The sequence below is a fragment of the Colossoma macropomum genome, unplaced genomic scaffold (assembly GCF_904425465.1).
Source record: "Colossoma macropomum unplaced genomic scaffold, Colossoma_macropomum, whole genome shotgun sequence".
Classification (NCBI taxonomy): domain Eukaryota; kingdom Metazoa; phylum Chordata; class Actinopteri; order Characiformes; family Serrasalmidae; genus Colossoma; species Colossoma macropomum.
Window position 1 is genome coordinate 2,923,492 of NW_023494808.1, and position 72,089 is coordinate 2,995,580.

The window sequence follows — 72,089 nt, forward strand, 5'->3', positions numbered from 1 at the left end:
TTTAAGAAATAAGTGGAACTTGACAAATCAGTTTAAAGAACAAAATAATTAAACGTTTGCATATTTTAGATATTTTACATACTGAAATGTAAATAAATGTAGAGAAAGTGGAGAATGTTTTTGCATTGTGATACTTCAAACAGTAGCCTTTATAAGCAGCAGTGCTGGATCAGGGCTATTTTTGTTCAGAGCATGTGAATGAACTTTCTTGTTAATCCATTTTTTATTTTATAACTGTCTTGAAATCTAATCTATTAAAAAAAAAAAACTCACGAATGAAATTGTTGCATAATCACAACAAAACACTCAATGTTGATGATTAATGCTTACCATTTCTAGTGACTGATGAGTGAATGATGAGTAAATAAGTCATTCACTCAAAGCTGGAATAAGTGATTTTGTAGAAACCAGGAAGTGTGAGCTAATTTAAAAAAAAATCTGAATGAAAAAATTCCACCCCCTTCTTTCAGCCCTCCTTCTAGAGCCACTCCCCCAAAACACATGAACACACACAGATTACATAACATAATGTAAAATGTGCATCTAGTCTCAAGCTATTGGCTGGTAAGTTTCAAGTTTGTTCATCATCTTAATGAATATCAGTGTAGACATCCTGAACAATTTTGCATTGTAACAATGATATATTTGAAATAATAACACTGCATTCAACCATAAAAACATCATACCAACAGTCAAACGTGGTGGTGGTAGTATGATGCTCTGGGGCTGCTTTGCTTCTGCAGGACCTGATGACTTGTCACAATTGATAGAACCATTAATTCTGCTCTCTGTCCGAAAATCCCAGAGGACAATGTCTGCCTGTCAGTTTGTGACCCGAAGCTCAAGTGCAGTTGGGGTATGCAGCTGGATAATGAAAGCAAACAAGCAAGACCACCTCTGAATGGCTTAAACGAAACAAAATTAAGGTTTTGTAGTGGCCGAGTCAAAGTCCTGATTTGAATCTCATTTAGATGCTGTTGAAGGACATTAAAACAGGCAATTCATGCTCAAAAATCTCCAGTATAGCTGAATTAAAACAGGAGTGTAAAAAATTATGCAAAGTAGAGTGGGCCGAAGTTCCTCCACAGCAATGTAAAAGGCTCAGACATATGTAAAAGACAATGTAAAACACATGCCAAGTTATCACAAGTGTCCTATCACAGTTGTTACTGTCAAGGGTGACACAACCGGTTAATAGGTTTAGGGAGGCAAATACTATTTCACATGCATGATAAAGAATTAGACAAAACCTCTATCTTCAATAAATGTAATGATAATTTTGTGTTTGTGTTATCTGTTGTATCTTTCTTACTGATGGTGTACAGACTACATTATCTCAAACTACTAAAAATATTCTGAATTCTTTTATGTGTACTGTAGAGAACACTCTCTCCATAAACTAATAAAAATATTCTATAGTAAAGAAAACATCCTACCGTTCTGTAACGGGGCTCAACTCCAACATCCAGACAATAAATAGTGAGAACAGACACAGAACTGAGATGCAAAACAAGGTGTGGTTAACATGTGTACCTATAAGCTACTGCACTTAGTTGAAAAACCCAGTTATAAATATGCTTCTTCCTGTCAAGGACTGCAAGTGCACTTTCTTGGTCACAGCAAGAGATAAAGTTCATCTTAAACTCCTGCAAAGTCTGAATCATCTCTCAGTGTCTGATATTATAGTGTTTTAAACTTATATATGTAACGGACTTAGATTTCTAGCAATAAAGTTTATCATAATGTCTTCCATAGAGAGCAGTGGCTGTTCCAGCTTGCAGGAGTTTATCCAGTTCCTCCTCTTCTCCTGCTACTGTATGAAGCAGTAATGATCACTGGTGTGTTTATCAGTGCTGATCTCAGTACAGTGTTACCCAGCTGATAGAATAAACATCACGAGAATATCTGAAGAACAGACTTCGGTGATCTGCTGCATGTTTCAATACCATTTTAAGAGCTGTTCAATTTCTATATTATCACAAGTGAAGTTTATTAAGTAAGTACTCAGATGGGCGAGGGTCAGTGAGGGACAGCAAAATATGCCCTTAAATCATTGCAACCTGAAGCATTTCATTTTTCCAACCTGAAGAAAAATGTGGGCAAAGCTGTTTATAAACCTCTTAATTAAAATAGAATGCTTAATGTTTTTATGCCACAGCTTTGAGTTTGCTGTAATCACAGTGATCCATGTATAAAACTACTCCATTTGTTATAACTGACTGATGATACAGCTTCATTACTTTACTCTGCTAGCTTGATACTTAGTGAACTAAAGGTTACACAGCTAGCGAGAACAAAAATAAACCCAATGCACCATGGTTCTAAAGGAAAGTAGCACTTAAGGTCATCAGCGGCCTCTGGACTGTCTGTCTGCAGTTTTTGAGTAAACAGGAAGGTGATGCTCTTTTATCTGCTGTGTGAAATTAGAAACCTAGACTGTGTTAATGTCCTCATGCAGTCACACACTTTCATTAGACTTTAGAGAACACATAAAGACTATAACACATAACAACACATAGCGATGTATAATGCTGATGTATTTAAGTAAAGAAAACAAATCTATAAAAAAACACAAAACACTTATATACTTAGAGTACATGAATCACGTCATCTACATGATTTGAAAACAGTGGTGAGTGGATGACCTGCTTGTACAAAAATGATATTTTTCTTTTTTTTCTTTGAGCGGGTGCTTATTTCAGTAGTACATAAATTAGATCAATGTTGTATTTTTACTTTTTTTTTCCATTTGTGAAAAGAGCCGGCCTTGCATATCAGGTCTGGACTGCAGACAGGCCACTTTAGCACCTGAACTCTTTCACCAAAGGGCCATACTGTTACAGTATGTGCAGAATGTGGTTTGGCATTGTTAGGTCCCCCCTAAAAAAAGATCTCATCCGAATGCCAGCATATGCTCTAAAACGTGTATATATCATTCAGCACTAATGGTGCCTTTACAGATGTGCTATTCACCCATGTCGTTTGCACTAATGCACCAGTGTACATAATGTCACACATGCAGGCTTTTGGACTGTACATGATAACAAGCTGGATCGTCCCTCTCATCTTTAGCCTAGAGGATGCAGTGTCCATGATTTCATAATCATTATCATCATCATCCTCCTCATCTTAAACTGCTTAATCCAGATTGGAGTGGTGTTAGCAGTTGGGAGAGCAGAGAATCCCTGTCCCCCGCAACTTCCTCCAGCTCATTCTGGGCCACTCTCAGGTCACTTGGAGATATAATCCCTCCAGCATGTCCTAGCATAACCTCAGTGCCTTGTCCCAGTAGGCCATGCCTGAAAACTTCCACAGGGAAGCAGCCAGGGGGCATCCTGATCAAATGCCTGAACCACCTCAACAGGCTCCATGTGGAGGTGTAGTGGCTCTACTTTGAGCTCCTCCCTGATGACCATGCTCCTCACTCTATCAAATAGAGTGTAGCCCACCACCCTACGAAGAAAGCTAATTTCTGGTGCTTGTATCTGCAATTTCATTATTTTGCTCATTACCCAAAAACTCATGACAATAGATGAGGTTTGGGATGCAGCCCAAGCATTGAACAGAGAGCTTTGCCTTACGGCTCAGCTCCCTCTTCACTGCTACAGTCCGGTACAGCAACTACATTACTGCTGCTGCCTGTGGCTGATCTCATGATCCCTCTTCCCATCACTCATGAACAAGACCCCAAGATACTTGACAGGGTCCAGCACTCACACAAAATGAGTTTGACTTAATGCTGAGCATACAGACACAAGTCTCACTCCCGGAGTACAGAGACTGAATGACCTGGACTAGTGGCACAGCACCCCATACTTCCGGAGGATCTCTCACAGGGTATCTCGGGGAACACACTCGTAAGCATGGGGCAAACTCCCATGCCAACACACCAATCTGTGTGAGGGTGAAAATCTCATCCATCCTTCTTTCCAGCATCTTGGCATAAACTTTCCCAGTGAGGCTGAGGAGTGTGATACCCCAGTAATTGGTATTCACTCTCTGGTCCCCTTTCTTAAAAATAAGGACCACCACCCTGGTCTGCCAGTCCAAGGGTACTGTTTCTGAGGTCCATGTGACATTGCACAAGTGTGTTAGCCATGACAGCCCCACAACATCCAGAGCCTTAAGCATTTCTGGGTGAATCTCATCCACAACTGGTGTCTTGCCACTGAGGAGCTTGCCAACTACCTCAGTGACCTCCACAAGGGAAATGGAGTCTGACACCCCAGAAGCCTCTGGCCCTGACTCCCGTGAGGGAGGCATGTCTCTCAGGTTTAAGAATTCCTCAAAGTGCTCCTTCCACCGATTGACAATACCCTAATTTGAAGTCAGTTTCTCCACCCCTGCTGAGTACAGCTTGAGCAAAGCCACTCTGACTGCTCCTGAGTTGCCGGACAGTTATCCAGAACCTCCTTGAGGCCAACCAAAAGTCTTTTTCCATGGCTGCACCAAACTCCTCCCACATTCTGGATTTTGCTTCAGTCACCACTGCTGCTACTGCCTTTTTTTGCCTGTCGGTACTTATCTGTTGAGTTGAGTGTCCTCTGAAACATCCAGTCCCTAAAGGCCTCCTTCTTCACTGCCCATGGTCCAGTGTACACTTTCTCTTGTGTTCTTTAGTCATGAGAGATTTTGGACTGAGTCTGTGATTTCCAAGAAGAAATTCAAATTTTGATTTGTTGGACCAGACGACATTTTTCCACTTTACTTTAATGATACTATGTACCATGAATGATGAAATCCCCAAGTTCTTTGCTTTATGTTGAGAAACATCATTCTTGAATTGTTACACTAATTACCCATGTAGTCTTTCATAGAGTGATGAACCCCTCCCCATCTTTAATTCTGAAAAATTCAGCCTGTATGGGATAATCTTTTTATACCTAATCATAATACAGTCCTGTTGCCAGTTAGCCTAATTATTTGTAAGATTTTCCACCAGGTCTTCTTTTTTTCAATTTTACACAACTTTACCAAGTTTTTTGTTGCCCTACTCCACTATTTTTAAGCGTGTTGCTGGCGTTAAATTCTACAGGGGCAGAAGTATTGAATTAAAATGTGAAACCCAATGACTAACCTGAGCTCTAAATGTCAGACTAGCAATGCAGCACAATGTGTATAATATGATTTACACTCAGTTATCACTCATGACTGTTTCTGTGCAGGAAGTGTTTTTGTATATTGTGCTGCTTTTGAAGTAGAACTCATAGGAAACTTCCCTGCAGTCTAATGTTCAAATGCTGTGTTGAGTAAAGATTTCTAATAAAACCTACTGAAACACTCAAACACACTACAGATGAAAGAAATACACAGTTAACGACATGAATTACAGAATGTGAGTGTGTGGATTTGTTACAGAATTGAATCAGTTTTTTTTTCCTTTCAATATGCAATCCAGCATCTTCTCCTGATATTGCTCTGATGCTGATACTCATCAATATTGAAACTCCATGTCTACTATAAACAGAACACAGATACTTTGAAGTATTTATTTATATTCCATGTTTTAGTGTGCTTCTGCCCTCTAGAGGCAGAGATTTGTAATGGCAAAAAAAAATAAAGATGATTTCCATAGAAAGCTTAGATCTTCATTACTTTGAACATCTACCATCCAGGCTGTGTTGGATGTAAAGCTGTACATTCTTTAATTAGTAAAGCTCATTGTCAATTGTCTCATTGCTCAAAAGTCACTGTGTGTTTAGAACACTGATTACTTGAGTACTGAACTCTAACTCTCCACTCTCACTAATGCTAATGCAGAAGTCACCACCTTCACCCAGAGCACTGCAGAACCTGCAGAGTTCAGTTCCACAGTACAACAACTCATACAGTCATCTGTAGAGCTGCAATGACTTTCAGCCTATTTTTACTCATAGTTAAAATCATATGTTGCACATTGGCAGGTCACACTCAGTGCTCTGTTGGGATCATTTTGATGTACACCTCACAACTTGGTATCTCACTGGTCTCAGTGTAACACGAAAAATAATTTAATAATAAATTCACACATTGTAAATCAGTGAAATTAATTTGAAGTGGTTAAAACAATAGAAGTCAATGAATGGCTGCAAATGTGTTTTTTTATTAACAAAGAAGTCTTTACTCACAGAAAACGAACATCAACACTTCATGAAGTCAGATTTAAAGTCTGAGTTGGAGTTCATATCTCAAAGCAGTCAAAATAAATCTAAATAAAATTAAAGATTTCTAAATAAAACACTGGAATATTTGGAATAATTTCCAAAATTATTAGACATACAAATGAAGTTTAAAAAAATCTAAAAAGACAATTGAATACAAATGAAGATTTGGGTTTCAAATACATCTAATAGAAATAATAATTTGATATTGAAGTGAAAAAAAAATGAAGTATTAAACTGTCAAGTTTTAATCCTCTTTACTACTTCAATAGTCCATCCATACCAATGCTGTCTCTCTCTCTCTCTCTCTCTCTCTCTCTCTCTCTCTCTCTCTCTCTCTGTATAGCAGATCTAATACTTTCTTACTGCGCTGTAAATCACTGAGGAATCTTCCACATTCTGAGTTGGTGGCCTACAAAACAAAGAAGATGAAACTTTAACTTTTTACACATAAAAAACAAGTTTAAAATAAGTTTATGAGAACAAACCACAGCTTCACTCTTTCCCATCTTTAATAAACATGTTCTCCACTACCCTACATTTATTTAACAACACAAACACAGTTTTTATCCAGCAGATGATGCTGAGATGAGAACCTAAAACAAAGTTCTGCCTCCGAAATTTCACTGTAAATCTAAATGATTTTTCTAACACTGTTAAACTGGTCACAGTGCTGCTCTGCTAATATTAAACAATAACTAGCATGATATAAGTGTTTTCTCAGCAGTGTTATTTGTGTATAACTCGCCATAATCATGTGCATCACTCTAGATTTATATTATCATGATTGTATCAAACCTAAATAAAATAGCTGCAAACAAATTTATCAAGCTAATGATAGGCTAATTAACTGGCCCCTCATTACTAAACAGTAACTAAAGTGAGTTAAGTATTTCCAGAGCACTTTTCCTTGTGTCTAATACATCATAATATTATGCTCAGCCCTTCCAGGAGATAAATTGACTCCTTATTGTGAAGTGAAGATTAAAATCTAAGTTAACATTGAATATCATCAGGCTGTCTAAACAAAGCATTTATTTGGTGTTTTCTTTTGATACTTTAACTGAAAATCACTAATTAGCCGTAAATAAACACAAACTGACCCCTAGTCTGCAGTGCAATTTTATATGTTTAGTTAACATTTGCACCTAAGAAGGTGTTAATTTACTCTGGGTATTGGTTAATAAATTAGTCATAAGAAGCTTATTATATAGAGCTACTAGTTTGTTAACCCCTTAAAATCTCAAAATCGTTTGAGCTATTCTTAGGTTATAGAAGTGTGTAATAAAACTTTGGGCCCAGTGGTGGGCCCTGGCCATACTTAATAATGCTTAATAAAGACTTTATATATAGTGTTTAGACACTAAACATGTGGATTGACAAATGTTTACATACAAACTGAAATTAAATTTGCACAGCATTATTGATTTTAAAAGGTGATATTTTGCTGATAAGAATTTAATTTAAAAGGCCCTGGAAACACAACATGCATGTATAAACTATGCTCTGTAATATTAATAATAATATCTGAATGTCTGCATGTACTTCACCAGAATTTCTCTTAATCTTAGGTGCAGGTTACATAAGCAGATGTCACTTATCACTCTCAGCCTTTTTTTCAAATAGTCCTGAACGGTCCTGCTGTAAGATCTGAACAGTCTAACAAGTGCTAATGTAATATTGGATTCCTTAAAGGTGCTTACAGAACTGACCAGCATTTGTGTCCAAGCCTTCAGTTCCTTTTTGTTAAACAATCTTTCTACAGGCTACCTTACTTAAAAGCTCAGTGAAACTTACCCGGTGGTAGCAGTGCAGTGGGGGAATGTAACGCTGTCATATTGGTGCTCCCCCTGCTGGTCAGTGCTGGCTACTTTATCATTCGCAATCCTGACTGTAGCATACACAACATCAGCAGCTCCAGAGTCAGCAGAACCAGCAGCCTGTACAGGTCTGGGTCTGCTGTGTGTAACGATGGTGTAGAGGACATCATCCTGAGAGTGAAGATTTCATGGACAACAGTTTAAATGTCCAATGTTCTGAAAATGTGGCAGAAAAGACTCGTATATTATAAACACTTTGTTGAAGTGTCCTGATTTTGACTTTCAACTTCCTTTAAGGTGGTTCTCAAATAAGTAACAGATACAAATATAGCCTGCAAGGGAAATTGTCTGTGGTTTTCAAATAATAAAAAAAAAAAATAAAGCCTACAAGTGGAACTGTCAAGCAATAAGTGGACAGCATTACTTTATGTGGTCATTTCAATTGCAACTATGGTACCTGTTTTGTCTCTCTGTGATCAGTTCCAGTGGCTCTTTTGTTCATCCTGTAGAAACAGCACAAAACAATGGATACATTCTAATTAGTCTTAATCATTTTTTTTTACCTGTTATTACACTGTTACTAGCCCAAAGAAGTCATTTTGTCTCACTGTAGGGAAATGTGTACTATATTACTGACATGCAGATGCAGATTAAGACAATAATGAGGACAAAGCTTCCTCCTCCCACTGCAATCCAAACTGCAGAAAAACTCTGACCTGCAGAAAATATAATTTGATCACTTTGACCTGTCAATATTGTAAAAGTGGAAACTGAAATATAATATTTCTCTTACTATTCACAACCTACTCTGAACAGTGACCATCACAGTTCCATTCTGAGCTCCATGTTCATTCTGAGCTTCACAGTAGTACAGTCCAGTGTGGTCAGCAGTGATGCTGATGATGTTGTAATTCTGTCCAGATCCTACAGGCGAGGTTCCACCTTTTTTAGACCAGGTGTAGTTCTTCACAGGTGGGTTTGCATCACTGCTGCAGGCCAGAGTCACTGAACTGCCCTCTACTATTTCAGCAGAGAGACTGATGGACACTGAGATATTCTTTGGTGGATCTAAAAATAGATGTGATAGGGTTACTATAATGTCAGTAGTACATCAGTGCTTGAGGTTTACTAAGTGAGATTTGTCCCAGTATTTCAAATATTGCTGAGTAATCTGTTATTTTGATTTGCTTTCTAGAAAATAACGAAGACATAAACTATTAAACTCACATCTGACTCTGAGGTTGTGAGCAGTAGAGTGGAGATGTTGATATCCTCTTACAGCACAGCTATAACTGCCTGCATCCTCACTGCTGACTGTCTGCAGGTGGAGCTGGTTGTTCTTGATGGCCTTTGTGGTTAAAGGATGTCCATTTTTGTACCAGATGAATGTTGGGTCAGTCAGACTGCAGGTTGTTTTACATGTCAGATCTGCTGTTTGTCCCTCTGTCACTTCTTCAGGAGTTTCTGCATGGAGCTCTAACACAGTGAGAGGACCATCAGATCAGGACAGGACAATTGTAAAGTCAGTGAATAGTCAGTAGTAAAAATTATTCTTCAAAGTTGCACAGATTTGGCCTTCATTTTTTTTTTCCATGAGAAAACTCATGCTAACCTCATATAAATGTAATTTACATGAAGCGCACATTGATTCATGCAGCTTTTTTGATAGTGAGCCACCAAAAAAAATGTATGCAGCAGGCACATGAACCATAATAGGGGTCAAGCAGGAGTTGCACTGCTCCACCTACTGGTCAAAGCTTGCATATATATAAAGTTTTAAAATTACTACGTGACTGAAAAAAATATATATATTCTTAAATGACTGAAAGGAATAAGAACAGATAAAATGATGTAGGAGTGAATCAGAACAGAAGCTGAACATCATTAGAGCAGATTCATAAAATCAGTGATGAAAAAAACAACATGAATATTCAGAGCAGTCATGAATAAGAAACATTACTCTGAAACCAGAGCTGTGTCTTATAGCTGGACAATGGGATGATTAACTCACCTGTAACTCTGAGCTGAACTCCAGGAAAACCTGTCCATTTTTGTTTATCTACTTTTGCTATGATTCTAAAGCAGTACTGATGTTCATCCTTCTTCATTACGTCACTCAGTTTGAGGGAAAAGTGTTTCTGTTCATCAGTGAAATACTCAACTCTGCCTGAATAATCTGGGTCTTTACTCAGATCAGTCAGCTTCACACCCTTAACTGGGTCTATGTACCAAAAGGCTGCTCTCACTGTAAGATGTTCTGGGTGAGCATAAGTTCCATTCATAAACACTGTGGATCCTTTTAAAGCACATATTTTCTGTTGGTTGTACTTCACACTCCACTTTGTTCCAAAAGCTCCTGAAACATATGATGCATGAAAGAACTGATTACAGAGTCTGGAGCCCATAAGACAGTCAGAGTTACTGTAGCTTACAGCTTCACTTCTTTCCTTTCGAACTCCAGCAGCTCCTCTACAACACTGAGCTGATTCTGAGAGAAACCACAAACCACAACAAACACTGACTCACCAACAGTCATGAGCAGAAAGATCAGAGGAAGAGGAGGAGCCATTCTCAATGACCTCATCACAGCAGCCTGTAGGATATTTTTAGTTAATGACAGTTAAAGGAAATGTTTCCAGATCTTCATCTAAATTCCTGAAAAAGCATCCAAAGCTAGTCTAATGTATAGAAGTGCAATATATGCTTCAAGTTATGGTTACCTGACTGTGAGGAGCAAAAACATATTAGAATTTATTAGAATATTATGAACAGCTATTAACATGAGATTTCTGAGTATTTATGACCAGTAGCTTCTTTGCAAAGGAAGGTCTGTATTGAGCCACATGGATCACCTTCTTCATTCAGAGCTATTTTCCCCTCACAGTGTTGATTTAAGACATCTCATTTTGTATCTCAGGCAATAACAGATCTTAATATGCATTTTATGTGCAATAAATTTGTTTTTATCTAATTTTTTTTTGTGTTGTCTGAACATATATGTTCTCCAGGCTTTGCCCAAAACAATTCCACGTGGGTCAGTAAAGTTAAACTGAACTTCTCTGAAACTGAAATTGTAGAAACATCAATCTAAACACAAAGAACCAAATGTGTACTGTATCTTTCTAATAAAATATTCCCAATATTCTGAACCAAAGAAAACATCTTACCGTTCTGTAACGAGGCTCATCCACAACATCTAAATGATAAATGCAGAGAACAGAGACAGCACTAGGATGTTCAACTAGGTGTGGTTAACACGTTTAACTCTAACCTACTGCGCTCAGTTGAAATGCCCAGTTGATTTACATGCTTCTTCCTGTCAAAGACTGCAAGTGACCTTCTTAGGTGCAGCAAGAGATGAACTTCATCTTTAACTTCTGCAATTCTGAATAATCTATCAGTGTTTAAAATTAAAATTCTTTAACATTATATATTTAGTGATGTAGGACTTTAACCAGTTCCATTTCTTAATTACAACTTCATAATTATTGTATGAAGCAGTAATGATCACTGGTGTGTTTATCAGTGCTGATCTCAGTACAGTGTTACCCAGCTGATAGAATGAACAGCATCAGATCATCTGAAGAACAGAGTGAGATCTGGATCTGCTTCCACATCAGCAGCTGTGATGTATCCTGTCATGAGGGCTCATCCCTCCTCCTCTTTCTTTTGAATGGATATTCTGTGCTGCAGGTTTGAACCCCATAATATTTCTATTATTTACAACCTGAATCATTTCTCTTCAGTGTTTTGAAGTGAATAATTAACCAAATCTTTAATTTTGTTTGTATCTTCTGATACGAAGGATTGTATGTTAAAAATAACGATTTTCCATTCTACACATTTACAGCCAAATAAAACTCATATTAGAAGGTTTTTGCTCTTAAAGCAGATCTCAGTTCAGAGTGTACTCAAATTCTTCTGTTAGAATATGAAGGTGCAGTAACCTAACACATTGAGGCCTGGAAATGATGTCATTTCCTTTAAGGCCATGAAATCAACCCCAGTGACAGACTCTAATCTTGCTTCTTTAAACTGACACAAGCAGACGCACAGTCATAAAGAGTAATCCAGTTCAAGAAACACAAAAAAATGACAAATACTTCTCTCAAATGAAACGCTGGGCTGAAAGACCATTAATGAATGAGAACCAGATTGAGTGGAAGCATACAAATCATGCTGTTCAAATCTACTTTGATAAAATGTGCAGTGTATGTACTGTAAGTTGTATTTGTCTCTCCCTCTCTTTAGTTTGATTAATGAAGACTCTTTAATGAAAATGCAAATTACATCATTTCTATCACTCACCCTTTTTGTATTTTAGTGTTGAGCCACTGTTTCAATGAGCAAACATGGGAATGCAGATCTTGATTTTTATCCATCCACTTGTTAAGGCATTGTCTGTGTGTATAATCACACAAAAGACTGTAGAGATGGTTTAAAGATGTAACCGTCCTCCCCAGCGTAAATGGCTCTGTGATTTCCACCGTGAATTCAAATCAAGTTTCTGCGCACCAACATATCCAGAGACCTGAAGTGGTAGATGAGCATGCATGCATATCATCCTGTATATTCTATATATAATGGTTATTATATATCTTCTCAGACTTGCATATGTATATTTTCACTATATGGACATAAGTATTGGGACACTCCCTTAATCATTGAATTCAAGTGTTTCATTCAGTCCAGTTGCCACAGGTGTATAAAATCAAGCACTTAGCCATGCAGCCTGCCTTTACAAATATTAGTGAAAGAATGGCTCTAAAGAGCTCACTGAATTTTAGCGTGGTGCTGTAATAGGATGCCACCACTTCTGCAACAAGTCAGTTTGCTAATTTTCTTCCCTGCTACATTTACCACGATCAACTGTGAGTGCTATTATTGAAAAAGTGGAAGCATTTAGGAACCACAGCAACTCAGCCACGAAGTGTTAGACCACGTTACAGAGCAGGTCACTGAGTGCTGAGAAGCATAGAGCATAAAAGTCACCAACACTCTGCTGATCAATAATTGCAGAGTTCAAACCTCCTCTGGCATCAACATCAGCACAAAAACTGCCACCGGGAGCTTCATGCCAACTAGGCCTACCAAGGCCTCATGCAGTTTGGGCCTTATTTACAGAGAGAGGAAAAATGCAAGGAAGTCAAAATGCCTTTATTTGCCATAATTATTGATCAGTGGTCTTTAAACATGATACATGCTTCACTTCATATGTAATGAGCTACTGAGCTTTGTTGAACATGCAAGAGATTTTCAATACAGATGTTAATTAATGTTATTTATTATAGATGATGAAAAGCAAAAGTTCTTTGCTGTTTTACGTTGAGAAACGTTATTCTTGAATTGTTGCGCTATTTGCTTGTTCAGTATTTCACAGAGTGGTGAAGACTCCGCCTCTCTGAGATGCTCTTTTATACCCAATCATGTTACTAACTTGTTGCTAATCAACCACCAGGTGTTTTTTTTAGTATTACACAACCTTACCAGCCTTTCTTGCCCTTGTTCCAATTTTTTTGGAATGTGTTGGCATCAAATTCCAAATGGGCAAATATTTTTCAAAAAACAATAGAATTTCTCAGTTTCAACATTTAATATGTTGTCTTTGTACTTTTTTCAATGATACCTAGGGTTTCAATGATTTGCACATCATTGCCTTTTGTTTAAAGTACACAATAGGACCTTAAACCATTATTAGTACCCAGAATAAATAAAGTTACGTCAGGGGGAGGAGCCTTTTCATACAAAGCCCCCCAGCTTTGGAATAACCTACCAGTCTGTGTTCGGGACTCAGACACAGCCTCCATCTTTAAGTCTAGACTAAAAACTTACCTGTTTAGTCGAGCTTTTGGTTAGTTTGTTTTTCTAACTATGTCCCTCTCATCCCCCCTCCCCCCTGCCCCCTCCCCCCCCCCTTCCCTCTCCCCCTCTCTTTCCCTGAGCTGAGCAGCTGCCTGTCCTAAGAGGGTCTGACCTGAGATGTGGCCGGCGCACTGCACAGTGGTGTTAAACTGTATCCACCTATACTGTTTTGTGTCTGTGCTGTTATCCGGTGTTGACCAGAGGAGGATGGGTTCCCCTTTTGAGTCTGGTTCCTCTCAAGGTTTCTTCCTCCTGTTGAGGGAGTTTTTCCTTGCCACTGTCGCCAAGGCTTGCTCACTGGGGGCATGGACCCGGGTTCTCTGTTAAGCTGCTTTGTGACAACATCTGTTGTAAAAGGCGCTATATAAATAAATTTGACTTGACTTGACTAAAGCCACTGTTGTACCACTGAGGGAACATTTACATAGTTTGTACCTTGATGAACGAAAAATGTACCTGAACAGAACCTTTATCTCTAACTGTAGTAGCACAAGTTAAGTTTTTTAGAAGAGACTTCAAGTGGACAAAATACAGAGTGAATGTATATATTGACTTCAAAACCAAAACTTGTCCAGAAATTGCTGTAACCTGATGCAGTTCCTTTTATAAACTTTGCAAAAAATAGCAAGTAAAGCTGTTTTTAATCCACACCAGTAAAAGAGATTTCTTAATAATTCAAAACCAAAACATTCAGTCTGCTGTGTTCAACTGTTAGAATGGACTGCTGACACAGTTTCGTTAGTTTGCTTCCTTGACCATTAGCAGGCTAAAAGAGAGTGAGAGAAAAAAAAAAAAAAGTTTCTCCATTCTGGAGTCTGTTTAGAGTCTGTACTGTCACTTTAAGAGACAGTAAGGTTTGATGTCATCACTGGTCTTTGGACTGTCTCTGGCACCGTTTTATCTGCTGTGTGAAATTAGGAACTTAAACTGTGTTAATGTTCTTATGCAGTCACACATTTTCATTAGGGTTAAGAGGACATAGAGATGTAAAAAAAATTTATGAGACAGTTTCTTTTTTTGTTTGGTTTTTTTTTTTTTTTTTTTTTGGGGCAATTCAGTTCAAAGGCAACAGCTAATTTTTCCTCTGGAAATTGGCCCCTAATATAAATGGAACCATTGTACAAGGCTATTTAGTTTAATATATTTGATTATAGAGAAATTTACCATCATAAAACATACAGAGATGCAGAGCTGAGCTCCACCCAGCATGTGAATGTGGTGAGAGAACACAATGCAGATCACTAACAGCCTCACACTGAGCTTAACATACTGAGTATAAGAGCTGATACACAACATTTATATCAGAATGATTTCAGCTCTTAGCATTTCATACTCTTCATAGAGAAAAGACGTCAGAAAAGCTTTTCACATTTTCACAGATATTTGGATTTATGGAAATTAAAAAAGGCTGTTAAAATATGAGGCATTAATATAACAGTTTGGCATTATAATAAAAAAAAAATAAACACTTTATAGAATTTTAAAGTATCTACATGGAGTTCAAATTAAATACAGAGAAGCAAAATAACTTTGTTTTGTATTTTTACATCTTGGCAGGAACTCTGAGTTTAAAAGCTTAAATAAAGAGATCATCATGTCTTGTACATAAAAAAGAAACACAGACTTAGACATTCGTGTTTATCTCCAAATAAACAGATCTCCAGAAACACTGAGCTCACAGATATCATAGAGAAACATGAACAACAAAGAAATCCACCATGTTCACTCACACTGGATCATGATGAAGGGATCTAAAGTGAATCCACTGTATATGGAGTTGATCACCTTCTCTGTTACTGAGTATCACAGTTTAATGTGTAGAACTCACTGCTGGTGTGTCGGACTCAGGAGAACTGGACTGAGGGTCCAGAGTTGTGTACGGGTCATCAGAAGAACTGGACTGAACAGCCTGTGTGAGGGAAAGAGAGAATGAAGCAGAGGAGGAGAAATGAAGAACTCCATTTAGTTTTCTGAGTTAGGAATTCTTTACAGATCTAGAGTGAGGATTTGTGAAGAGGCACTTACTGCAAGTGTGTGGTACACATCATCAGAGGACCTGGCTGTGGGCTGTAGAGCTGTGTACGTGTCGTCCTCAGCATTAGGGTCAGCGTTCTGGACAGAGGATGGTTAGAGAAGGTGTAGAGAGACTGAAGGAGTTTAGGTACCATTAAATAAGTGTAAGAAATTTTACTGAAGAGGCAAAATAACTTGATCATGATTTACTGACTAAGAACAGAAGCCCTGTAGCTTTAAACAGCACTATGACCTCCTCACAGGTACCTCCTACACACATCATACTTACAGCTTTAGTCTTATTGCCATCTAAGGATTGATCATTGATGCCTGGAGATTTGTTAAGGCTCACATCATAGTCACACTCTTTTAGGTTTCTGTTCTGCCTTTTGCAGCTGAAGAATAGAAACAAATCTGAATTAAATATTAGTAGGTTTATTATTTACTTTATACATGCAGAGTGAAAAGTGATGAAGTTGAATAAGAATTAGTATATATTGTCTTTTTAGACAATGTGCCTTCGGGTAAAATTTTCATTTTGTCAGATATGCAGCCTATTTCTATGAAAAGGAAATAACAATGTAACCATTGCATTTAGTTTCGACACATTATGTAGTTCATGAAGAAAAAGCAAAGTGAAAGTGGCGCTTGGATTTTTTTTTTCTCTATTAATTTTCCATTGTTGATATGGCCATGAAATACCAGAATAATTGCTAAAATGAAATCTATTTTTAGTTTTGTAACAAAGGTTAGGATTATATTAGATTAGGTTTTGATTTAATAGAATTTATCAAAAACTACTTCATCATTTGCATTTAATATATATTTACCTTAATGTCACTTAAAGCCAGACATCTACAAAGCCTTTACAGTGGACCATCGATATAGTGTTACCAAACTTCACCTGGTCAGCTTTATATAAAAGTTCAGTGAAACTCACCCAGTGGCAGCAGTGTAGTGGAGGAATGTAACACTGGCATATTCATGCTCCCCCTGCTGGTCAATGCTGGTCACTTCATCTTTCTGAATCCTGACTGTAGCGTCAGCAGAAGCAGCAGTCTGTACAGGTCTGGATCTGCTGTGTGTAATGGTGGTGTAGAGGGCATCATCCTGAGAGTGAAGCATTCATGGAGAAAAGTTTAAATGTCTTTTAATATGATACTCTAAAAAGAAACAAATATAGCCTGCAAGGGAAACTGCCGCATAACAGGTCCACTTGAATTATTTTATGGGATCATTAACGTTGTAGCCAACTTGCCTGTTTTGGCTCACTGTAATCGGTTCCAGCAGCTCTTTTCTTCATCCTGTGAAAACAGGACAAAACAGGAACGCATTGTATGCAAATCCCAAACAAGTAATTTTGTCACAATATATAGTTTTCTGCTATAATTAACTGACCTGCAGATGCAGATTAATACCGTAAGAAGCAGACAGACAAAGCTTCCTCCTCCCACTGCAATCCAAACTACAGACAATATCATCCCTAAAAAAGGGAGTCATTTCCATCAATTTAGTCTGTAATTATTTTAAAAGTGGACATTGAAATACAATATAGTATATGGCACACAATATAGTATTACTGTGATTTATCCCATTACCTTGTTTTTTATGTAAATATTGCTGATTTATAGGTTGAGTGAAAAAAATGTAACTCACATCTGACTCTGAGGTTCTGAGCAATAGAGTGGAGGTGTTGATATCCTCTTACAGCACAGCTATAACTGCCTGCATCCTCACTGCTGACTGTCTGCAGGTGGAGCTGGTTGTTCTTGATGGTCTTTGTGGTTAAAGGACGTCCAGTTTTGTACCAGATGAATGTTGGGTCAGTCAGACTGCAGGTGGTTTTACATGTCAGAACTGCTGTTTTTCCCTCTGTCACTTCTTCAGGAGTTTCCACATGGAGCTCTAAGACAAGAGGACCATCAGATAAGGAGAGAAAAGCTGTAAAGACAGTGACCCTTATTCATCAATGGGTTAAAATGAGGCTCTGGGCTACCAAGCATTAAACCATTTGCAACTGCCACACAGTCACACCAGACACCACAGAGCTCCCACTACAATCCTCCCTCCTTCAAAACAATTAAAATTTCCCCTCTACTGACAAACTGCATCAGAACCATTCAAACTGCCTCCCTCAGATTCCCTTTCATTCCATTTTTAAATAAAAAATACTATTTATATTACGGTTTAGCTGGATACCTGATGGTTATTATTTGTTTGTTAAAAAAAGATGTGCATCCATTTTGCCCAGCTAATCAGTATTTCATTCAAAATTCAATATAGAATCAATAATCAATCAATGTCAATACAGAGTTCCATTCTGCTTCAGTCTGGAGTCATAACTAAACCTTGAGTTAGAGTTTTGATAATAATTGTCTAGTTTAAAAATGCTCCTGTGAGGAGAGAGCCATCACGCCTCTATACTGTCTGGACTGAACTGGACTCCACAGATGCTGCTGGTACAAAGTGTCAGTTTCATTTCACATGCATATGAACTCATGTTTACACACTGTGGTTATTTGTTGCCCGCTGGCTTCCAATGTTTCAAATGTAGCACATCAACTTTTACAGTTATAATGTTACTGTACAGATTCAGGAAACTGTCATACGCTGCCTAATCAATTGATGGATGAACTGAGTACCTTATGAACATATCATTTGCAAAAACACACCACAATTTAACATTATATACATATAATTTAGAACAAACTCATGTAGATGTTTTGATAGTTACCCAGTAAAACAAATGTATTCAGCAGCTCTTGAGACATAGGAGGAGTTTAGGGGTCAATCAGAAAGTCCACTGCTCCCCGTACTGAGCAAAGCTAAAATAATTTTATATAGATTTGAAAGAAAAAATTAACTGTAAAATTTGGAAAATGTAATTAACTTTATTTGTTCAGACTGATCTGATTGTGTAGTGTAATTCTTTTCATAACACTGAATGTTTGAGTGATAATATTGTAGTATACAGATACGCTAATTAGAAAAATCTCATGAATTACAAAAACTTGGTTGAATTTGCATGCACTCGTTTTACCATTGGGTTTCAACATATATAAATTTGATGAATAAAAGCCGATGAGAGAACAAACAAACAAAAAAAGAAACAGAGAATGTTTATCTAGTCAACATTTTTATGCATCATTCCTTTAGCTTCAATTTTTCTTTTTCTTTTTCTATTTTATCATCATTTTAATACACAGTAAAATTACTGTTTTTGAGCCACGAGCTTTTGTTCTAATAGCAATGATGTATTGTTCATAATGGATGCTGAAAAATTGGTCTTAAAACTGATAAATGAAGGATGAATCTGTAGATCAATAACTAAATAATAAGCCTGGGTGTAAGAACAGATAAAATGATGTAGAAGTGAATCAGAACAGAAGCTGAACATCATTAGAGCAGATTAATAAAACCAGTGACTAAAAGAAAAAACAACATGAATATTCAGAGCAGTCATGAATAAGAAACATTACTCTGAAACCAGAGCTGTGTCTTATAGCTGGACAATGGGATGATTAACTCACCTGTAACTCTGAGCTGAACTCCAGGTGTACCCAGCCATTTTTCTTTTTCTACATTTGTTTTGATTCTGAAGCAGAACTGATGTTTATCCTTCTTCATTACATCACTCAGTTTGAGGGAGAAGTGTTTCTGTTCATCAGTTAAATACTCAACTCTGCCTGAATAATCTGGATCTTTACTCAGATCAGTCGGCTCCACACCCTGAACTGGGTCTATGCCCCAAAAAGTCTCTCTCACTGTAAGACCTTCTGGGTGAGTATAAGTTCCATTCATAAACACTGTGGATCCTTTTAAAGCACATATTTTCTGTTGGTTGTACTTCACACTCCACTCTGTTCCAAAAGCTCCTGAAACATATGATGCATGAAAGAGCTGATTACAGAGTCTGGAGCCCATAAGACAGTCAGAGTTACTGTAGCTTACAGCTTCACTTCTCTCCTCTCTAACTCCAGCAGCTCCTCTACAACACTGAGCTGATTCTGAGAGAAACCACAAACCACAACAAACACTGACTCACCGACAATCATGAGCCGGAAGATCAGAGGAAGAGGAGGAGCCATTCTCAATGACCTCATCACAGCAGCCTGGAGAAATAATTTAGTTAATGACAGTTAAATAAAATGTTTCCAGATTTTCATTTAGCTTCCTTCAGAGGTTAAATGCTTTTAATGCTGACATCATAATGAAGTCTGTGTTTTATTGAATCAGTTTTTTTCAATCTCTGTGTGGTGTGGTAACCTGACTGTGAGAACAAAAGCTTATTATATTATGAAGACAGCTGGCATATTAATAGGATTTTACTTAAACATCTCTAAGTATTTATGATAAGCAGTTTCTAAACAAGGCAAAGTTATTGTTGACCTACATGGAGCATCTTCATTTGGAGCTTTTCTCCAAATTAACTGTTTTGGTCCTTTGGCATAAACATTATTTAATCTTCATTTGCAATGTATTTGTTTTTAAAATTTTATTTTTAATGCTGTTTTGTTGTGTGTTATGTGTACATATTTGTTCTTCAGGCTTCCCCACAAAAACGTTTCCACACAGTAAACTGAACTACTTAGAAACTAAGTAATGGAGGTACAAACAGCAGTCTAAACACAAATACAAAATATATACTCAGAGAACAATGATTTAATTGATCAAAAGAAAGATATTTTTGTTATGTTAACTTAATATTAGATGTTAATCAACTCCTTACACTTTAAAGTTAAGACACCATCTTTTTCACTGTACAACAGACTCTCAGAAAAGCAGTACTAAACTATCACTGGGATGGAACCCTCAAGGGGTCAGTGCTGATTAAGGTATTTGCCCCTTCCCAATTTCTTCTAATATTTAAATTTTTGTCACATTTGAATGTTTCAGATCGTCAAACTACTTTTAATATTAGACAAAGATAATCAAGTAAATGGTTTTAAAATGATGATTTCATTTATTAAAAGGAAAAATGCTGTTCAGCCCTAACTGGCTGTATGTGAAAAATAACTGCCCCCTTAACTACTAAATCAACCACTTAACCAAATTCAATTGACTATTGGGTTCAGTTCCACTATCCACACACAGGCTTGATCACTGCCAGACCTGTAAGATCTAAACATCACTTAAATAGAACCTGTCTGGCAATGTGAAGAAGCTAGACGGTTTGAAAAAGCAGCACATGATGCCACGTTCTAAAGAGATTCAAATACAGATGTGAAACAAAGTCCTTGAAATCTACCAGCCTGGAAAGGTTTACAAAGCCATATCTAAGGCTCTGGGACTCCAGTGCACCACAGTAAGAGCCATTATTCACAAATGGAGAAAACTTTGGAACAGTGGTGAACCTTCCCAGGAGTGGCCGGCCCACCAAAAATTCACAAAAAGCACATCAACAGATCATCAAGGAGGTCACAAAAGAACCCAGATGTACATCTAAAGAACTGCAGGCCCCACTTGCCTCAGTTAGGGTCAATGTACTGGGCAAAAATGGCGAGATGAGGAGTTGCAAGGCGCAGATCATTGTTGACCAAAACGAACGCAAAGCCTTGTCTGGCATTTGCCAAAAAACATCTACATTCCTAGTCATAAACTAATAAAAACATCTTACCGTTCAACTCCAATGTCCAAATGATAAATGGTGAGAACAGAGACAGAACTGAGATATAAAACTATGTCTGGTCAACAAGTGTATCTATAAGCTACTGCTCTTAGTTGAAATACCCGGAGTTATAAATATCCTTCTTCCTGTCAAAGACTGCAAGTGACTTCTTGGTCACAGCAAGAAATAAAGTTCATCTCAAACTCCTGCAAAGTCTGAATCATCTCTCAGTTTCTGATTTTAAAGGTTTTTAAACTTATATATGTAATATTGTAGACTTCTATTTCTAACAATAAAGTTTATCATAATGTGTTACATGGAGATCACTGGCTGTTCCAGCCTGTAGGACTTTATCCAGTTCCTCCTCTTCTCCTGCTACTGTATGAAGCAGTAATGATCACTGGTGTGTTTATCAGTGCTGATCTCAGTACAGTGTTACCCAGCTGATAGAATAAACATCAGATCAAATATCTGAAGAACAGTCTGAGTGATCTGCTGCATGTTTCAAAACGATAATAAGAGCTATTCCATTACTATATTAGCACAAGTGAAGTTTATTAAGTGAGAACTCAGATGGGCGAGGGTCAGTGAGGGACAGCAAAATATGCCCTTAAATCAATGCAACTTGAAGCATTTCATTTTTCAAACCTGGAGAAAAAATGAAGACAAAGCTGTTTATGAGCTACAGCAATAAAACAGAATGCTTACTCTTTTAACGCCACAACTTTCAATTATGTTCACTCTGAGATTCAGGCATAAAACTACTCCATCTGTTATAAATGACTAATGATACAACTTCATTACTTTACTCTGCTAGCTTGATAGTTGGTAAACTAAAGGTTACACAGCGAGCAAAAACAAAAATAAACACAATACCCCACAGTTCTAAAAGAAAAGTAGCCCTTAAGGTCATCAGTGGCCTCTGGACTGTCTGTCTGCAGTTTTTGAGTAAACAGGAAGGTGATGCTGTTTTATCTGCTGTGTGAAATTAGAAACCTAAACTGTGTTAATGTCCTCATGAGGTCACACACTCTCATTATACTTTAGAGAACACAGAGACTATAATGCTGGTGTATTTAAGTGAAAAAATACACTTCTTAAAAAAAAACAAACAAAAAAAACACTTGAAACTTGTGTATAAAATATGTCACCTACATGATCCGTTTACAGTGGTGAGTGGATGACCTGCTTATAGAAAAATATTCCTTTTTTATTTATTCTTTTTTTTTTTTCTTTTAAGGGAGAGGGATCCGTGTTTATTAGTTGATGCAAATGGAACAGATGACAGGGTCAAGGAGTTTTAGCTGCAGAAAAGGACTCAATATCTGGAGCCATTTTACAAGGCCTCTTTGGAGGGTCTTGAGATAAAAACAACACTATTGCTACAACAACTGCAGTTTTTAGCAGTAACTAAGTAACAAAGCTTGTTTGTTTGTTTGTTTGTTTGTTTTTTTTTCCATTTGTGAAAAGACGCAGCCTTGCATATCAGGTCTGGACTGCACACAGGCCAGTTTAGCACCTCCACTCTTTCACCTCAGAGCCTTGCTGTTATAGTATGTGCAGAACATTGTTTGGCATTTTTACAGATGTTTGGCCGGGGGGCATCTTGATCAAATTTCCAGACTACCTCAACTGGCTTCTCTCAATGTGGAGGAGTAGTGAATCTACTTTGAGCTCCTCCCAGATGTCCGAGCTTCTCACTCCATCAAGTAAAGTGTAGCCCGCCACCCTGCAAAGAAAGCTTATTTCTGTCAATTATGGCTAAGCTCCCTCTTTACCACTACAGCCCGGTACGGTAATCACATTACTGTTGCTGCTTGTCCCAGCCTGAGCTCAGCTACGCCTTGACACCCTGTTCCATGAATATCACAAACAGGAGTGGGTACAACCTTGGTGGAGTCCTTCAGTCACACTGCATGAGCTTGACTATAAGGACACAACTCTCACTCCCAGAGAACAGAGACCAAATGTCCTGGAGTAGTGGCCCTGGCACCCCACACTACTGGAGGACCTCCCACAGAATATCTTGGGGAACATGGTTTAAAGCCTTCTCCAAGTCTACAAAACACATGTAGACTGAGCACTCTCCAGTGCGCTTTCTTAAAAATAGGGACCACTGCTCTGATCTGCGAGTCCAAAGGTACTGTTCCACAGCCCCCCAACATCCAGAGTCTTAAGCATTTCCAAGTGAATCTTATCCACTGCTGGTGTCTTGCCACTGAGGAGATTACCAAATACTTCAGTGACCTCCACAAGAGAAATGGAGTCTGACACCCCAGAAGCCTCTGGCCCTGACTCCTATAAGGGAGGCAAGTCTCTTGGGTTTAGGAATTCTTCAAAATGCTCCTTCCACTGACTGACAATATGTCAGGGTTTCTCCAACACTGCTGAGTACAGCTTGAGCAAATCCAATCTGACCACTCCTGAGTCACCAGACAATTGTCCAGAAATTCCTTGAAGCCAACCAAAGTCTTTTTCCATGGCCTCACCGTACTCCTCCTACGCTCTGGATTTTACTTCAGTCACTGCTGCCACTGCCACCCTCTTTGCCCATCAGTACCTGTCTGCTGAGTTGGGAGTCCTCCGGGACATCCAGTCCCTAAAGGCCTCCTTCTTCAGCTTGACGGCCTCCCTCACCACTGGTGTCCATCTGGGGATTCTACCTGTTCTGACCTCTAGTCTTTCCTGCCATCTGATCCAACTCACCACAAGATGGTGATCGGTTAACAGCTCAGCACTTCTCTTCACCGGAGTGTCCAGAACATATGATCGCAAGTCAGATGAAATGATAAAGTCAATCATTGACCTTTGACCCAAGGAGCTCTGGTACCAAGCACACTTATGAACATCCTTGTGTTCGAACTTGGTGTTATGGAAAATCCATGACCAACACAGAAATCCAATAGCAATTCACCACTGAAGTTTAGGTCAGGCAGGCCGTTCTTCCCAAACACCTCCTCTAGGTTTCCGAGTCATTGCCAACATAAGCATTGAAGTCTCCCAGTAAGATTATGGAGTCTGTAGATGGGGCCCTTTCCAGGACCTCACACACTTGCTCCAAGAAGGCCCAATATTCTGAACTGTTGTTTGGTGTATAAGCACAAACAACAGTCAAAGTTTTCGGCCTGCAATTTAAATTTGCACTGAGGTGCCCTCCTTGCATTCACATACAATGGTTTTCAGAAGTGTTACTGAGCCCAAGCAATGATCTGCACTTCTACAAAGGTGTGTCAAAGGGCTGCTGTTTGCCACAGCCTTAAGTAGAGGAGTCCACAGGTGTGCCGGGCTGGGCCTAATCAGCCCAAGGGCTTCTGGGAATTTGAGTTCCCTGAACTTGTGGCACATCTCTGCTTTTGCCCTCTGCTTGTGGCTGGTGGTGCAGGCTGGGCCCTTACAAAGGCACAGCAAAAAAATGATTACTAAATAAAACACTGCCTACTTCATAAGTTTTGCACATACAGATGAAGTTAAAAAGATAAAAAAAGATAACTGAAGACAAATGAAGATTAATATTTCAAATACAGCTAATCCAACTACAGATATCATATTTACTAAACATAAAAAATGAAATATTGAACTGTAAAGCTTTAATCCTCTTCACTATGGTACAGTTTTATGCACAATAACAACAAAGAATAGCATTACACTTCAAGAGTCCATCCATAGCAATGCTCTCTCTCTCTCTCTCTCTCTCTCTCTCTCTCTCTCTCTCTCTCTCTTTCTGTATAGCAGTTCTCAGCAGATCTTATCTTTTACTGTGCTGTAAATCACTGAGGGATCTTCCACACTCTGAGTTGGTGGCCTACAAAACAAAGAAGATGAAACTTTAACTTTCAACAAATAAAAAAAAATTAAAATAAGTTTATCAGAACAAACCCCAACTTCCCTTGTTCCCATCTTTAATAAACATGTTCACCACTACACTACATTTATTAATAACACAAACACAGTGTTTATCCAGCAGATGATGCAGAGATGAGAACTGAATTATTCAAGCAGCCCAGAGACCTTTTTCTGGCAAAACAGCAGCTGCACCTAAAACAAAGTTCTGCCTCTGAAATTTCACTGTAAATCAAAATGTTAAGTGTGTCACACTGCTTAGTTGAGCTCTGCTAATATTAAACAATAACTAGCATCAAACCTCATCAATGAAATATCTGCGAACAATTTTATCAAGCTAATAACTGGCTAATAAACTAGCTGCTTGTTACTACTAAACTAAACTAGCTGCTAAGCAGTAACCAAAGTGAGTTAAGATGTAACGTGAAGATTACCATTTAAGTAAACATTGAATTTTATCAGACTGTATTAACAAAGCATTAATTTGGTGTATTCTTTTGATACTTTACCAAAAATCACTATTTACCATATGAAGTATACAAACCTAACCCTGTTCTGACATGAAATCTTACATTTCTAGTCAACATTTGCACCTAAGAAGGTGTTAATTTACTCTGGGTATTGGTTAATGAATTATGCAGCCAGTTACATATAGCTCCTAATTTGTTTAAGGCTTAATAAAGACTTTATATATAGTGTTTACAACCTTAACTGCTGATAAGACATTTTAAATTTAAAGATTTAAAAGGCCCAGGAAACACAACATGCATGTATAAATTAGGCCCTGTGAATAATATAGTCTTAGATGCAAGTTACATAATCAGGCTTATCACTTTCAGTGTTTTTCACATAGTCCTGAATGGTCCTCCAGTAAGTTCTAAACAGCCTAATGTAACATTGGAAATCTCATAAAGGTGCTTACAGACCTGACCAGTGTCTAAGCTTTTCAGTGTCTGATTGATAACGTTTGTCTGGGCATCTTTATTTAAAAGCTCTGTGAAATTCACCTAGTGGCAGTATTGTAGTGGTGGAATATAACACTGTCATATTGCTGACACCCTGCTGGTCAGTGCTGGTTACTACATCATTCTGAATCCTGACTGTAGAGTCAGCAGCTCCAGAGTCACCAGAAGCAGAAGCCTGTACAGGTCTGGATCTGCTGTGTGTAACGGTGGTCAACAGGACATCATCCTGAGAGGGAAACATTCATGGAGAACAGTTTAAATGTCTGAAAAGACTCTTACAAACACTTTCTTGAAGTGATCCAAGTTTGAATGCTCTTTCCTGTGTTTCTCATACACGAAACAAATGCAACCTACAAGAGAAACTGTCACCTTCTAGTGTACAGCATTACTTTATATGGTCTTTTCAATTGTAGGCATCCTACTTGTTTTATCTCTCTGTGATCAGTTCCAGTGGCTCTTTTCTTCATCCTGTGGAAACAGCACAAAACAATGAATACATTCTAATTAGTCTAAATCATTTTGTTCATCTGTTATTACATTGTTACTAGCCCAAAGAAGTCATTTAGTCTCACTGTAGGGAAATGTGTACTATATTACTGACAAGCAGATGCAGATGAAGACATTGATGAGGACAAAGCTTCCTCCTCCCACTGCAATCCAAACTGCAGACAAAGTCTGACCTGCAGAAAAGATCATTTAGCAGCTTCCTCTGTTATTATTTTAAAAGTGGACACTAAAATACAGTATTTGTCTTATTATTCACCACCTACTCTTAACAGTGACCATCACAGTCCCATTCTGAGCTCCATGTTCATTCCGAGCTACACTGTAGTACAGTCCAGTGTGGTCAGCAGTGATGTGGATGATGTTGTGACTGTGTTCAGATCCTACAGGTGAGGTTGGACCTTCCTTAAACCAGGTGTAGTTCTTCACAGGTGGGTTTGCAGCAGGCAGGTCAGAGTCACTGAACTGCCCTCCACTATTTCACCAGCATCCTCACTGCTGACTGTCTGCAGGTGGAGCTGGTTGTTCTTGGTGGTTAAAGGATGTCCATTTTTGTACCAGATGAATGTTGGGTCAGTCAGACTGCAGGTGGTTTTACATGTCAGATTTGCTGTTTGTCCCTCTGTCACCTCTTCAGGAGTTTCTACATGGAGCTATAAGACAATAAGAGACCCTCAAATTAAGAGAGAAAAGCTGTAAAGTCAGTGTCTCTTACTCATCAGAGTTGCACAGATTTGGCCTTCATTTTTTCCATTATAAAACTCTTGCTAACTTCATATACATATAATTTACACAAAGCACACACTAATTAATGCAGGTGTTTTGATAGTAAGCCACCAAAAAAAAAAGTATGCAGCAGATGTGTGAACCATAATAGGGGGAGTTTGAGGTCAAGCATGAGATGTACTGCTCCCTCTACTGGTCAACAGTGAAATATGGGTTTTTTTTTAAGTTATTACATGACTGAAAAGAAAATTCCTAAATGATTGAAAAGAATACAATTTAAAAATCATAAAATGTATCATTTTTTTCAGAGGTTAATGATGGTGTGAGTGTGTGTTCTGGCTAGAATAATGTGGCAGTGGAGAGAACCCCTTCAAAGATGGCCTATTTTTATTTATTTATTTATTTATTTTTTGAATTGTGCTTGTGTTTAAACTCAATGCAAGTACTACAGCACTACAGTACTATTCTTGTTTCTTTATAAAGTTTGTGAAAAGGGATAAATTCTTGAAATGCTGAGCTGAAAATGAATATATTTGTATTTTTTTCTCTGTGGTATTATGTAGATATCACTAAGTGAGTTGTCTTCTTAGTTAGGACTTCAGGAAATTAAGAGAAAACCTAATATATGATGTAGGAGTAGCAATAAGAGGCTAACGTCAGATTCTTCAGAAAGTGTTCCTGTGAAATCCCTGTTAGTTTAGCACTAATAACAGAAGTTAGCATTATCATTGAGGAGTTTTCATCAAGTTTTGACATCTATCACCAGAGCTGAAAACCGACCTCTAAGAGTCATGGTACAACACACACTGCAGTATATGAGGTAGATCTTACTGTACTAGGTAATCTATATTTTCCATTTTAGAGTTATTTAGTGATATGAAGCAAAAGTCTTTAAATGAAACTCATAGTTGTATCATTTGTTTTTATCAATGTACACATAAAAATAAGGTTTTTGTGTACTTCAGTATAAGGACTGCTATTTATACCGTTATCAAAATTCTCAATATTATTTTCTATTTTTACTGTTATTGCATTATTTTCCAATCAGATTTGACTGGACTCCAAACACTTTTTCTGACTTAAGTCCAATGAGTGAACCAACAAAATAGGGCAAACATATATTTGGGTACATATTTTTATATCATCACTGTCAGGCAAAAAGTCCTCTATCTCCATTTTTGCTATTTTTGATTTTCTAATGCACCTTGTATCTTGCATTTCCATTTAGGCCTCTAATGTACAGTTTCAAATGGTTTTAAATCATATTTAGTTAATTGTTCAAACCATTGATAAACACAATTATTGTGGAGTCCCACAAGCTTCAGTTTTAGGGCCTTTATGGCGTTTGAGAAATATCGAGATAGAAAAAGCAGAACTTTTTTCTATCTCAAAGCACTTCAGAAATACTTGCTAATGTCTTTGTTACAGGTACAGTTGATTACTGTAATGCTCTTCTTAATACAGTACATCCTCTGCAACCCATACAAAATTCAGCACAGATCTTAACAAAAACAATAAAGACAGATCACATCACCTCTATTTTAAAAGAACTGCACTGACTGTTCTTTTACTAGTTTTTAAGTTTCAAAATGATTTTAAAGAACTGTCAATTTATCTTCCACTGTGTGATCTTAGATCTGCAGAAACAAGACAGTTTTGTCCTCACAGGGATTTTATGTTTGTTTGTTTTATTGTGTGTTTGTTTTATTGTGTGTTTTTCTTTTTTATTTATTTATTTATTTATTTTTTTTTGGTAATGTTTCCTGAAAAATTACTCGTAGTATTTATAGTTAAATAATAATCCAGTCAGTTTTGAAAGTTAATTCAAAACTATTTAATAACTTAATAAAAGTACTTCACACTCCACTCTGTTCCAAAAGCTCCTGAAACATATGATGCATGAAAGAGCTGATTACAGAGTCTGGAGCCCATAAGACAGTCAGAGTTACTGTAGCTTACAGCTTCACTTCTCTCCTCTCTAACTCCAGCAGCTCCTCTACAACACTGAGCTGATTCTGAGAGAAACCACAAACCACAACAAACACTGACTCACCAACAATCATGAGCAGAAAGGACAGAGGAAGAGGAAGAAACATTCTCAATGACCTCAACACAGCAGCCTGGAGGATATATTTAGTTAATGAAATGTTTCCAGATCTTCATCCAAAGTCCTGATGAAGTCCAAAGCTTTAAATGCTGACACTGTAATGACGTCTAATGTATATTGAAGTGTTTTATTTTATTATATCAGTTCTTCATTTTTCCATAGCTGCAAGTTATGGTTCCCTGACTGCGAGGAACAAAATATATATTAGAATTTATTATAATATTATAAACAGGTATTAAAGTGAAATTTAAGTTTTTATGACCAGCAGGTTCTGCGCAACGGAAGGTCTATACTGAGCAACATGGATGACCTTCTTCATTCAGAGCTATTCTCCCTCTACAGTGCAGATTTAAGGCATGTCGTTTTGTTTCTCAGGCAATAACATGCTAATTTGCATTTTATTTATTTTTATGTAATTTGTGTTGTGTGAACATATATGTTCTCCAGGCTTTTCCCGAAAAAAATTCCACATGAGAAAATAAACTGTACTTCTTTGAAATTGAAATGGTAGAAACATCAATCTAAATATAAATAACCAAATATGTACTGTATCTTTCTAATCAATTATATTCAATATTCTGAATCAAATAAAACATCTTACCGTTCTGTAACGAGGCTCATCTCCAATGTCCAAATGATAAATGGTGAGAACAGAGACAGCACTAATCTACTGCACTCTGTTGAAATGCCCAGGTTCATTTACATGCTTCTTCCTGTCAGAGACTGCAAGTGACCTTCTTAGGTGCAGCAAGAGATGAACTTTATCTACTGCAAAGTCTGAATAATTTAACAGTGTTTAATATTAAATTTCTTTAACATTATATATTTAGTGACATAGAACTTTAACCAGTTCCATTTCTTAATTACAACTTCATAATTACTGTATGAAGCAGTAATGATCACTGGTATGTTTATCAGTGCTGATCTCAGTACAGTGTTACCCAGCTGATAGAATAAACATCATCAGATCATCTGAGGAACAGAGTGAGATCCCAGCGACAGATTCCGGCGACAGATTCTAATCTTGCTTCTTTAAACTGACACAAGCAGATGCACAGTCATAAAGAGTAATCCAGTTTATGAAACAAAAAATGACAAACATTTCTTCTCTCAAATGAAACACTGTGCTGAAAGACCATTAATGAATGAGAACTGGGCTGAGTGGCCGGATAAAAATCATATTTTTGAAATCTACCTTGTAAAATATGTGTGTGTGTCTTAAGTGGTATTTATATTTATATCTCCCTCTTTTTAGTTTGATTAAAGAAGACTTTGTAATGAAATTGCTAATTTTCAAAGTGGCTCAGAATTTGTCAAATTATAGATCAGGGTCTTTCTACAAAGATGTTCACCAAGTTTTGTTCAAATTGACCTTCTGACCTTTGTATAATAAAATGTAGTCTTTGAATGAAAAAGTAAAAGTACCAGACAAGGAGTCCAATTTATGACGTAACATGTAATTATAAAGTTATTTAGGGCAGTGAACTGAATAACTTGGCCCCATTTTTTAATCTTTTAACTTTGTAATTACATTGTTATAGCATTTTTTAATGATTTTAAGTGTTTTTGAGTCCTGAAGTGCCCCCTAAAGGCCAATCTGGTCCAAATTTTACAGACCTCATCAGAGTACATACAGTGTGTATGTATATGTGTATATAGTATAGTGTGACTATAATGAGGAAAAGTCAACAGTTTTTGCAAATTATTTACCTAAAAAGGCCACAGTGTAATTCTAGACCAATGGAAAAAAAAAAAAAAGTTAGGTTCAAAACCCAGAGTCTAGTTTGAAAACTGTAGTTCTCAAACTTTTAATGATTACAAAATTGCAATTTTAAAGACACTTGTAAATGTAACTTTGTTTGGCATACTGTACTACATCATAGGAAAACAGAGGAAAAAAGACATACATACTTACTTGATTTTCATGAGTAGCGCCCCCCAGTTGCCAAATATTTTGAAAGTACACTCGTTGTTAGAAAGTGCCTACATAGACACAGCATTCAAGTTTCATGATGATTGCTTAATGTTAAGTCTCTCAAATGCCTGCAGAAACCTGATTGGCTGATGGCAATTTCAATATATCATATTGTCCTTAGATATTGATGTAAATTTTTTGACTAGATGTTAACTACAAAATTTCAGCTTGATCGGATGTATGAATGTGCTTAACATTAGGGTCAGCATTCTGTACATGTGGGCAGACTGAAGGTGTTTGTGAATCATCTCTAAAAATCAGTTAAATCTGTTTTCTATGAAAAAGTCACTGAAAGATGAAAATTGTATTGATCATAATTTACTGACTGAAAACAGAAGCACTGCAGGTCACCTGTTAGAACAGAACCCTGGACAGCACTCTTACCTTTTCATAGATACATTCCACAGACCTAAGACCTATTCTGCCATCTAGGGGGAAAGAAGTGTAATCACAGAGACTCTAAATTTCATGACAGATGCGATTGTTGCTTTTTAATGGCAGTTGTCCGTCTGCAGGGACTATTCTGTGATTACAGCTTTTGACCAATCAGTGATGTGGTGATTTGATAAGTCCACCCATATGTCCCAACTCAGCACATACATTGTTCCGGCAAGAAGGGTAACTAAATTCAGCAAGGGTACTCAGGTACCGTATGGTTCACTTGGCAGTGAAAAAATTGACCATAAAATGACAATAAAAGCACCATAGTAAACAGCAGTGCCCGGTGGAACGATACCATAATTATTGGACCTTATCATCAAGTAGTCATCTTTGTCCATATTTCTGCTCTGCCTCTTGGCTTTGCAAAAATATATTTGAAAAACATTTGATAAAATGTGTTAAAATGTGATGGAAATAATAAAAAATTGGGTTTGTCCAATGAATATATAAGTGAATGATACCTATTAGTCTATTCTGATGAACACATTCAAAAACTTAAAGGATAAGTTATTTACACAACATAGAATAAATGGACATATTCTAAACAATAACTTATAACCAGGTGCCTTACCATTTAAACAACTGGCACTGGATCTGATCTCTGAGCTTCATGTTCTTTGTGAGCCTCATAGTGGTAAGATCCCCTCATTGGACCATTGTAACTGTGTCCATATCCTACAGATGAGCTTCCATCCAGTGGGACTGATAGACACTGAGATCTTTGGAGGATTTAAACATAGACATCAATCAAGGGTATGTTTTTACTCATTTAAATGTAAGAGAAGCACAAACTCATTACAAGCAACATAGTTAATATGGTGTAGTTCCAGTCAACTACCAGTAGGGAACCATCAGCCTTCTAAGACTTAATGATCTCTGTGGAATAAATGCATGTTTGCAATATTTAGCTCATTTTTCTTTAATGGAGTGATGATGCTTGTTCCATTTGAATTCTCCAAGTATTATAGCAATATTCTTATTTCATTGTTAAGTTTTGACTGGTAAGAAAGGGGTTATGATCTTGAAACATCCAATATAAAATTATCCAATCAGGGTGTTTTTCGCTGTGGTATCTAGGCACATACATCTGAGTGAGCTCTCCCATTGGTTAGGACTTCAGGAGCTGAACTGAAGGCCTAATGTGACATATTTAGGAACTGGCAGTGAAATCAACCAATCAGGTTTGAGTTATAATGAATGGGGCCAATTTTCTAAGAAGAGAAATGTCACTCTAGGCTCTTGGAAGTCATAGAAACACCATTTACTGTGAGTATGAACAGGGAGCCTGACCAACACATTTCAATCAGATGTTAGAGAACGGAAAACAGTAGCAGCTCCATGCTGGGGCTCCTTACTGAAAACTGCTACAAAGTAAGATTATCTTAAGATATTTATTACAAGCTTCAAATAAAACATGGAGCATGATTTACAAGCTTCAAATGTCTATGTTTAATCTAGACCAACCCAAAATGTTAATGTGAATTGCTTTTAGCTTAATGCTAACATATTACTAGAATCCTGTAGGGTGCTGGCAGGAATCAGTGTCTCTTTTTCCTCATTTTTGACCATTTGTACACTTTTTACATCTAATTGTGAGACCAGCTGATTAAACAAGTATCAGGTGAGCTCCAACTTGTTTGGAGTGAAAACCTGCAGCCACACCGGCCCTGTATGGATAAGATTGGACACCTCTGACATAATGTATATGTTTAACATCTACAGAACCACACTTTTTAAAAAATTCTCTCAAATGGTACAATATGGCTTAGTTGTGGCTACCAGTGAAGTTCTTTCGCCTCTGTATTAATACTTTATCAGTGAGAGATAATAATAATTTTGTACTAAGATTATGTAAGACTTAACATATTAACTAAGCAAACTGATGTCATTCTAGCACATCACATGAGCAGAAAGTATAGAAGCCCCAAGATGTAAGATAAAAAAAGGTGACAGTGTGTTATCGAGTCTGTCCCACATTATTATTTTTTTCTGTGTGTATAACACAAAAGAGTTGAAAAAAATATTTCTAGTATTATAAAATTACAATTTCAGCCATCAAAAACCTCAAATTTTCCCCCCAGTTTGTTTTGTACTACTGAGGTGTGCCAGAGGGGTAAATATATAAATATTAGTTGGCTAACACTTGGCATGTCTTACACCAGTTCTTATCAGCAGGGTGTGGCAGATTTTTATATACATATTTGTTTCCTACCCTTCAGGGTAACCAAGTGAAAATTACTGAGAGAATTTAGGTGAGAATTAATGTGATGTAGCAGCTTCAAACACAAGGGTGGCTTTTTTGTTTTTTCTTTGACTCTTTAGGGACCAGGTGAAAAAAAAATCTCTGGGGAGCTAAATGCTAATAATTAGCATGCTGTTAAGGATGTGTGAAAGATTTGGTAGAAATTGTGACACCAAATTAAAAGAAAAAAAAATATTTTCTTAAAGAAAATCAATAAGCACAGTTAAACAAATGCTGTCATCAATGTCTTTGATAAGACATTATCTGTTAATCTCTTCAAACAGGCAAACTAAACAGGTGTGTTAGTAAGTGATCAGTTTAAACTGGCCCAACACGACAGGTGAGCTATATGAAGGTTTAACCATTACACTGTGCTACAAACAATACAGAAACTCCAACTGGTCAAACAGGCTTGGCATTTAATATCATCCATAATATTACATCATCCATAATCTTCTACTGTCACTTAATAAACTAACAATTTGTTCTCAGAGTGTTATTATCAACATTTATAAGAAAGAACCACTGAACAATTTATCTCACCTGTAGCTGTATGATGGCTAACTTTCTTCTGTGGTCACCTCTGCAGGGGCAGTTTGTTGAGTTTAACTTCTCTCTTGTGGTTGAAGCTTGTACAACATGCTAATTCTTAATATTTAGCTGGAGAAAAAAAAAAAACTGCTGCCCCCTGCTTGTCAAAACTGGTGTAACATGCTAAGTGGTGTGTTCCACAGGCAGAAAAAAATAAACAATGGGGATCTCAGGAGCGCAATTTCAATGTTCTTTTTTCTTCATTTTACCCTTCGGGGCTTCTGTAAGAAAGGCATATAACTACATTATGAAAATTGTTTTGAACTGACTGATCACTCTTACTGTTCTCACTCACATCCACATAACAAATCACCCCAAACAGCCTGGCTCTCTTTCTCAGAATGTTTTATCAGTGAAACTATGCTGTCTCTTCATTTTCCATGTCTGCTATCAAAATTCTTGATGATGTTTTGCATGGAGAGCTCTGTCCATTATGCCATGCAGGGCTACCCAGTTTCCCCTCTTCTACCTGATACTGCATGATATCATGAGTGTTCATCCTTCTGGTCACTAATGCAGCTGTACAGGGTTTCTATTACTGAACATGTAAATTATTTCTAACGTGATTTTGGTTTATTCATGAAACACATTCTGCTAAAGTTTTGGGAGAAAGTAAATGTATACATTTTAAAAGCAGATCTCAGATTAGGGTGTGAACTTGGACAGAATCACTTGTTGTGAAATATGAGGTCAGGATCATTTCAGATCGTGACCAGCTGTAAATGATTTCATTCCCTATGTTTATAGGAAACCAACCCCAGAAACAGAAGTGAGGCCTGTTCCTTAAAAACAGAGCCCTGAAACATGAAGACATGAATTCACATTCAGCAAAAATCATCCAATTAAAAGCTATATATTTATTCGCTTAAAGAAAATCAATAAACACAGTTAAACAAATGCTGTCATCAATGTCTTTGATAAGACATTATCTGTGCAAATACTCTATAAAAATACAAAATTTGGTCCCCCTTTATATTATGTCTCTCTTATAACTGTTTAGTTACACATTATAAACATATCTCGCAAGAATGTAACTACTGCTCATCTATTCACTGTTAGAGGTGGATAACAGTAGTGCAGCTTTTGTAAATAGACATGCATATCTTGATAGCTATAACAATATATTGTCTCTTATGTAATTGCTAATTACATTTGCATAAAATACTGTTCTGGTTGTAACAGCAGGTATATAATTACATTATGACAACATTCACTCAGCATCTGCACAGGAAATACCAAATTTATACCAAATACCAAATACCAAATACCACTTAGCTAGCTGTGGAACTGTGCCTGTGTTGTAACATAGTAACTCAAGTTCTGTTTATAAACTATCCTGTAATGTGATGGTATTCAGACAACAGCACACATTTTTAAATGTTGCTATTATGTTATTACAGTATGTGTTGCATTGAATGACTCCAAAAGCAAATCTGGATTACCAGTCAGTAATTTCACTGGACCTACATAACAACTACAGTTCTCTTCAAAACATAGACCAAGACAAAATACTAATGTTTTTAGCTGATCGTTTTGAGTCCATATTTAATCCCTTAAATGTTCAGGGCCCATTTGCAGGCCCACAGTTTTATTACACCCTTCTATAACCTAAGAATAGCTCAACCACGTCAAGAATCAAGAGGTGTACAAGTACACAGTGGAGCGAAATTACGTTCCTCCAGGAACAACATGGTGCAACAAGGAACAAAAAGTACAAAAGTACAAAACTGCAAAATTACAAAGTGCGAATGTGCAGACAGTGTGCAAACAAAAATTAAGCTAGAAACAATAGAATAAATGCAATAAATTAAACAGACATTAGACGCAGTAAACAGACCGGACAGTGTAGCACCGACACAGCACAGATTTCTGGACATGAGGTAGTGGAATAAGGTGCAGACATATTTAACATGATGTGATCTGTAAGTTACGTCAGATAACATACATAAACACAGCAGTTACTGAGGTAGTAAAACAATTATAATTACTGAGGTTGTAAAACAGTTACTGAGGTAGAAAAACAGTTACTGAGGTAGTGAAAAGAGTGTAAACACAGTGTAAACACAGTATTAACAGCAATGTTCCAGATAGATAGTGCAAGTAGAGCATTAAAAAGAGGTGTGTATGAGTGGGGTCAGTTCAGTCCTTGTGAGTTTAAAAACCTGATTGCTTGAGGAACAAAGCTGTTGCAGAGTCTGGCAGTGATGGCACAGATGCTCAGGTACCTTCTGCCAGACGGCAGCAGTAAAAAAAAAGTCTGTGTGAGGGATGGATGAGGTCGTTCACGATGCTGGTGGCTTTGCGGATTCAGCAAGTGGTGTAGATGTCCATGATGGAGGGGAGAGAGACCCCGATGATCTTCTCAGCTGTCCTCACTATGTGCTGTAGGGTCTTGCTGTCGGAGGCGGTGCAATTCCCAAACAAGCCGATGATGCAGCTGCTCAGAATGCTCTCCACAGTCCCCCTGTAGAACATGGTGAGGATGCGAGGGGGAGATTAACTTTCCTCAGTCTCCGTAGGAAGTAGAGGCACTGCTGGGCTCTCTTGGTTATGGAGTTGGTGTTGAGGGACGAGGTTCTCTGTGATGTGGACGCCGAGGAACTTGGTGCTCTGCACGATTTCCACAGCACAGCCAGTGATGTTCAGTGGGGTGTGGTCATCCCGCACTCTTCAGAAGTCAACAGCCATCTCCTTAGTTTTGTCTGCATTCAGAGACAGGTTGTTGGTTCCGCACCAGTCTGTTAGCCGCTGCACCTCCTCTCTGTACGCTGACTCATCATTCTTGCTGATCAGACACACCACAGTCATGCCATCAGCAAACTTGATGATGTGGTTTGAGCTGTACTTTGCAGTACAGTCATGAGTCAGCAGGGTAAACAGCAGCGGACTGAGCACACAGCCCTGGGGGGCGCTGGTGCTCAGTATGGTGGTGCCGGAGATGTTGTTACCTATCCTGACTAACTGAGGTCTCTTAGTCAGGAAATCCAGGAGCCAGTTACAGAGGGAGGTGTTCAGGCCCAGCAGGCTCAGTTTTCCAATCAGCTGCTGAGGGATGATGGTGTTGAATGCTGAACTGAAGTCTATGAACAGCATTCTGACATAAGTGTCTCTATTGTCCAGGTGGGTAGGAGCCAGGTGGAGATGGCATCATCTATTGAGTGGTTGGTGCGATATGCAAATTGCAGTGGGTCCAGTGAAGGAGGAAGCTGGTCTTTAATATGCCTCATGACAAGCCTCTCAAAGCACTTCATGATGATTGGAGTGAGTGCAATGTGACGGTAGTCATTGAAGCAAGACACTGGAGACTTCTTCGGCACAGAGATGATGATGGTGGACTTGAAGCACGTTGGAACGACTGCAGTGCTCAGAGAGATGTTGAATATGTCCGTGAGAACATCAGCCAGCTGTTCAGCACATTCTCTGAGCACTCTGCCCGGTATGCTGTCGGATCCTGGAGCTTTCCGTGGATTGACTCTATGTAGAGTTCTCCGCACATCAGCTGTGGACAGACACAGTACTTGTTCACTTGGAGGAGGAGTGGTTTTCCTCGTCATCGTGCCGTTCTGTGCTTCAAACCAAGCATAGACGTTGTTTAGCACGTCTGGAGGCATCACTGTCACAAGCAGGTGGAGGTGGCTTGTAGTTGGTGATGGCCTGGATGCCCTGCCACATGCGCCGTGTGTCAGCAGTGTTTTGAAAATGTTCATGGATTTTCTTTGAGTAGGCACGCTTAGCCTCTTTGATGGCCCGGGAAAGCTTGGCTCTTGCTATCCTGAGGCTTGCTCTGTCCCTTGACTTGAAAGCCTTGTCACGGGTTCTCAGTAGCATGCACACCTCTGTAGTCATCCATGGTTTCTGGTTGGGGTGAGTTGTGACAAGTTTAGAGACAGTAACATCAATGCACTTGCTGATGTAGCCAGTCACTGATTCTCCTCCAGGTTGATGGAGTCACCGGAGGTTGCTGCTTCTCTGAACATCTCCCAGTCAGTGTGCTCAAAACAGTCCTGAAGAGCAGAGATAGCTCCTGGTGGCCAGGTTCTCACTTGCTTCTGGTCTGGTTTGGCATGTCTGATGAGCGGTCTGTATGTTGGAATGAGCATCACAGAGATATGGCCTGAGTAGCCATAGTGGGGGTGGGGCTGTGCCCTGTACGCACCGGGGATATTTGTGTAAACAAGATCCAGCATGTTAGCCCCCCGGGTTGCAAAGTCCACATACTCGTGAAATTTGGGGAGCACTGACTTCAGATTTGCATGGTTGAAATCTCCAGCAACAATAAACAGTCCGTCTGGGTGTGTGTTTTGCAGATCGCTGATAGCGCTGTACAGCTCGTTCAGTGTGGCGTTAGCATTAGCACTGGGAGCTATGTACACCACTACTATGAACAGCATATTTAGCTCTCTTGGCAAGTAAAAGGGCCTGGCTCAGACAATCGCAAATTGTATGCACTGAATCAGTTTCCACTCAAGTCCCTGCAGTTACTGAAAAACAAGCCTAAGTATGCAGTAAGCCTGGGATTATAAGGATTTGAACTCCACAGTGAATATTTCATCTCACACTGAACACAAACTGGCTTGGCAATGTTTTTCAACTGTTTTAATTCATCAATTGATTGACGATCGATTAATACCAATAGGTCATGACATCATACCACAAGCTTACTACAGCTAGCTTAATATTAGGAATGTTGGCATTTCATGTGTAGAGCAACATGCTCTTACAATGTACATATGTTGCTATCAGAAAAGTCTTGTTGGACAAACAGCAGTTCATACAAAATGTAATTAAACTTACCCTATTACACATCTGCAGTTACATAAAAGAAAATATGCTGTTATTATTACCAAGATAGGCTTATGCAGTTACATTAGTAAGAACAGAAGTTGACACACATGTATTTGCATGAGCTGGACTACTGTAATCCATCTGTAACAGTGAGTACATTAACAGTAGTTACATTTTTGCATGTGTTATTAATGTTTAACTACATAGTTATTATAGACACTTAATGTAAATTGTGCCTTATTTTCATGTGTTTTAGATCTTTTTCCATACATTTGATTTTATCTACTGCTAGTGCAAGGGCAATGGCTAGTGGTGATCCTGATAATACAGTTAATCAGTGAAATAGAACATTTCTAGTACAGTCAGTGACTATTTGTCCGGTACAACTAACATTTATTCTAGCACACCTGATTCAACTTATTAACTAACTAACTAACAAGCTCCTCGCTGGCTGTGTTACAGTGGGGAAAATCACAACAATGTCCAGAGCATGTGGTCTCCAGGACTGGGATTGGGAACCCTGGGTCTAATACCATAATATCATTTTTACTCCTGGCAGTTTTATAACCACTAAAACATTCACACATATCAGGACAAACAGCTTCAGGGTTAAATTACACACCCAGTCACCTTCACTAACTACTATTAGACAATTAAATGACCTGGATGACTAAAAACTGCACAGCCATAAATTTGTAATCATTTGTAAACCTACTGTGTATAGAAAACACTGAATCCTCATGAATTCATGTTATAATATAGTTTTTTATTATAGAAACATACTGAAAATGTAGAGACAAAGCTTTGGCCTTATGCAGCTTTACAAGAGATGATGTTGTAAAATCTTATAAACAATAATGATATAAAAGTTTCAAGTCCTTTGAATTGTGTACATTCTATGGACTAAAAAAATGAATGTACCAGAATGGTTTCTTTGGACTGATGCAATGAAAGAAAAGCTTTTGCTTTGGTTCTTCTTTGGCATCATTCCAATGAGACCCTCCTTTTAGCACATTAATATTTAAGAGTGGAAATAAAAGGCGTTCAACAGCTCGACATAAAAGGAATATTAAAGATTTGGGTTTAAAAATGCAAACATTCACATAAAAATGAAAAAAAAAAATACATAAACAATCAGGAAAATTTATGTATGTTACAGTTTGATGTTTTGAATAAAAATAATAAAAAAAAATAACTCTCACTATTTCTCTCAGCTATGGTTGTCCAATGGATTGTTGGTGCAGTTTTGGGTCTGGTAAACACTGTTGGCAATAGTCTCAGTGCTGCTTCTTAAAAACCTATGTAAAAAAGTAGATGTGTTAGTGAAAATTACACACAAGTTAAGTTAACTTTGTTAAGAACTTTAGACTGGTTTGAAAAAGCCACCTAATAAATCTATACATTGTTTGGTTGAACTAGCTAATGTTGAAAACACTGTGCATGCTGTTTAAATACTGTGTGTATGTGTAGTAGTATGTGAGAATGAGTGAGTGAGTGAGCGATTGAGTGTGTATTTGCATATGTTTGTGAGAGAAAAAGAGCAAGAAATGAAGACAGACAGTGTAAGTGTGGAGGGAAAGAGAATATGTTGTATTTGTATGAGTGAATGTTTGCATGTGAGTTTGTATATAGTGTCTACGTAGGGTGAAATAGTGTGTAAATACTGTGTGTTAGCTATTAATTTTGTGTTTAAGTGTGTAATGGTGGTTATTAGTGTATTTTTATGAGTAGTGTGTGTACATGGTAGTAACGTTGTAATTACTATGTAACTACTAGGTAAAACCTTTGTGACAACAATATAATTACTGTGCATCCATGGATGAGTCTTTATGTAACATGTATTTGGACCACTGTGTGAGATGTAGCCCTCAGGGTGTCCATAAGTGCAAAGACTTATCAGAAAATAGCGTCTTTACTAAAAGAGCTGTCCAACTGTGATTGTTGGACACTGATTTAATGTGTAATGGGCTACATTATATCCTCACATTTAACATGAACTGTCTGAATAATAGTTATAATTGAATTTCACCAGCCTGGTGTTGGGCAGTTCGGTTGTATCTGCTAATTTCTGCTAGGTCTCCTTAGCTAACTAGTCGTCGTTATCAATCAGTGACACAAAACAAATGGTCACTTCTAATGTCCAGCACTCTGGCAGTTTCTCTCAAAATTGTTTACTAAATGGGTCATAGAAATCCGTGAGTTCCCTGCATCCATTTTGAAGGTGAAATGGCAGAGTCTTCTCGCACACTGTTAGGAAATGGTGTGAGACTGTTTTGTTATTTGTTATTTAGTTTCTCAAAACTCTAAAACTGTGAGAGTAATAATAAGACTTAATGTCTCGAACTCACAACAACATTCGCGTATACACTGGATTCGTCTTCACCAGGTGGACTGTGGTCTTTTTGGCCTTCGTTCTGCAGGACAGAGAGTTAGAGAACATGAGCAGATACACTGATAAACATCAAAAAACTTTACAGTGGTCAGTCACATCTGTCCACTGCAGGTCCACCACTGGTGAGAATCAGGACCCAGATAGTGCTCTCTACACCTGTGAACTACCACATTACACACACTTTCATATTAAAGCAGAATTAAAGGATTGATATCTAGAGCTCACCGCATAGATTGGTTGATCCATATTTTCATCCTGCTTCTTTCTCCTGCTGTCAGAAAACAGCCAGTAATAAACCAATAAATAAACATCAGTGGTTATGATACAAATATGAACATTTAGCCTTGTTAAATGAACTGTTTATGAAAAATAATGATCTTTCATTGTTATTCTTACCTCCTTCACAAAACTACAGTGAGAAAGACTAAAAAAATAAAACAAAGTCCGACTCCAACAGCTACATACAGAATCACAGGGTAGCCTGTATAGGGATACACAAACAGGCAACATTCATAAATGAATAAACATTAGTACAAATATGAACAACATAATAATATGATCTATAAAAGAGATCATACTTTGAACTACAAGCTATAATCTTGTCTCTCACCTTTTAAAGAGACTGGCACTCCAGCTGACCTCTGAGCTCCATGTTCATTCTGAGCTTCACAGTAGTACAGTCCAGTGTGGTCAGCAGTGATGCTGATGATGCTGTAATTCTGTCCAGATCCTACAGGTGAGGTTCCACCTTCTTTGAACCAGGTGTAGTTCTTCACAGGTGGGTCTGCATCACTACTGCAGGTCAGAGTCACTGAACTGCCCTCCACTATTTCACCAGAGGGACTGATGGACACTGAGACACTATTTGGAGGATCTACAGCAGACAAGATGAAATGATAATGAACTTTGAGATTTCTGGGCTTCCTCAAATCATCTAACACAGCTTAAAACAGTCACAAGAAGCTTACAAAGAACATTAATCTGCACAGCAGTGGAGTTTCTCTCTCCATGATCATTATGACTCTGGCATGTGTATTCTCCACTGTCCTCAGATGTGATGTTGGGAATGTTGTAGGTTTTTCCTTTTCCTACTGATGTTGATCCCTTAAACCAGGTGTAGTTCTTCACAGGTGGGTTTCCATCACTGCTGCAGGTCAGATTCACTGAGCTGCCCTCCATTATTTCACCAGAGGGACTGATGGACACTGAGATATTCTTTGGAGGATCTACAAGAGACAAGGATAAAAGTAAATTAGCTGTTACCCAACCCTGTAAGGGATCAGCCTGTGATGCTGCCTGCCAGTAGAGGGTGATGGCAGTGAGGCACCACTGGTCCAGGGAACTCCAGTTCTCAAAAGCCAATGGGCTGATAAGCACAAACCAGGCACACCTGTGTGATGCTGCACTTGAGCCCATGGCAAACAGCAGTTTGGCACTGCACCTTGTAGATGGGTGACCATATAAATCAGAGAGCAAAAGAACAGAAAGAGAAAATGGCTCTAAAATGAAAAGAGAAAAGAAACATAAAAGATATAAAAGTGTTATTACCCTATGGGTCATAGTTTTTTTGTAGTGTGTCTTCTGTATTTATTGCAGAGCTGAGGGAAGATACACTGAGCCACCACCAGGGGGAGCCGCCAATAAAAGAGAGACGCCCAAGAGGAAGTGGCGGTGCTTTTGCCTCTGGCGTGGCTTCCGTTGTGTTCCCGGTTCCCTGCAGTCATTTGAGCGACACTACTGCTGTAGAGCTGTGTTGGTGTGAGAACTTGGCTGCTGGTGTATGGTTTATTGGTGTTTTGCTGTTTGTTGTTGAGATTTTTGTAAAAGCTTGCTCATGCCGTTACACTTTCACTGAAGCATACTGTAAACACTCAGCTACCGTGGCTGCCCAGACAATAGCTCTTGTACATAAATTCTCATTGGGGAAGAGGGGGTTATTTTTTTTTTTGTTGTCTTTCTCCAGGTTTGCTTTAGTTAGGAAGTTAGGTTAGAAATTATATTTTATTTTATTTTTGTTTGTTAGGTAAGTTATATTTTTCTAAACTTAAGTTAGCTGTGTTTTTGTTTGTTATTTTACCCTTCCCTCCCCTAATGTTTCATAATTGTCTAAAGCCTTGAACTCTTGAAAATAAAGCCAAATTTTTATTGTCGCAAACATTCGTTGTCTGTGTGACTTGGGAAACCGGGAGGGCATGGAGGTCTCTTAATTTTTATGTTGTGGCCCGACCTAGACCGGGTCGTAACAAAAAGAAAAGAGACAAACAGGCCCAAATCAAAGAGAGAAATAACTAGAAGCTGCTAAAGTAAAGCAAAGAGACAAACCGTCCTCCCCTGCAAGAAAGAAAACGAAAAAGAGGGCTGAGAAGAATGTCTGCCCCAAAAGTGTCAGAAGATTGAAAGAACGAGGAGATCAGGGGTTCAATCCCGGCTTGAGGTGACACTACACCAAAATGCACAACCATTCCACTCCAGCCTACTCACAATTATCCACTATAAGCAGTTGAAAAATCTTATCGTTTGATTCAATTAAAACCTGGTATATATGGGTTTTGACCTAAGTGCTTCACACTCTTACTGTGCCGAAACAAATGGAGCTCAACAAATAATCATCAAGTTACAAAGAACATTTAATTTCACCAGAGGGACTGATGGACACTGAGGCGCTCTTCGGAAAATCTAAAGACTCACATAACCTTATTTACATTAATATAACATGATGTTACCAAGACATTTATTATCCTCTTTTCCTGCTAAAACCACTGCTTAGTATTTACAGTATGTAGTGTAGTGAACAATATAAACTAAACTTACATCTGACTCTGAGGTTGTGAGCAGTAGAGTTGAGATGTTGATCCTCTTACAGCACAGCTATAACTGCCTGCATCCTCACTGCTGACTGTCTGCAGGTGGAGCTGGTTGTTCTTGATGGTCTTTGTGGTTAAAGGACGTCCATTTTTGTACCAGATGAATGTTGGGTCAGTCAGACTGCAGGTTGTTTTACATGTCAGATCTGCTGTTTGTCCCTCTGTCACTTCTCCATGAGTTTCCACATGGAGCTCTAAGACAATGACAAAATTATTACTTTCGAAAAAAAGCTAAACTCAGACTTTTGAATGGAAAAAACTTTGATTTTTTTGTATTAAGTTTTCTGTCACAGTGCTGGGGAACTTGACAACTGCATGGCTTAGTGTTCCAAGGTCTGACGTGAATAGGATGAAAACAAATGCATGGAAATCAGTGGAGCCAACATGTTGAATATATAACCCAAATGTTTAGTTATATCCACGAATAACTTTAGCAGTCACTCATTAATCAGGAATGTGTTACCAAGTGAAATCAATGTCTAAAGTGAGAGGATGGATCGAGTCAAATATTTGTTAAATTTGAATTATCTTACCTGTGACAGTTAGCGTAACTCCAGGTCTTCCTAAATATTTTTGCATTTCTTGATCTGTCTTGATTCTGATGCAGTACTCGTGTTCGTCCTTCTTCATTACATTATTCAATTTGAGGGAAACAAGTTTCTGTTTATCACCCAAATACTCAACTCTGCCTGAGTAATCTGGGTTTTTGGACATATCAGGCCAACTCGGATTCTGATCTGGGTCCATAACCCAGAAAACTTCCGTCACTGTAAGATGTTCTGGGTGAGTAAAAGTTCCATTCATAAACACTGTGGATCCTTTTAAAGCACATATTTCCTGTTGGTTGTACTTCACACTCCACTCTGTTCCAAAAGCTCCTGAAACATATGATGCATGAAAGAGCTGATTACAGAGTCTGGAGCCCATAAGACAGTCAGAGTTACTGTAGCTTACAGCTTCACTTCTCCCCTCTCTAACTCCAGCAGCTACTCTACAACACTGAGCTGACTCTGAGAGATATCACAAAGTGAGAAGAGCTCTGAAGGTGTTGCAGCCAAAGAGTCAAAGAAGGGACAAGAGAGCAGCACAAACTACCAACTGAACACAGTGAATATGGTGTAGCTCAACGTATTGACAACTTACTTCACAAACAACTTAGTTCATGTGTACTTCTACATCACAACAATCCATTTTGATGTTGTAGAGATAATCTTTCAGTAAGATGTGTTGACTCACCTACAATCATCAGCAGAATCAACAGAGGAAGAGACGCCATCACATTAAAGCCTACAACAGTAACACATAACAAATATACTCTTTGCAGACAAAATTTGAAAACTGATTCATCCAGCCAGCTGTTTAAACACATTATATTGTCATCTAACAACAAAAAACTTTGGTCTGAATAAAATTATGACTTGTCTTAAAGTTCTAAGAACTGAGCAACCGCCATTTATGTGGTCTAAATCTCTTTTGATCTTAATATACTCTAGTTCACTTATACTTTAATTCACCAAATGTTATGTTTTCTGTTACTATTCATCCTATTCAGATCTCAAGAATCAGTCTTACCGCACTGTAACGAGGCTCATCACCAACACCCAAATGACAAAAAATGAGAGCTTTGTCGACATGCAAACCGTTTAAATGCCTGTGGTTAACACAAACAAAGCTGCAAGCTGTTGCACTTTATAGAGACATTCAGAGTTATTAATATAAAAACTTCCTCTGACTGGGTACATGTGACATCTGCTGCAGCAAGACATCAGCATAATCTGCTGCAAAAACTAAATTTTTTATACTGAAATGTAAATAAATGTAGAGAAGGTGGAGAATGTTTTTGCATTGTGATACTTCAAACAGTAGCCTTTATAAGCAGCAGTGCTGGATCAGAGCTATTTTTGTTCAGAGCATGTGAATGAACTTTCTTTTTAATCCATTTTTTATTTTATAACTGTCTTGAAATCCAATCTATTAAAAAATCACAAATTAAAGTGTTGCATAATCACAACAAAACACTCAATGTTGATGATTAATGCTTACCATTTCTAGTGACTGATGAGTGAATGATGAGTAAATAAGTCATTCACTCAAAGCTGGAATAAGTGATTTTGTAGAAACCAGGAAGTGTAAGCTAATTTGAAAAAAAAATCTGTAAAATGCATAACATGTAAAATGTGCATCTAGTCTCAAGCTATTAGCTGGTAAGTTTGGAGTTTGTTTGTCATCTGTCACGACTCCCGTAGGCTCTGAACTTTCCTTGGACTCCATCTCCCAGAATCCCCTGGGAGATCACGTGACGCCAGCCTCACTTTCACGCTCCAATCAGCGCTCCAGTTCCCCAGAGTACTGATTGTTTTCACCTGTCTCTCTCTGATTAGTTTAGCTTATAGCCCGGGCTTGCAGTTAGTCTCATTGCGAGGTATTGCTTCTTCTCACAGAGCTACTGAGCGTTTATTTTCTGATTGTCTGTTTATATTCTGACCTTTTTGCTGTGTGTTTTGACCTGCCTTTTGCCTGACCCCTTTTGGATACTTTTGCCTGGTTATGTTTGTATTTTTGTATGTTTTGTCTTTTCTGGATCTGACCATTGCCTGTGACCTGACTACGATTGTGGATTCTGTTTTTTTTACCAGTAAAGCTTCTCATTCCCTTTTTATCTGCAAGCGTCTGCGTCATTCTGTCGCGTTACAGAATACCTCGCCTACCATGCAGACGGCAGATCCAGAAGCTTTACAGAAAGCTTTGAACGAGCAAGGACATCTGCTCAACCGACACCAACATGAGCTAGCAGGGGTAACTCAGTCTCTGGAGACTTTAGTTCACCAGCAGTTAGAGCAACAAACTCAGCTGGTGCTTCTGGTCAACAGCGTGAAGGATCTCACCACCCAACTTCAGAGTGGTAACCCAGCAGAGTCAGTGGTGAGTCCTCCAAGTTCAGTGGTGAACTCGAGTGCTGTTTTTCCAGTCAGCAAACCGGATAAATTTGGTGGCAACCCCAACAAGTGTCGCGTTTTTTTGCTTCAGAGTGCCATTTTTTTTGACAATTCCCCCACTAGCTCAGATCATGCCAAAATTTCTTTTATGGTATCTCGCCTAACAGATAAGGCCTTAGAATGGGCCACAGCTTGTTGGTCATACATTCATGGCCTTTCCTTTAACCAGTTCTTGAATGAGTTTAAGATAGTATTTGATCACCCCCATGAAGGAAAAGTCAGTGGCGAGATGCTAACCAAGCTACAGCAATGCCGCCGCTCAGTGGTAGACTATGCTCTGGAGTTTCGCACACTAGCTTCTAGTAGTGGATGGAATGAAGCAGCACTACTAGTCATGTTCCGTCAGGGGCTTAATGCGGACATTCTTATGGAACTGGCATGCAGAGATGATGAACTTTCACTGGACCAGATAATAAATCTTTCCATTCGTCTTGATCAGCTGCTTAATAATCGTGGCAGGAAACAAACTGACAACCCTGGAAAAAACATTGTGAAAACCCGAATTCCCCCTAGACATTTGACTCATGAAGACAGAGAAGAACCCATGCAGTGTGACTCCTCTCGCCTATCTAAGGATGAGAGGCTCCGACGGATGAGAGAGGGTCTTTGTCTGTACTGTGGTGGTGCCGGTCATTTCATACAGGATTGCAGGACCAGGCCACCCAAAAATTCTGCGCCGACCCCTGGAAAGCACGTGGAGAACACTCCACGAGCTAATGTGGTGAGTGTTCCCACAAAGGGGTTGGTTTCCAAGTCATTTTTAATACCAGTAATTGTCTTCTGTCATCAGATGTCTATTGTTGTTTCAGCCCTTATAGATTCCGGAGCTGAGGGAAACTTTATCCATTCCCGCCTCGTGGAACAACTTCATGTTCCTGTAGAAGACCTGCCAACCACACTGCGAGTCGCTGCGCTGGATGGAGCCCAAGTTGGAGCCATTTCATCTCAAACCCAGCCTATACCCCTCAAAACCAGCGCTCTACATGCTGAAAACCTGTCCCTTTTCATCCTAGAAAACTCAGAGTTTGATCTTATTCTAGGATTACCCTGGTTAGAGAAACATAACCCCACTATCTCCTGGTCACAAAGAGAACTTCAGAAATGGTCTGAATTTTGCCACCTGAAGTGTTTGTCTTCACCCACGATGTCTGTCAGGTCAACTTCCATAGAAAGCCCCCAAACTGACCTCAATGTGACCATTCCTCCTGAATACATGGACCTCAAGGAGGTGTTTAGCAAGGGCAATGCCACCAAACTCCCCCACACAGACCCTATGACTGCGCCATAGAACTTGTGGACAACCCTGTATTTCCTAAGTCACGTGTTTATCCTCTCACTCAAGAGGAGGAACTGGCCATGGATACCTATATCCAGGAGGCTCTTGATCAGGGTTTTATCCGCACATCAACATCCCCGATAGCCTCAGGCTTTTTCTTTGTTAAAAAGAAAGATGGAGGTCTTCGTCCCTGCATAGTTTATCGAGGTCTGAATCACATCACTAAGACATATCCTTAGCCCCTTCCATTAGTTCCCTCTGCATTAGAACAATTAAAAGGAGCCAAATATTTCACCAAACTGGACTTGAGAAGTGCTTATAACCTTATTTGTGTACAGGAAGGAGATGAATGGAAAACAGCCTTTGTGACCACCAGGGGGCACTACGAATACCTTGTTATGCCTTTTGGGCTCTCTATCGCCCCCTCTGTCTTCCAAGCATTTATCAATGACGTTCTCAGAGAGATGCTGGGTAAATTTGCTATAGCCTATATTGACGACATTCTTGTGTACTCACCGGACCTGGAATCCCACATCAGTCATGTTCGAGCAGTCCTTCAGAAGCTCTTAGAGAACAATTTGTATATAAAAGGAGAGAAGTGCGAGTTTCACATCCAATCAGTTTCCTTTCTGGGTTATGTCATTAGCGCCAATGGGATCATTATGGACGATAAGAAAGTCGAGGTGGTCTTGAATTGGCCCACACCTTCATCCGTTAAAGAGCTCCAACGATTTCTAGGCTTTGTCAATTTTTATCGTCGTTTCATTCGAGGCTTTAGTAGTATTGCTGCTCCCCTCACTGCTCTTCTCAAAGGAAATCCCAGAAAGTGTCAATGGACTGAACCAGCTGATAGGGCTTTTCAAGCTTTGAAAGAATCCTTTTCTACTGCCCCTATCCTCAAACATCCTGATCCCTCTAAACCCTTTGTCGTGGAGGTGGATGCCTCAGAAATAGGTGTTGGCGCTGTTCTATCTCAACGTTTTGGTAACCCTCTTAAACTACATCCGGTAGCTTTCTATTCTCGCAAGTTGACCTCATCTGAACGCAACTATGGTATTGGCGATCGCGAACTGTTAGCAGTTAAACTCGCAATGGAGGAGTGGCGTCATTGGCTAGAGGGAGCTAGGCATCCTTTCCTGGTACTCACTGACCACAAAAATCTTGAATATTTACATAACGCTAAGCGACTTAATGCCCGTCAAGCCCGTTGGTCCCTGTTCTTTGCTAGATTCAATTTCAACATCACATACCGCCCCGGTTCCAAGAACACCAAAGCAGATGCTTTATCCCGTATGCACCAATCCGAATCTTCTGAGTCTACAATGTCTGATCCAGAACCAATCTTGCCCCCCACAGTGAGTGTATCAGCCATTCGATGGGAAATAGATGAGGAAATAGAAAAGACTCTAACAAATTTCCAAGTTCCTTATCATTGCCCTCCTGGTAAACTTTATGTCCCATCACAGTTTCGTGATAGACTTATAACCTGGGCACACTCATCTCTCATGTCTGGTCATCCAGGAGAAACCCACACACAGCAATTATTAGCCAATAGGTATTGGTGGGAGACTATGAACCGTGATGTGCATTCATTTGTTGCGTCATGTACCATTTGCTCCCAGTGCAAGACGCCTAAAACTTTGCCCGCAGGCAAATTGATGCCCTTACCAGTTCCTGCCCGACCATGGTCCCATATCGCCGTAGATTATGTGACGGACTTACCTGAATCTCAGGGCTATACTACTGTCCTCACCGTCATCGACCGTTTTTCAAGAAGTGTCCGTTTCATCCCATTTGCTACTATCCCCACAGCTTTCCAAACGGCAGAGGCTTTATTTAATCAGGTTTTTCGTTTTTTTGGTATCCCTGAGGATATTTTGTCTGATAGAGGTCCCCAGTTTACTTCCCAAGTTTGGTCCGCATTTTTTGAACATGAAGGAGTGTCCATCAGTTTGATGTCTGGGTATCATCCACAATCTAATGGACAGTGTGAGCGAATGAACCAAGAACTGGGAAAATTCCTTAGACTCTTTTGTTTAAATAACTCATCAGACTGGTCTAAGTTCCTTTTATGGGCAGAAATGGCGCAAAATTCACTGAAAAGTTCTGCTACAGGTCTATCACCTTTTCAGTGTGTACTTGGCTACCAGCCTCCTTTGGCACCTTGGACGGGTGCCATCACTAATGCTCCAGCTGTTGATGACTGGATGCAGAGAAGTGAAAGTGTTTGGGAGGAAACTCATCAGCGGATTGAGGAAGTGCTACGTAAGAACAAGGAGAAAGCAGACCGTCATAGAGGAGAGAACCCCATCTATCAGCCTGGAGATAGAGTGTGGCTGTCTACCAAGGATTTCAGAGCATCAGAGGGAAGTAGAAAGTTAACTAAATTCATTGGTCCTTTCAGAATACTGCAAAGAATTAATGAAGTGACTTACAAATTAGATTTGCCCCCCAGGTTCAGAGTCTCACGTTCGTTTCATGTCTCTTTACTAAAACCTGTTATTCCAGGGCCCTTGGACGAGGCTATGCCAGACGTTACACCACCCCATCCGGAGGAGATAGATGGAGCACCTGCATTCGCTGTCCGTAGGTTGCTGGACTCCAGGAGACGTGGAGGTGTACTCCAGTACCTTGTGGACTGGGAGGGATACGGCCCTGAGGAGCAGTGTTGGGTAGCTGCATGGGATATCTTGGATCCCGGTTTGATAGCGGACTTCCACGTCCGTCACCCAGGGAAACCTGCTCCCCGACCTAGGGGCCGTCCACGGAAGGTGTCCTCTAATCCACATGTGCATCTGCGGGGTCGTAATGAACGGTCCGCATCTGTCTGGCGCCACGGCAGCTCGAGTCCTGCTCCTGTTCGGATCTCCGGACGTGGGCTTGGTGGTCGTCCTGGTCGGCCTCGTTCCGGGGCCATCCCGGACTCTTTGGGGGGGGGGTACTGTCACGACTCCCGTAGGCTCTGAACTTTCCTTGGACTCCATCTCCCAGAATCCCCTGGGAGATCACGTGACGCCAGCCTCACTTTCACGCTCCAATCAGCGCTCCAGTTCCCCAGAGTACTGATTGTTTTCACCTGTCTCTCTCTGATTAGTTTAGCTTATAGCCCGGGCTTGCAGTTAGTCTCATTGCGAGGTATTGCTTCTTCTCACAGAGCTACTGAGGGTTTATTTTCTGATTGTCTGTTTATATTCTGACCTTTTTGCTGTGTGTTTTGACCTGCCTTTTGCCTAACCCCTTTTGGATACTTTTGCCTGGTTATGTTTGTATTTTTGTATGTTTTGTCTTTTCTGGATCTGACCATTGCCTGTGACCTGACTACAATTGTGGATTCTGTTTTCACCAGTAAAGCTTCATTCCCTTTTTATCTGCAAGCGTCTGCGTCATTCTGTCGCGTTATATCATCTTAATGAATATCAGTGTAGACATCCTGAACAATTTTGCATTGTTACAATGATATATTTGAAATAATAACACTGCATTCAACCATAAAAACATCATACCAACAGTCAAATGTGGTGGTGGTAGTATGATGGTCTGGGGCTGTTTTGCTTCTGCAGGACCTGGATGACTTGTCACAATTGATAGAACCATTAATTCTGCTCTCTATCCGAAAATCCCAAAGGACAATGTCTGCCTGTCAGTTTGTGACCCGAAGCTCAAGTGCAGTTGGGGTGTGCAGCAGGATAATGAAAGCAAACAAGTAAGATCACCTCTGAATGGCTTAAACGAAACAAAATTAAGGTTTTGTAGTGGCCGAGTCAAAGTCCTGATTTGAATCTCATTTAGCTGCTGTTGAAGGACATTAAAACAGGCAATTCATGCTCAAAAATCTCCACTATAGCTGAATTAAAACAGGAGTGTAAAAAATTCTACAAATTAGAGTGGGCCGAAGTTCCTCCACAGCAATGTAAAAGGCTCAGACGTATGTAAAAGACAATGTAAAAGACGTGGCAAGTTATCACAAGTGTCCTATCACAGTTGTTACTGTCAAGGGTGACACAACCAGTTAATAGGTTTAGGGGGGCAATTACTATTTCACATGCATGATAAATAATTAGACAAAACCTCTATCTTCAATATAATGTAAGGATAAAATTTGTGTTTGTGTTGTCTGTTGTACCTTTCTTTCTGATGGTGTACAGACTACATTATCTCAAACTACTAAAAATATTCTGAAATAAAATTTTAATATTTTTTTTAACTGACACAATAGATGTAGAAAAAAAAAATCCAAGTCTAAACACAAACACATAAATGTCACAAAATTTTCATAGATTACGTTTTACATGTACTGTAGAGAACATTCTCTCTCCTAATCTAATAAAAATATTCTATAGCAAAGAAAACATCCTACCGTTCTGTAACAAGGCTCAGCTCCAACATCCAGATGGTAAATGGTGAGAACAGACACAGAACTGAGATGTAAAACAAGGTGTGGTTAACGTGTGTAACTATAAGCTACTGCACTTATTTGAAATACCCAGTTATAAATATGCTTCTTCCTGTAAAAGATTGCAAATGACCTTCTTGGTCACAGCAAGAGATAAAGTTCATCTTAAACTCCTGCAAAGTCTGAATTATCTCTCAGTGTCTGATATTAAAGTTTTTAAAACTTATGTATGTAAAGGACTTACATTTCTAACAATAAAGCTTATTATAATGTGTTCCATAGAGAGCACTGGCTGTTCCAGCTTGCAGGACTTTATCCAGTTCCTCCTTTTCTCCTGCTACTGTATGAAGCAGTAATGATCACTGGTGTGTTTATCAGGGCTGATCTCAGTACAGTGTTACCCAGCTGATAGAATAAACATCATCAGATCATCTGAAAAACAGACTCAGTGATCTGCTGCATGTTTCAATACCGTTTTAAGGGCTGTTCAATTACTATATTAGTACAAGTGAAGTTTATTAAGTGAGAACTCAGATGGGCGAGGGTCAGTGAGGGACAGCAAAATATGTCCTTAAATCATTGCAACTTGAAGTATTTCATTTTTCCAACCTGAAGAAAAAATGAAGACAAAGCTGTTTATAAACCACTTAATTAAAATAGAATGCTTAAATGTTTTTTACACCACAGCTTTGAGTTTGCTGTAATCACAGTGATCCATGTATAAAACTACTCCATCTGTTATAACTGACTGATGATACAGCTTCATTACTTTACTCTGCTAACTTGATAGGTAGTGAACTAAAGGTTACACAGCTAGCGAGAACAAAAATAAACCCAATGCACCATGGTTCTAAAGAAAAGTAGCACTTAAGGTCATCAACGGCCTCTGGACTGTCTGTCTGCAGGTTGTGAGTAAACAGGAAGGTGAAGCTGTTTTATCTGCTGTGTGAAATTAGAAACCTAAACTGTGTTAATGTCCTCATGCAGTCACACACTTTCATTAGACTTTAGAGAACACATAAAGACTATAACACATAACAACACATAGCGATGTATAATGCTTATGTATTTAAGTAAAGAAAACAAATCTATAAAAAAACACAAAACACTTATATACTTAGAGTACATGAATCACGTCATCTACATGATTTGAAAACAGTGGTGAGTGGATGACCTGCTTGTACAAAAATGATATTTTTCTTTTTTTCTGAGCGGGTGCTTATTTCAGTAGTACATAAATTAGATCAATGTTGTATTTTTACTTTTTTTTTCCATTTGTGAAAAGAGCCGGCCTTGCATATCAGGTCTGGACTGCAGACAGGCCACTTTAGCACCTGAACTCTTTCACCAAAGGGCCATACTGTTACAGTATGTGCAGAATGTGGTTTGGCATTGTTAGGTCCCCCCTAAAAAAAGATCTCATCCGAATGCCAGCATATGCCCTAAAACGTGTATATATCATTCAGCACTAATGGTGCCTTTACAGATGTGCTATTCACCCATGTCGTTTGCACTAATGCACCAGTGTACATAATGTCACACATGCAGGCTTTGGACTGTACATGGTAACAAGCTGGATAGTCCCTCTCATCTATAGCCTAGAGGATGCAGTGTCCATGATTTCATAATCATCACCATCTTAAACTGCTTAATCCAGATTGGGGTTGCGTTAGCAGTTGGGAGAGCAGAGAATCCCTTCCCCCCCGCAACTTCCTCCAGCTCATTCTGGCGGACCCCAAGCCACTCTCAGGTCATTTGGAGATATAATTCCTCCAGCATGTCCTAGGATGACCTCAGTGCCTTGTCCCAGTAGACCGTGTCTGGTAAACCTCCACGGGGCTTCTCTCAATGTGGAGGTGTAGTGGCTCTACTTTGAGCTCCCGGATATCCGAGCTCCTCACTCTATCAAGTAGAGTGTAGCCTGCCACCCTGTGAAGATACCCAAAATGACAACAGATGAGGTTTTGGATGTAGATCAACCATTAAACAGAGCTTTATGGCTCAGTTCCCTCTTCACCTCTACAGTCCATTACAATCTCACAATCCCTCTTCCTATCACTTGTGAACAAGACCCCAAGATACTTGGCAGAGTCCACCACTCACACTAAATGAGCTTGACTTAATGCTGAGTACATGGACACATGTCTCACTCCCGGAGTACAGAGACTGAATGGCCCAGAATAGTGGCCCTGGCACCCTATACTTCCAGAGGATCTCTCACAGGATATCTTGGGGAACATGCTTGTAAGCATGGAGCAAACTCCCATGCCCCTTCAACAATCTGTTGGGGTGGATGGAATCTACAGTCCACCTCAAACCGAGGTTCAACTATCGGTTGGAGTCTCCTTTCCAGCATCTTGGCATAAACTTTCCAAGGGAGGCTGAGGAGTGCGATATCCCAGTAATTGGCATACACTCTCCAGTTCTCTTTCTTAAAAATAAGGACCACCACCCCAGTCTGCCAATCCAAGGGCTCTGTTCCCGATGTCCATGTGACATTGCACAAGTGTGTCAGCCATGACAGCCCCACAACATCCAGAGCCTTCAGCATTTCTGAGCGAATCTCATCCACTGCTGGTGTCTTGACACAAAGGAGCTTGCCAACTACCACAATGACCTGCACAAGGGAAATGGAGTCTGACACCCCAGAAGCCTCTGGCCCGGACTCCCATGAGGGAGGCATGTCTTTCGGGTTTAGGAGTTCCTCAAAGTGCTCCTTCCAGAGACCGACAATACCCTAATTTGAAGTCAGAGTTTTTTCCCTGCTGAGTACAGCTTGAGCAAAGGCACTCTGACCACTCCTGAGTTGCCAAACAGTTATCCAGAACCTTCTTGAGGCCAACCGAATGTCTTTTTCCATGGCCGCGCCAAACTCCTCCCACATTCTGGATTTTGCTTCAGCCTCCACTGCTGCTGTTGCCATTTTTGCCCATCAGTACCTATCTGCTGACTTGGGTGTCCCCGGGACATCCAGTTCCTAAAGGACATCTGCCCCACGTTCCACGGTCCAGTGTACATGGTCTCTTGTGTTCCTTATTCATGAGTGATTTTGGATTGTGTCTGTGATTTTGATTTGTTGGACCATAGAACATTTATCCACTTCACCTCAGTCCATTTTAAATGAGGTTGGGCCCAGAGAAGGTGGTGACATTTCTGGATCCTGTTTATATATGGTTTTCTCTTTGCATGGTAAAGTTTTAACTTAAATTAATATAAAATGGTTTTCAGAAGTATAACTGAGCCCAAGCAATGATTTACACTTCAACATTATGTCTGTTCTTCATGCAGTGTGGCCTGAGGGCCTGAAGACCATGGACATCCAAAATTGGTTTTGACCTTGTCCCTTGCATACAGAGATTTCTCCAGATTGTCAGAATCTTTTACTGATATTATGTACCATAGATAATGAAATCCCCAAGTTCTTTGCTTTTTAACATTAAGAAACTTTATTCCTGAATTGTTACAATAGTAACCTATGCACTCTTTCACAGATTGATGAACCCCTCCTGGTCTTTCCTTCTGTAAGATTCAACCTGTATGCACTGCTCTTTTTATACTTTATCATATTACAGTCCTTTTGCTAGTTAGCCTAATTATTTGTGAGATTTTTTTTTTATAGCATTACATAACCTAGCCAGTCTTTTGTTGCCCCATCCCAACTTTTTTGAAATGTGTTGATGGCATCAAATTCAACACGGGCATATATTTTTCAAAAAACAATGAAGTTTCTCAGTTTCAACATTTGATATGTAGTCTCTGTATTATTTTCATATAAATATAGAGTGTAAATGATTTCACATCATTGCATTCTGTTTCTTGTTCAACATTTTGTTCAGCGTCCCAGCTCGGCTTGTACAACATTTAAGTAGCTCTTACCACAAGTCCACAACAATGCAGACCAGTATCGGGACTCAACAATATGATTCAGGAAAGAGCTGATTGTAGAGGCTAGAATCCATAAGACAGAGTGAATTAAATGAAAGAAGCAACAGGTTATATGAGGGTCTGTCTCACATGAGGAAGTGATCAAGACTGTCATGATGAGAGTTACATATATAATTGTTAGTAATATATAAGTATTAATGATGAAAGATGAATAAAGAAACTAAGTGAGCCTGATCGTTAGATGGAAGTATCTAAACTAACCTCTGAAACCCAATGACTAACACTGATCCCTCAGGTAATGAACTCTCCACTCTCTCTAATGCTAATGAAGCAGTCACCATCTTCACCCAGAGCACTGCAGAACCTGCAAAGTTCAGTTTATTTATGGTATTTGGCAGACGCTCTAATCCAGAGCGACTTACAATTTGAACATTTTTACACAGGTAGGCGAAGGCAGTGTTAGGAGTCTTGCCCAAAGACTTCTATTGATATAGTATAAGGTGCTTACACAGGTGGGGATTGAAACCCAGTCTACAGCGTAGAAGGCAAAGGTGGTACTCACTACACTATACAGTTCCACTAGACAACACCTCATACAGTCTTCTGTAGAGGATCAATGACTTTCAGCCTATTTTTACATGTTACATATTTAAAAATGTCACATGTAGCACATTAGCAGGTGTTCTGTAGCACACTCAGTGTTCTGTTGGGATCATTTTAGCATACACTACACAACTTGGTATCCCATTGGTCTTAGTGTAGCACCAAGAACTTCAGTCAGTTACTAATGAATTCACACATTGTAAATTGGTGAAATTAATCTGATGGGGTTTAAATAATGTAAATCAATGAACTGCTACAAATGAGAGTTTAATTCATAAAGAAGTCTTCATTCACAGAAATCCAACAAACTTTCAATTCCAATAAACTCAAGCTTAAATAAAAGTCTGAGATCATATCTCACACAAACACACAGACGTTCTAAGCACATTGGGGTTGAAGTGGCTCAGAGTCAGGCTCGAACCAGCGATGCACTCATTAGCAGTCTGAGAAGTCGTTGCTGCACCACCGGGAAGCACAGGCAAAGCCATAAAAACACCTCAATAAATGGGACGCTGAAAGCAGCGTGCTCAAACAAAGGCTGAGATAGAAAAGTGAAATAAAAGATAAAAAAAAAATTGTGATTATGAGAGGAAGGTCAGCTTTATGTTTTACCTGTTTGTGCTTTGTGGAGCAAACACCTTTGTATGGCTTGGAGCCGTTTCTTGTTCAAGTCTTCTTTTCACCTTTTAAATAATTTTGGGGCAATTTCTCTCTTTTGTTTTTCCAGACCTTTTTTTCTTTTCTTTGCTTTTTTCCTTTCCTTTATATTTATTTTTGTCTAAGTACCGTACCGGTCAACCCTCTACAAAGGTGTGACAAAGGGCTGCTGTTTGCCACAGGCTTAAGTAGAGGAGTCCACAGGTGTGCCTGGCTGGGCCTAATCAGCCCAAGGACTTATGGTGCATCACCGCTGTCGCCCTCTGCTGGTGGCTGGCGGCACAAGCTGGGCCCTTACAAAGGCACAGCAAGAACATGATTACTAAATAAAACACTGCCTACTTCATAAGTTTTGCACATACAGATGAAGTTAAAAAAGATAAAAAAGATAATTGGAGACAAATGAAGATTAATATTTCAAATACATCTAATCCAACTACAGATATCATATTTACTAAACATAAAAAAACATATTGAACTGTAAAGCTTTAATCCTCTTCACTATGGTACAGTTTTATGCATAGTAACAACAAAGAATAGCATAACACTTCAAGAGTCCATCCATACCAATGTTCTCTCTCTCTCTCGCTCTCTCTCTCTGTCTCTCTCTCTCTGTATAGCAGTTCTCAGCAGATCTTATCTTTTCTTACTGTGATGTAAATCACTGAGGGATCTTTCACATTCTGAGGTGGTCTACAAAACAAAGAAGGTGAAACTTTAACTTTTAATTTCTAAAAAACAGAAGTTAAAAATATGTTTTTCAGAACAAACCACAGCTTCACACTTTCCCATCTTTAATAAACATGTTCACCACTACACTACATTTATTTAACAATACAAACACAGTTTTTATCCAGCAGATGATGCTGAGATGAGAACTGAATTATTCAGACAGTCCAGAGACCTTTCTCTGACAAAACAGCAGCTGCACCTGAAACAAAGTTCTGCCTCTGAAATTTCACTGTAAATCTAAATGCTTTTTCTAACACTGTTAAACTGGTCACAGTGCTGCTCTGCTGATATTAAACAACAATTTGCATGAAATAAACTTTTTCTACAGCACCTTTATTTGTGCATATTTTATCATAAAATTATGCATCATTCCAGGTTTCTATTATTATGCTTTTGTCAAACCTTATCAATGAAATATCTGCAAACAAATTTATCAAGCTAATAACTGGCTAATAAACTGGATGCATGTTGCTAAGCAGTAACTAAAGTGAGTTAAGCATTGTATAGAACTTTTCATTGTGTATCATGGATCATAATATTGTGCTTTACCCTTAACTGAGCACTGAGATAAACTGACTCCTTACTGTAACGTGAAGATTACCATTTAAGTAAACATTGAATTTGATCAGACTGTATTAACAAAGCATTAATTTGGTTTTGATACTTTACCAAAAAATCACTATTTACCATTTGAAGTATACAAACCAAACCCTGTTCTGACATGAAATTTTATATTTCTAGTCAACATTTGCACCTAAGAAGGTGTTAATTTACTCTGGGTAATGGTTAATAAATTAGTCATAAGCAGCCAGTTACATATAGCTCCCAATTTGTTTAAGGCTTAATAAAGACTTTATATATAGTGTTTACAACCTAAACTTTTGGATTTTAAATATATACAGAGAAACTGAAATTAAATTTACACATCATTATCACCATTTAAATATTATATTTTTGCTGAAAAGACTTATTTAAAATGTAAAGATTTAAAAGGCCCAGGAAACACAACATGCATGTATAAATTAGGCCCTGTGAATAATATCTAAATGTCTACATGTACTTCACCAGAATTCCTCTTAGGTGCAGGTTACACAATCAGGTTTATCACTCTCAGCTTTTTTCACATAGTTCTGAATGTCCTGCTGTAAGTTCTGAACAGCCTATTGTAACATTGGAAATCCCTTAAAGGTGCTTACAGAATTGACCAGTGTCTAAGCCTTCAATGTCTGTTTGTTAAAGTTTGTCTGGGCATCTTTATATAGAAGGTCAGTGAAACTCACAGAGGAGCAACAGTGTGGTGGTGGAATGTGACACTGTCATACTGGGGCTCCCCCTGCTGGTCAGTGCTGGTCTGTTCATCATTCTGAATCCTGACTGTAGCGTCAGCAGCTCCAGAGTCACTAGAAGCAGCAGCCTGTACAGGTCTGGATCTGCTGTGTGTAACGGTGGTGTAGAGGACATCATCCTGAGAGGGAAACATTCATGGAGAACAGTTTAAATTTCTAATCATCTGAAAATGAGGCAGAAAAGATTCCTATCTTACAAACACTTTCTTGAAGTGATCCAAGTTTGAATGCTCTTTCTTGTGTTTCTCATACACAAAACAAATATAACCTACAAGAGAAACTGTCACCTTCTAGTGTACAGCATTACTTTATATGGTCTTTTCATTTGTAGCCATCTTACCTATTTTATCTCTCTGTGATCAGTTCCAGTGGCTCTTTTCTTCATCCTGTAGAAACAGAATAAAACAATGAACACATTATAATTATTCTAAAACATTGTGTTTATCTGTTATTACATTGTTACTAGCCCAAAGAAGTCATTTTGTCTCACTGTAGGGAGATGTGTGCTATATATTACTGACACACAGATGCAGATTAAGATGTTGATGAGGACAAAGCTTCCCTGTCCCACTGCAATCCAAACTGCAGAAAAACTCTGACCTGCAGAAAATATAATTTAGTCCTTTTATATGTCATTATTTTAAAATTGGACAATGAAATACAGCACTTCTCTTATTATTCACCACCTACTCTGAACAGTGACCATCACAGTTCCATTTTGGGCTCCATGTTCATTCTGAGCTTCACAGTAGTACAGTCCAGTGTGGTCAGCAGTGATGTTGATTACATCACTGATGCAGGTCAGAGTCACTGAACTGCCCTCCACTATTTCACCAGAGGGACTGATGGACACTGAGATAATCTATGGAGGATCTGCAGATAAATATGATCTATGAGGGTCATTTTAATGTCAATAGTCTTTAGTAATCACATTAAGTAAACATTTTTAAAAGTCCTCAGAATTTGAGGTTTACTAAGTAAGATCTAACCTATAATTCAATTTCTCTAAATATTGCTGAGTAATTTGACATTGATTTGCTTTCTAGAAAACAACAAACACATAAACTATTAAACTCACATCTGACTTGAGCAGTAGAGTGGAGATGCTGATATCCTCTTACAGCACAGCTATAACTGCCTGCATCCTCACTGCTGACTGTCTGCAGGTGGAGCTGGTTGTTCTTGATAATGGAGCTGGTTGTTCTTGATTTCTAATCATCTGAAAATGTGGCAGAAAAGATTCCTATCTTACAAACACTTTCATGAAGTGATCCAAGTTTGAATGCTCTTTCCTGTGTTTCTCATACACGAAACAAATATACACACATGTTTTTGTGGTTAAAGCATATCCATTTTTGTACCAGATGAATGTTGGGTCAGTCAGACTGCAGGTGGTTTTACATGTCAGATCTGCTTTTTGTCCCTCTGTCACTTCTTCAGGAGTTTCCACATGGAGCTCTAAGACAATAAGAGCCCGTCAAATTAAGAGAGGAAAGCTGTAAAGTTTTTTTTTCCCATTATAAAACTCTTGCTACCATCATATACATATAGTTTACACAAAGCACACACTAATTAATGCAGGTGTTTTGATAGTGAGCCACCAAAAAGAAAAAGTATGCAGCAGGCACATGAAACATAATAGGGGGAGTTTGAAGTCAAGCAGGAGTTCCCTGCTGCTCCCTCTACTGGCCAACGGTGAAATATGGGTTTTGTTTTAAAATTTACATGACTGAAAAGAAAATTCCTAAATGATTGAAGGGAATACAATATAAAAATCATAAAATGTCGCATTTTGTCAGATGGTAATGATGGTTTGAGTGTGTGTTCTGGCTAGGGTAATGTGGCAGGACCCCTTCAAAGATGGAGAAGACCTCTTCACAGATGGCCTAATTTATTATTATTATTATTATTTAATTGTGCTTGTGTTTAAACTCAATGCAAGTACTACAGTACTATTCTTGTTTCTTTATAGAGTTTAGAATGTAAAAAGGGATAAATTCTTGAAATGCTGAACTGAGAATGAATAAATTCATATTTTATTTTTTTCTGTGATATTATGTAGATATTACTAAGTGAGCTCTCTTCTTAGTTAGGACTTCAGGAGCTGAAGAGAATGGCTAACATATGATGTAGGAGTAGCAATAAGAGGCTAACATCAGCTTCTTCCCAACGTGTTCCTGCAAATCCCTGTTAGTTTGCACTAAGAACAGAAGTTAGCATTATCATTGAGGAGTTTTCATCGAGTTTTGACATTTATCACCAGAGCTGAAAGCCGACCTCTAAGAGTGGTACAACACATATTTGCTATAGATCTTACGGTAGATCTTACACATTCGTAAGATGTTATAATGCATTCATAAGGCATTATACACATGGCTATAAATATTTATAAAAATGCATTAATGTTATAGCCATGCTTATTATGCATTATGAATTGTTAACATAATACATTATAAGTACTGTTCATAACAAATTATAAGAGCTCTTAAGTCATATTTGTCCGCTCTAAGTAAAGTGAAGCATACTGTACTAAAGCCTCCTCCAGTGTTCAGAGTGAGGCTTCAAGTTGAAGTATTTACTGAAGGATTTACTGAAACACTAAAACATTCACAGTAAAGCTCATTACAGGCTTCAAATGTCAGAGTTTAAACTAGTGCTGCCATCAGTGTTTTACCCAATGTGGGAAAGGTAATGTACACCACCGTTAGCTTGGTATTTGTCTTTTCTTTACGCTCTCCAAGCTGGGACTGACTTCTTTGGCACTGACAGTATAACATGTTATCAGCACTACTTATAATGCATTATATTAACAAATCATAATGTACAATAAGCATGGCTATAAAGTGTAATCCAGTGTAATTCATTTTTATAAATGTTTATAATCATGTTTATAATGCCATATGAAGGCATTATAACATGTTATAAATATGTTTACATATGCTTATAAACATGACATTCATAGAAAGTGTTACCGATCTTACTGTACTAGGTAAGCTATATTTTCCATTTTAGAGATGGATTTCTTTACTCTATCAGTGATATGAAGAAAAAGTTTCAAAAAAATTAAATTCATAATTGTAGCATTTGTTTTTATCAATGTACATATAAACATTTTTTCTGAATGAAGTCCAATGACTGAACCAACGAAACAGGGGAAACATATCGTTGTTTATATATGTATGTATCATAAATATATACACAACAAGATAGTTCTGCTTTTTCTGTCTCAAAGCAATTCAGAAATACTTGCTAATGTCTTTGTTAAGGTACAGTTGATTACTGTAATGCTCTTCTTAATACAGTACATCCTCTACAACCCATACAAAATTCAGCACAGATCCTAACAAAAACAATAAAGAACTGCACTGACTGTTCTTTTACTAGTTTTTAAGTTTCAAAATGACCTTAAAGAAGTGCTTACATCACAGAATGTCTGTCAATTTATCTTCCACTATGTGATCTTAGATCTGCAGAAACAAGACAGTTTTGTCCTCACAGTGATTGTTTTGGCAATGTTGGCTGAAAAATTGCTCTTAGAATTCATAGTTAAATAATAGTCTTATCAGTTTATAGTCAAAAAGAAAATAAGCAGATAAACTGAATCAGGTCTAAGAATACACAAAATGTTGTAGGAGTGAATCAGAACAGAAGCTGAACATCATTAGAGCAGATTAATAAAATCAGTGATGAAAAAACAACATGAATATTCAGAGCAGTCATGAATAAGAAACATTACTCTGAAACCAGAGCTGTGTTTATAGCTGGACAATGGGATGATTAACTATCCTGTAACGTTCAGCTTAACTCAAGGAAAACTCATCCATTTTTCTTTATCTACATTTGTTATGATTCTGAAGTAGTACTGATGTTCATCCTTCTTCATTACATCACTCAGTTTGAGGGAGAAGTGTTTCTGTTCATCAGTGAAATACTTGACGGTGCTTGAATAATCTGGGTCTTTACTCAGGTCAGTTGGCGCCAACTTTGGAACTGGATGTATAACCCACACAGTCTCTGTCACTGTAAGATTTTCTGGGTGAGTATAAGTTCCATTCATAAACACTGTGGATCCTTTTAAAGCACATATTTCCTGTTGGTTGTACTTCACACTCCACTCTGTTCCAAAGGCTCCTGAAACATATGATGCATGAAAGAGCTGATTACAGAGTCTGGAGCCCATAAGACAGTCAGAGTTACTGTAGCTTACAGCTTCACTTCTCTCCTCTCTAACTCCAGCAGCTACTCTACAACACTGAGCTGATTCTGAGAGAAACCACAAACCACAACAAACACTGACTCACCAACAATCAAGAGCAGAAAGATCAGAGGAAGAAGAGGAGCCATTCTCAATGACTTAATCATAGCCGCCTGGAGGATATTTTTAGTTAATGTCAGTTAAAAGATATGTTTCCAGATCTTCATCTAAAGTCCTGGAGAAGTCCAAAGCTTTAAATGCTGACACTGTAATGAAGTCTAATGCATATTGAAGTGTTTTATTTAATTAGTTCTTCATTTTCTTCTCTGAAACTGAAATGGTAGAAACATCAATCTAAATATTAATAACCAAATATGTATTGTATCTTTCTGATAAATTACATTCAATATTCCGAATCAAAGAAAACATCTTACCATTCTGTAATGGGGCTCATTTCCAACATCCAAATGATAAATGCAGAGAACAGAGTCAGCACTAAGATGTAAAACTAGGTGTGGTTTACATGTTTAACTGTAAGCTCTTGTGCTCTATTAAAATACCCAGGTTTATTTACATACTTCTTCCTGTCAAAGAATGCAAGTGACCTTCTTAGGTGCAGCAAGAAATGAACTGTACCTTTAACTTCTGCAAAGTCTGAATAATATATCAGTGTTTAATATTTTACATTTCTTTACCATTATATATGTAGTGATGTAGGACTTTAACCAGTTCCATTTCTTAATTACAACTTCATATTTACTGTATGAAGCAGTAATGATCACTGGTGTGTTTATCAGTGCTGATCTCAGTACAGTGTTACCCAGCTGATAGAATAAACATCACCAGATCATCTGAAAAACAGAGTGAGATCTGGATCTGCTTCCACAGCAGCAGCTGTGATGTGTCTTGTCATGAGTGGTCATCCCTCCTCCTCTTTCTTTTGAATGGAGATTCTGTGCTGCAGGTTTGAACCCCATAATAGTTCTATTATTTACAACCTGAATCATTTCTCTTCAGTGTTTTAGAGTAAATAATTAACCAAATCTTCAATTCTGTTTGTATCTTCTGATAAAAGGAATGTATGTTAAAAATAATGATTTGTCGTCCTACAAATTTACAGCCAAATAAAACTCATATTAGAAGGTTTTTGCTCTTAAAGCAGATCTCAGTTCAGAGTGTACTCAAATTCTTCTGTTAGAATATGAAGGTGCAGTAACTTAACACATTGAGGCCTGGAAATGATGTCATTTCCTTTAAGGCCATGAAATCAGCCCCGGCGACAGATTCTAATCTTGCTTCTTTAAACTCACACAAGCAGACACACATTCCTAAAAACCCAGCTCAAGAAACACAAAAAATGACAAATACTCCTTCTCTGAAATGAAACACTGGGCTGAAAGACCATTAATGAATGAGAACCAGATTGAGTGGCAGGATAAAAATCATTTTATTCAAATCTACTTTAATAAAATGTGCAGTGTGTGTATCCAAAGTTGTATTTATATTTATATCTCCCTCTGTTTAGTTTGATTAATGAAGACTTTTTAAAGAAAATGCACATTTTTAAAGTGGCTCAGAATTTGTCAAAAGGACTCCATATGTTATGATTATAGATCAGGGTCTTTCCACAAAGATGTTCACCAAGTTTTGTTCAGGTTGACCTTTTGACCCTTGTATAATAACATGTAGTCTTTGAATTAACAAGTAAAATTACCAGACAAGGACTCCAATTTATGACATAACATGCAATTTGAAAGTTATTTAGGGCAGCAAACTGAATAACAGGGTACCATTTTTTAATCTCTTAACTTTGTAATAACATTATAATAGCATTTTTAATGATTTTAAGTGTTTTTGAGTCCTAAAGTTCCCCTTAATGGCCAATCTGGTCCAACTTTTGCAGACCTCATCAGAGTGTCAGTATAAATGTATACAATGTATGTATACAAATGTTGATAATTTTGAGATTAATTAACGAATGACTGATGGGTTTTAGGAATTTAAGCCAGCAGTGTCCTGGCTGCAATGATTAATTGATAGAGCGTGACAATGATGAAGAAAAATCAACAGTTTTAAAAAAAATATTTACCTAGAAAGGCCACAGTGTAATTCTAGACCAATGAAAAAAAAAACAAAACAAAACATAGTTTCAAAACCCAGAGTCTAGTTCGAAAACTGTAGTTCTTAACTTTTAACGATTGCAAAACAACAAAAAAACAAAACAAACAAAACAAACAAAAAAAAACCACTGCAAGTTTGAAGACATTTGTAAGTTTAACTTTGTTTGGCATACTGTACTACGTCATAGGAAAACAGTTATGTGACCATAAAAAAGACATACTTGCATGATTTTCATGAGCAGCGCCCCCCAGTGGCCAAATATTTTTAAAGTACAGTTAGAAAGTGTTAGAAAGTGCCTACATAGACACAGCATTCAAGTTTCATGATGATTGATCAATGTTAAGTCTCTCAAATGCCTGCTGAAATCTGATTGGCTGATGGTGGCCATACATTTTAATGCATCATATTGTCCTTAGATATTTAAGTCTGTTGAATAGACACTACCTGCAAAATTTAAGCTTGATCAGATGTATGAATGTGTTTAGCATTGTGGTCAGCATTCTGCATGGAGTGGGCAGACTGAAGGTGTTTGTGATTCATCTAAAAAAAATCAGTTAAATCTGTTTTTTCTAAAAATTTCCTGAAAGATGAAAATTGTATTGATCATGATTTACTGACTGAAAACAGAAGCACTGCAGGTCGCCTGTTAGAACAGAACCCTGGACAGCAAACTTAGCTTTTCAAAGATACATTCCACAAATGTAAGACCTATTCTGCCATCTAGTGGAATATAAGTGTAATCGCACACTCTAAATTTCATGACAGATGCGATTCTGGCATTTTAATGGCAGTTGTCCATCTGCAGGGACACTGTGACTATTCTGTGATTACAGCTTTTGACCAATCAGTGATGTGGTGATTTGATAAGTCCACCCATATGTTCCAACTCAGCACACATATTGTTCCAGCAAGAAGGGTAACTAAATCCAGCAAGGGTACTCAGGTAAAATATGGTTCATTTGGCAGTGAAAAAATGACCATAAAATGACCATAAAACTGCACCATAGCAAACGGCAGTGCCCGGTGGAATGATACCATAATTATAGGACCTTATCATCAAGTAGTCATGTTTGTCCATATTTCTGCTCTGCCTCTTGGCTTTGCAAAAATATGTTTGAAAAACATTTGATAAAATATGTTAAAATATAATGGAAATAATAAAAATTGGGTTTGTAAAATGAATAAGTAAGTGAATAATACCCATTAGTCTATCTTAATTTTAAATGAAAACTGAATGAATAGATAAGCTTAATGGTTGAATTATTAACACAATATAGAAAAAAAAATTACATTTTAAATAATAATTTATAACTGGGTGCCACACTATTTAAACAACTGGCACTGGATCTGATCTCTGAGCTTCATGTTGATTGTGAGCCTCCCCTTGGTAAAATCCCCTCATTGGACCACTGTAACTGTGTCTATATCCTAAAGCATCCAGAGGGACTGATGGACACTGAGATCTTTGGAGAATTTAAACATAGACATCAATCAAGGTTATTTTTACTCATTTAAATGTAAGAGAAGCACAAACTCATTACTCATTACACTCATTACTCATTACTTCAAACGTCTATGTCTAATCTAGAACAACCAAAATTGTTAATGTGAATTGCTTTTAGGTTAATGCTAACATATTACTAGAATCCCTTAGGGTGCCAGTAGAAATGAATGTCTCTTTTTCTCATTTTTGATCATTTGTACACTTTTTACATTTAATTTCAGAACACATGATGAAAAATAATATAAACACCTAACACATAATGCAGGGGTGTTCAGTCTTATCCACAAAAGGCCAGGGGTGGCTGCAGGTTTTCATTCCAACAGAGCAGGAGATCACCTGATCAGTGGTTTCAAGACTAGCTGATTAAACAAGTGACATCAGGTGAGCTCCAGCTTGTTTGGAGTGAAAACCTGCAGCCACACCGGCCCAGTGTGGATAAGATTAGACACCCCTGACATAATGTATATGTATCATCTACAGAACCACACTTTTTATACAGTTCTCTCAAATGGTAAAATAAAACAAAGTAAAGAACATTTTACATCTTTGTTGTGGCTCCGAGTGAAGATCTTTGGCCTCTGTATTAATACTTTCTCAGTGAGAGATTCAAAGAATTTTGTACTAAGATTATGTAGAAGTTAACATGTTAACTAAGCAAACTGACATCATTCTAGAACATCACATGAGCAGAAAGTATAGAAGCCCTGAGAGGTAAGATGGAAAAAAAGGTGACTGTATGTTACTGAGTTTGTCCCACATTATTATTTTTATCTGCCTGTATAACACGCCAAAAAGAGTTGAAAAATATGAGTACTATTATAAAATTACAATTTCAGCCATCAAAAACCTCAAATCATTTTTTTTCTACTACTGAGGTGTGCCAGAGAGGTAAATATATAATATATGTTGGCTAACACTTGGCATGTTACACCACTTTTGAACAGCAGGGGGCGGCAGATTTTTATATTGATTTATATATTTTTTCCTTACCCTTCAGGGGAACCAAGTGAAAATTAGTGAGGGAAATTAGGTGAGAATTAGCATGATGTACCAACTTCAACCACAAGGGTGGCTTTTTTTTTCTTTGATTCTTTAGGGACCAGGTGAAAAAAAAAAATCACTGGAGAGCTAAATGCTAAGAGTTAGCATGCTGTAAAGGATGTGTGAAAGAATGTGTAGAAATTGTGACAACAAATTAAAAGAAAAAAAAAAAAATCTCTTAAAACAGGCAAATGTGTGGGTGTTTGTGTGTGTGTGAGACAGGTGAGCTACACAAAGGTTTAACCATTACACTGTACTACAAACAATACAGAAACTCCAACTGATCAAACAGGCTTGGCTGGCACTTAACTATCATCCATAATCTTCTACTGTCACTTAGTAGGCTAACAATTTCTTCTCAGAGTGTGATTATCAACATTTACAAGAAAGAACCACTGAACAGTTTGTCTCACCTATATCTGTATGACAGCTAACTTTCTTCTGTGGTCACCTCTGCAGTAGCAGTCTGTTGAGTCAAACTGCTCTCTTGTGGTTGAAGCTGGGACAGCCCGCTAATTCTTAGCATTTAGCTAAAACTGCTACCCCCTTCTGGTCAACATTGGTGTAACACGCTAAGTCGTATGTTCCACAGGCAGACAAAATAAACAATGGGGATCTCAGGAGCGCAGTTTCAACTTTCTTTTTTCATTTTACCCTTCAGGGCTTCTGTAAGAAAGGCATATAATTACATTATGAAAACTGTTTTCAACTGACTAATCAGTCTCACTGTTCTCACTCACATCCACATGACAAATCACCCCAAACAGCATGGAAAACCTGTGTGCAAATGTTTTTCTTAACAGGCTTTCTTTCTCAGAATGTTTTGTCAGTGAAACTATGCTGTCTCTTCATTTTCCATGTCTGATATCAAAGCTGTTTGTGATGTTTTGCATGGAGAGCTCTGTCCATTACAGCACGTAGGGCTACCTAGTTTCATCTCTTCTACCTGATACTGCATGAGGCCATGGGTGTTTATCCTTCCCCTCACTAATGCAGCTGTACAGGGTTTCTATTACTGAACATGTAAATTATTTCTAACGTGAATTTGGTTTAAAGTGTTTCTATTACTGAGTAACTGAGCATGTAAATGATTTCTTACTTGATTTTTTTTTCATATATATATATTTTCGGGGGGTGCGGGGGTTATTCATGAAGCACATTTCATTAAAGTTTTGGGAGAAAGTAAATGTATATGCTCTAAAAGCAGATCTCAGATTAGGGTGTGAACTCTGACAGAGTCTCTTGATGTGAAATATAAGGTCAGGATCTGTAAATGATGTCATTTCCTATGTTGCTATGAAACCAACCCCAGAAACAGAAGTGAGGCCTGTTCCTTAAAAACAGAGCCCTGAAACATGAAGATATGAATTCACATTCTGCACATATGATCCAATTAAAAGATACATATTTATTCACTTATAGAAAATCAATAAACACAGGTAAACAAATGCTGTCATCCATGTTATCTGTGCAAGTACTGTATAGAAATACAATATTTGGTCCCTCTTTATATTAAGTCTCTCTAATAACCGTATCGTTACACATTAACAACATATGTAACAAGAATGTAACTACTGCTCATGTATTCACTGTTACAGGAGGATTACAGTACTGCATCCACATCTTGACATCTACACCAGTGTATTTGCTCTTGTGTAATTACACACTTCTAATATGATGAGGGTAATTACATTTCTATAATCTGCTGTTTGTCCAACAAGACTTTTCTGGTTGTAACAGGTGTAATTACCTAAATTATGAGAACATTCACTCAGCATCTGCACAGAAACATGTCTTTAAAAGTAGCTATTATGTTATTACAGTATGTGTTGCATTGAATGACTTCAAAAGCAAATATGGATTACCAGTCAGTAATCTCACTGGACCTACATAACAACTACAATCGTTTTTGCTGATGGTTTTGGCCTGGTCAGATTCCAGTTCTAACCCCTTAAATGGCCAGGGCCATTTAAAGCTCAAAGTTTTATTACACACTTCTATAACCTAAGAATAGCTCAACCAGTTTGCACTGAAGTCCCTGAATTTACTGAAAAAACTTGCCTAAGTATGTAATAAGCCTGGGATTATAAGGCTTTGAACTCTATAGTGAATATTTGGTCTCACATTGAACACAAACTGGCTTGTCGATTTTTTTCAACTGTTTTAATTCATCAATTGATTGATTAATACCAATAGGTTACCATGTCATAACACAAGCTTACTACAGCTATCTTAATGTTAGGAACATTGGCATTTCATGTGTAGAGCAATATACTCTTACAATGTACATCTGTTGCTATCAGACAAGTCTTGTTGGACAAACAGCAGTTCATACAAAATGTAATTAAACTCACCCTGTTACACATATGCAGTTACATAAAAGAAAATATGCTGTTATTATTACCAAGATAGGCTTATGCAGTTACATTAGTAAGAACAGAAGTTGACACACATGTATTTGCATG

General features: G+C 38.3%; 1 long non-coding RNA gene and 1 pseudogene across 1 annotated transcript; both read right to left on the reverse strand.

Annotated features, from left to right (window-relative positions):
- Positions 1 to 26,323: 26,323 nt before the first annotated feature.
- Positions 26,324 to 27,401, reverse strand: LOC118798367. The gene is made up of 4 exons (XR_005005994.1): positions 27,019 to 27,401; positions 26,850 to 26,928; positions 26,618 to 26,716; positions 26,324 to 26,474 (listed from the first exon to the last, which is right to left on the reverse strand). It is a non-coding gene; the product is annotated as an uncharacterized LOC118798367 (long non-coding RNA).
- Positions 27,402 to 41,963: 14,562 nt separating this feature from the next.
- LOC118797714 lies at positions 41,964 to 46,527 on the reverse strand (annotated as a pseudogene).
- Between the last annotated feature and the right edge of the window lie 25,562 nt (positions 46,528 to 72,089).